At 38.3% G+C, this 72,089-nt stretch overlaps 1 protein-coding gene across 2 annotated transcripts; it reads left to right on the top strand.

Moving 5' to 3' along the window:
• Positions 1 to 35,475: 35,475 nt before the first annotated feature.
• LOC103266963 (cytochrome b-245 heavy chain) lies at positions 35,476 to 70,798 on the top strand. 2 transcript variants are annotated; one of them, XM_008064569.2, is made up of 13 exons: positions 35,476 to 35,600; positions 38,129 to 38,224; positions 39,807 to 39,917; positions 49,810 to 49,894; positions 51,556 to 51,701; positions 54,246 to 54,436; positions 57,856 to 57,985; positions 60,163 to 60,255; positions 63,503 to 63,756; positions 64,631 to 64,793; positions 65,927 to 66,073; positions 69,245 to 69,369; positions 70,628 to 70,798. In XM_008064569.2, exons 1-13 carry the CDS (start codon positions 35,556 to 35,558, stop codon positions 70,752 to 70,754), a joined length of 1,713 nt encoding a protein of 570 aa, XP_008062760.1. In that variant the 5' UTR covers positions 35,476 to 35,555; the 3' UTR covers positions 70,755 to 70,798. The 2 variants fall into 2 exon arrangements, with proteins under 2 accessions (XP_008062760.1, XP_008062766.1); XM_008064575.2 differs by lacking the exon at positions 38,129 to 38,224 and having other exon boundaries at positions 35,537 to 35,600.
• Positions 70,799 to 72,089: the final 1,291 nt, after the last annotated feature.

Here is a 72,089-nt window from a genome sequence, read left to right as displayed (position 1 = left end):
GGCAGACACTGAGAAAACTGACTTTGGAATGCAAACAACGAAGAGCCCTCCCAGAATGAATGGTATCAAAATACAACTCAAAATACAACCCTAGACATCAAGACATTAATGGAGAGATTAAAAAGAATTGAGGAGACTCAAGAAGAAACTAGAAAGGAGTTTATATCTGAGATAACAGCAATAAAGAATACTGTGAATGAAATAAACAATAAACTGATAAGCATGGAAAGCAGAATTACCCAAGCAGAAGAAAGAATCTCAGAGCTTGAGGACCAAAGTATAGAAATAACCCAAACTCTCAAAAACACAGAAAACAAGCTCAAAAAGACAGAAAAAAACCTTCAAGAGGTGAGTGATTACCTCAAGAGACCTAACCTAAGACTAATTGGTCTGCCTGAGGCAGAAAGAGAGACAGAGACCACATTGGAACAAATCTTCCATGAGATCATTCAAGAAAACTTCCCTTATCTAATCAATGATGCAAAAACTCAAACACAAGAGATCCAGAGAACCCTTGCAAGACAACAAATGAGAAAACCAACTCCTAGACACATAATAATTCGCCTAAACAAAGTAGGCATAAAAGAAAAAATCCTAAAGGCAGCAAGAGAAAAAGGTCAGATTACCTACCATGGAAAACCAATTAGAATAGCAGCAGATTTATCTACAGAAACCCTGCAGGCTAGGAGAGCTTGGAGCCCTATCTTCAAAGTCCTAAAAGATAAACAATTTCAACCAAGAATAACCTACCCTGCCAGATTAAGCTTCATCAGCAAGGGAGAATTAAAATCTTTCCCAGATATCCAATCCCTAAGAACTTACGCTGCCACCAAACCACCTCTACATGAAACACTTAAGAAAGTACTAAACACAGAAGAAAAGGGGAAAAAAAGAGCAACATTTTTCAAAAGAGTACAGGAAAGAGAATAAAATACATATGAACCAACCCCAAAAACAAAAGAAAGACAATAAATCAAGTGGAAGAACAACTCTAAAAGAACTGTATGTTAGGGATGAACTCTAACATTTCAATAATTAGCCTTAATGTGAATGGGCTAAATGCACCACTGAAAAGACTTAGAATGGCAAATTGGATAAAATATCACCAGGCAACAATATACTACCTTCAAGAGACCCATCTCACTAGAAAGGACATGCACAGACTCAAAGTAAGAGGATGGGATACAAATTTCCAGGCGAGTGGAACACAAAAGAAAGGAGGAATTGCGATCCTAATTTCAGACAAAATACCATTTAAGCTATCAAAAATTAAAAAAGATACAGAGGGCCACTACATAATGATAAAAGTTTCCGTCCATCAACAAGAAATATCTATCCTAAACATATATGCACCTAACATAGGTGCACCAACTTTTATAAAGCAACTCCTAGGAAAACTAAAGAAAGATATTGACTCTAACACCATCACAACTGGGGACTTTAATACCCCACTCACAACTCTCGACAGATCATTGGGACAAAAAATCAGCAACGAGATTCAGAACCTCAATGTGACTCTGGACCAAATGGACTTAATTGATACCTACAGAGCACTCCATCCAAAGACCAGAAAATACACATTCTACTCATCACCGCATGAGATGTATTCCAAGATCGACCACATTATCGGCCGTAAATCAAGCATAAGCAAATTTTAAAAGACCGAAATTCTACCATGCACCTTCTTGGACCACAGTGGAATAAAAATAAACATTGACACCAACAAGGTCCCCCTAAAACCCACAAAGACATGGACACTAAACAGCATGATGCTAAACAACTCCTGGATCAATGATGAAATCAAAATGAAGATCAAAAGATACCTGGAAACAAATGAAAATGAAGAAACATCTTACCAAAATCTCTGGGATGCCTTAAAAGCTGTAGTAAGAGGGGAATTTATATCCCTACAAACACACATGAAGAAAATGGAAGGATCACAAATTAATAGCCTAACAAGCCACCTAAGAAAGCTGGAAAAACAAGATCACAAAAACCCTAATTTCAGCAGAAGAATCCAGATCACCAAAATAAAAGCCCAAATCCAGGACATAGAAGACAAAAAGATAATACAAAAAAATTAATGAAACAAAAAGCTGGTTCTTCTAAAGGATTAACAAGATTGATGGTCCCCTAGCTAGACTGACCAAGAAAAAGAAGGAAAAAACCCAAATAAGCACAGTCAGAAACATAAAAGATGAAGTCACATCTGACCCTGAAGAAATACAAAAGATCATCAGAGACTACTATGTACACTTGTATGGAAACAAACTTGAAACTTCAAGGAAATGGAGGACTTTCTGTCATCACACAACCTGCCTAGGTTGAAACAAGAAGAAATTGAGACCCTAAATAGACCAATAACAATTAAGGAAATTGACTACGTAATAAGAAAACTACCTACAAAAAAAAGCCCTGGTCCAGATGGCTTTCCAGCAGAATTCTACAAGACATTTAAGGAGGAACTGATTCCAATCCTACTGAAGCTATTTCAGGCGATTGAGAAAGATGTAACCTTCCCCAAACCATTTTATGAAGCTAACATCACATTGATATCCAAGCCAGGTAAAGATCCAACAAAAAAAGAGAACTACAGGCCAATATCTTTGATGAACATAGATGCTAAAATTCTCAACAAGATCCTAGCAAACCGGATTCAACAACACATCTCAAAAATCATCCATTATTACCAAGTAGGATTCATCCCTGGGACGCAAGTCTGGTTTAACATTCATAAAACAATAAATGTAATTAAATACATCAACACATGTCGAAACAAAAACCACATGATTATATCATTAGATGCAGAAAAGCTTTTGATAAAATCCAGCACCCCTTCTTGATAAAAACCCTCGAACATCTAGGCATACAGGGAACATACCTCAAAGTAGTAAAAGCCATCTATGAGAAACCCACAGTCAGCATCCTCCTAAACGGACAAAAATTGGAACCATTTCCCCTGAAAACTGGAACAAGACAAGGATGTCCACTCTCACACTTCCTGTTCAATATAGTATTGGAAGTCCTGGCTAGAGCGATCAGAGAAGAGAAGGCAATCAGGGGTATCCAAATAGGAAAAGAGGAAGTCAAATTATCTCTCATTGCAGATGACATGATCGTATACCGTGAAAACCCAAGAGAATCTGTCAAAAACCTTCTTACACTGATAAAGGCCTTCAGCAAAGTCTCAGGACATAAAATAAATGTGCAAAAGACAATCACATTTCTTTACACCAATAATAAACAAACAGAAACCTAAATAAGAAGCACAATTCCATTCACAATAGCCACAAAATAAAGAAATACCTTGGCATCTTCCTAACCAGAGATGTGAAAGACCTTTACAATGAAAACTACAAAACTCTGCTCAAAGAAATCAAAGATGACACGAACAAGTGGAAAAATATCCCATGCTCATGGATTGGAAGAATCAACACTGTAAAGATGTCCATCTTACCTAAGGCAATCTACAGATTCAATGCAATACCTATCAAATTACCAGCAACATTCTTCTCAGACCTAGAAAAAACAACACAGGAATTCATATGGAAACACAAACGACCAAGAATAGCCAGAACAATCCTCAGCAAAAAAAACAAAGCAGGTGGTATCACATTACCAGACTTCAAACTTTACTATAAAGCTACAATCATCAAAACAGCTTGGTATTGGTATAGGAACAGGCATATAGATCAATGGAATAGAATTGAGATTCCAGAGGCAAGATCTCAATTTCTCAACCAACTCATCTTCAACAAAGCCTCCACCACCTACCACTGGGGAGAGGAGAACCTATTCACTAAATGGTGCTGGGAAAACTGGCTGACCACATGCAGAAGATTGAAACAGGACCCCTATCTATCCCCATACACAAAAATTAACTCCAAATGGATCAGGGACCTAAATATAAAACCTAAAACCATAAAACCTTAGAAAATGAAGGACATACCCTCATGGAAATTGGAACTGGCATCCATTTCCTGAACAAAACTCGAAACCCACAGGCCATAAGGGATAAGATAGACAAGTGGGACCTCATCAAACTGACAAGCTTCTGCAAAGCCAAAGAAACCATCAAGAGAGCAGGAAGACAGCCTACGGACTGGGAAAAAGTATTTGCCAACTCCAGGTCTGACAAAGGATTAACATCCTGGATCTACAAGGAACTCAAATGTGCTGAAAAGAAAAAAACAAACAACCCCATTATAAAGTGGGCAAAAGATATGAACAGACACTTCACAAAGGAAGACATCCGAGCAGCCAACACACACATGAAGAAATGCTCAACCTCATTAATCATCAGGGAGATGCAAATCAAAATCACACTGAGATATCACCTAACTCCAGTCAGAATGGCAATTATCAACAACTCAAAAAATAACAGCTGCTGGAGAGGGTGTGGCGAAAAGGGAACACTTCTACACTGTTGGTGGGAGTGTATACTAGTGCAACCTCTGTGGAAAGCAGTGTGACGATTCCTAAAAGCTCTAAACATCAACCTCCCATATGACCCTGCAATCCCCCTACTGGGAATATACCCTGGAGAACCCAAATCACTCTATAAAAAAGATACCTGCACGCGAATGTTTATTGCAGCATTGTTCACAATAGCAAGAACCTGGAACCAACCATGCTGTCCATCAAAAGAGGACTGGATTTAAAAAATGTGGTACATATACACGATGGAATACTATGTAGCCATAAAAAAGAACAAAATCATGAATTTTGCAGCAACCTGGATGTAGCTAGAGTCTATAATACTAAATGACTTCTCACAGAAACAAAGATCTGAGTACCACATATTCTCACTCATATAGTGGACCTTGATCATCCAATGCACTAGTATAAAAAAATGACTGATGGTGTTGGGAAACTATGGGGGGGTGGGACTAATGGTAGTAAACATCTTTCTGGAGATGGGGAGACACCAGTTATCAACAAGGGGGCCTGAATGAAGCATATTTGTATACCTAACCCTTAACTGTACCCCACAATATCAAAATAAAAAATATCGATTAAAAAAAAAAGTAAGTCAATGTGCAGGAGGACTATGTCGATTGCTAATTGTCCATCATGAAATCTTCCCCTACCACGGTCAGTGTGGAGTCCAAGTCCTTTACTATTGGAATTCCAGACACCTCCATTAATCTCGTGTTACGCATCTTAAAATGTTCCCATTCCCACTTATTACTGTCTCCTCATTTCTTGTTTGTCACCTGTTCTCAGCCCTGTACAATTCACAACACCTCTTTATGCAATTATATGTTGCCTTGTGATTGTTTCCTACATGTGTGTTTTATTTCCCTAACTTGACCATGACCTTGCAGGTGGGATCTTCACCCTATGCCAGATTCATAGACCTCACAGAGCCTAGTGCCAGCTTCTTGCTGAGTGACTTTGGGCTAGGTATATTCACCTCTCTGTGCCTATTTCCACAGTTGTAAAACAGGGACATAATTGTACTGTTTCATAAGGTTGATGTGAGGATTAAATGAGATATTTCGCATTCAACACTTAGACTTAGCCAGGCACACTATCGATATTCAATAAATGTCAGCTATAAATAAAAAATGTATGTTCTTCATTTACCCTATAATCTCACTTCTGCTGCTCTCTGTTTCTTGTACACCAAACATATTTATACTCACATTGTAAAACAGGGCATTTAAAATATTTTAAACTTTTTATCTGTTCACTCCTTTTTCATCACACTTTTCAAATATAGACATACCTTGGAAATATTGCCAGTTTGGTTCCAGACCACTGGAATACAGTGAATATTGCAATAAAGCAAGTCACATGAATATTTTGGTTTCCTAGGCATATACAAGTTTTGTTTACACTATACCGTAGCCTATTAAGTATGCAATAACATGATATCTAAAAAGCAATGTGCATACACCTTAATTAAAAATACTTTACTGTTAAAAAACGCTAGCAATCATCTGAGCCTTCAGCAAGTTCTAGTCTTTTTGCTGGTGGAAGGTTCTTGCTTTGATACTAATGGCTGCTGACATATCAGGGTAGTGTTTGCTGAAGGTTGGGGTGGCTGTGGCAACTAATTAAAATAAAACAGCAATAAAGGTTGCTGTATTGCTTGTCTCTTCTTTTCATGAAGGATTTCTCTGTAGCCTGTGATGCTGTTTGATAGCATTTTACCCACAGTAGAACTTCTTTCAAAATTGAAGTTGATCCTCTCAAATTCTGCCATGGATTTATCAACTAAATGTATGTAATATTCTAAATATTGTGTTATCATTTTAACAATGTTCACAGATTTTTAAACAGGTGTAAATTCCCCCTCAACAGACGACTTTCTTTGCTCATCCTTAAGAAGCAACTTCTCATCTCTTAGAATTTTATCGTGAGATTGTGGCAATTCAGTCACATCATCAGGCTCCACTTCTAATCCTAGTTCTCTTGCTATTTCTACCACATATGCTGCTACTTCCTTTCAAAATCATTCACGAGAGTTGGAATTAACTTTTTTCAAATGGCTGTTAATAATGATAATTTGATTTCCTCTTATGATTCACTAATGTTTTTAATGGCATCTAAAATGGTAAATCTTTTACAAAAGCATTTCAATTTCCTTTGCCCAGATCCATCAGCTATAGCCTTCCAAAATGTATTTCTTAAATGATAACACTTGAAAGTTGAAATTGCTCTTTGATTCATGAGCTGCAGAATGAATGTTGTGTTTAGCAGGCATGGAAACATTAATCTCTCTTACATCTCTATCAGAGTTCTTGGGTGACCAGGTACATTGTCAATAAGCAGAAATATTTTTAAAGGATTTTTTTTTCTGTGAAATAGATCTCAAAAGTGGGCTTAAAATATTCAGTTAAACCATGCTATAAACAGACGTGCTGTCATTCAGGCTTTGATGTTCCATTTGTAAAGCACTGGCAGAGTAGATTTAGCATAATTCCTAAAAGCCATAGAATTTTCAGAATGGTAATTGAGCTTTGGTTTCAATTAAAATCACCAGCTGCATTAGCCCCTAACAATAGAGTCAGCCTGTCCTTTGAAGCTTCAAAACCAGGTATTGACTTCTGCACTCTAGCTATGAAAGTCCTAGATGGCATCTTCTTTCAGTAGAAAGCTGTTTTATCTACACTGACAATCTGTTGTTCAGTGCAGCCATTTTCAACAATTATCTTAGCTACATCTTCTGGATGACTTGTTGCAGCTTCTCCATCAGCACTTGATGCTTGACCTTGTACTTTTATGTTATGGAGAAGGCATCTTTCCTTAAACCTCATGAACCAACCTCTGCAAGCTTCCAACTTTTATTCTATAGCTTTTTTCACCTCTCTCAGCCTTCGTAGAATTGAAGAAAGTTAGGACCCTGCTCTGGATTAGGCTTTGGTTTAAGGGCTCGTGGTGGCTGGTTTGATTTTCTATCCAGACTACTCAAACTTTCTCCATTTCAGTCATAAAACTGCTTCACTTTTTTTTTATCATTCACGTGTTCACTGGACTAGTACATTTGATTTACTTCGAGAATTTTTCCTTTGCATTCACAACTTGGCTGTTTGGCACAAGAGGCCTAGTTTTCAGCCTGTCTCAGTTTTCAACATGCCTTTCTAAATAAGCTTAATTTTTTTTAGCTTATTGTTTTAAAGTGAGAGACACAGGACTCTTCCTCTTATTTAACATTTAGAGACTATTGTAGAGTTATTAATTGGCCTAATTTCAGTAATGTTGTATCTCAGGAAATAGGGAGGCCTGAGGAGAGGGAGAAAGATGGGGAAACAGTTGGTGAAACAGTCAGAACACACACATTTTTTCCATTCAACTATGAGTTTGTTTTGTTCATCAAACATTCACTGTATGTCAGGCAATAAGAAGTAAGATGTAGTCTTGCCCTTATCAAGTTTATTTTTTAGTTGAGAAGATCTCAGACCAGTGCTATGATAGGGAAGAACCAATTTCTAATGAGAAGGATGAATCAGCATGATGTATTTAGAAAACCTAAGTTGCTCTGAGTATTCCTGCTTGATTCACTAATTACTAATTCCAATATGTTTTTTATTTCTTTATATTTATATTTTAAATTTTCTCCTGAAGTTCATTTATATTTTTGATTTTCTCCTAAAGTAAAATGATCAGATCTATAGTCAACCTTTTGAATTCTATGTCTGGAATTTCAAAAATTTCATTTTGGTTAGGGTTTGTTGCTGAAGAGTTGATGTGGTCTTTTGGGAGTGTTGTAGAACTCTGTTTTTTTCTATTGTCAAAATATTTTTCTGGTTTATTTTCATTTGGGTAGACTATTTCTTCTTATTTGAGGTAGACGGGGGCTGACATAGACACTGTAGGGTTTTCTTGGTCATATACAGCCTTGGTGTGGTGAGTTTTCTCAATTGCCAGCTGTGGTGATCCTGTGCTGGGTACCTGCACCGGTTCACAGCATCCGGAATGGCTGGAGTGACTTGGAAAGTGGTATTAGCTGGATTCTGGGAGCAGGATTTTCCCAGAACTGGGGTATTATATCCGATGTGGTGGGTTATGCTGTTGACCTCTGACCAGGCAGTAGCACTTGTGGGAGACAAGCAGCTGTGATGGTGGCTGTGCGCCTTCTCCTTGGCGTGTGTTGCTCCAAGGAAGTGTCCAGTCAACCTAGGCAGAGGGCAAGACTCTGGGGATTACACAAATTCTGTTTTGAGCCATCAAGAGCAATGGGGATGGGGTGGGGGGAGGTGCTCAGGCACCCCACAAGAGTGCATGCTTGGCTATTTCGGTGGGGATTGGGAGACAATTCCAGGCCACTAGGGCAAAGCTGCCATGCAGTGAGGACACAGAAGAATTTACTGGGGGAGTGAGAGGTTGCTATGGCAACGAGCCACACCTGGCTCCTGCCTTGGTCTCAGGCAATCTGTGATCTGAATGTCAAAGTGCAGTCAGCCCCAGAGCCTCGAGTGTTCTCATGATAACCTGCCCCAGTCAGGAACTGTTTGCAGTCTAGGAGTTTGCCCTTAGGGCCTGTCCATTTCCAGGACAGCTAGAAAGCAGCCATGCCTCCCACAAGGATTGAGTGCCTGGGAAATGGTGACTGGCACTGCTCAAGTCTTTCTTTTTCCCTTCACCACTCCTCATGGGCTTTGGCAGAGCACAGCTGTGAGTAAGGCAGTTTCTGTGAAGGGCTGAAGTGCCACAAGGCTCAGGGGGCCCTCCAAGTCCCTGACAGGAGCAAAGAACTCCTGAATTCCCCTCGCTCACCTTCCCCACTGCGTTCAGAGGCTGCTGGTGCACTCACACACAGCATTTAATTATTAAGTTCGTAGTCTTATGGTTTGTGGTGTCCCAAAACAATTACAATAGTAACAGCAAGGATCAGTGATCGCAGATCACCATAATAGATATATTAATAATTAAACAATTTAAAATATTGTGAGAAGGAGCATATGCTTTTGACCAAATGACGCCTAATGACTTGATTGATGCAGGATTGTCACAAATCTTTCATTTGCAAAAGACGTAGTATCTGGGAAGTGCTATGTATGAAAGGAGGTATGCCTGTATGTAATTTCCAAATGGATTCAGTGAACATCATGTTCTTCTTGACCAGCAGGTGGCAGTGTTTCCTCATCTAGGTAGAGAATATGTACCCTGCCTTAGAACTAGGGCCCAGCATGAGTTTTAGGTTGCTATTGTGGAAGTTACATGTGTTCTAATTTTCTCCCTTTTAACGTTACTATTCTGTGATTCATTGTTTCTTTCTCTCCACTTCTGTTCTCCTCTGCTGCTAGACCCATTTTTATTACGCACCTAATAACCACTTCAAATATGTGCCTTACAGAATGTGATCTTTCAGAAATTCAAGGGAGGTTTACATACTACCCATGGAAGTGCTGACCAGAAAATAATGCTTTAAAAAAGAACCACCTAGAAAAGTCTAAAAATTGAAGACAAAGTCATTAAGTCTTAAGGGGGATGGAAAGGCAAATGTTCAGCAGGCTCTCCACTCCAAATCCATGGCAGGCTGAGTTGATCAGTCGTGAGGCTCTGGTGCCACAGTGGAACTTGACTGTGGCTTCAGTCCTTCCCAGTATACCTACCCAAGAAGCTTCTGGTACTCACCAGGCTAGTGTGGTAAACTGGTATTTGCCCTTTCAGGTAGGGCAAGTTTCTGTGTTGAGATATACTGTGTGTACAGTTCTCAGGTATTATCTCCTTCATCTAGCTGCATTCCAGGCCCCACTGCCTAGATCTCTGCATGTTTTGTCCTTCTTGATGTTATAACAACAATGATGCATGAGTAATAGCAGCTACCATCAATGAGCCTGTGCTATATGCTAGGCATTTAGTGATTCACGTGCATTATCTCATTTAAAACAGGCTTAAAAGTAGAAATTATACAAGTGGAAACCACAGGTTAGGTTTAAAAATTGGTCAAAGTCAGAATAACACAGCCAGTAAGAAGGGTCAGGAATGAGCTCAGGCCATCTGACTTTCAAAACATTGTTCTTAACATCCCACTCCTTTGAGGTACTCCAAGTCATCACATGTTCTTGCTTCAGCAGCTAAAAGTGGAATGGGGCCATCACCCACATGCCCACCCACATCCATGAGTTCTCTTAGCCATTGCCAGCCCACATCTCTGTAGAGGGATCAGATTTGGTGACTTGACCTGCTGCTTTGGAAAGGCTGTGATTCTTTACTTTGGAGCTCCATCGTCAGCAGTATGGGAAAGAAGCCCAACAATACCCATATAGGCAAATCAGTCCAGTGGCAAAGGGTATTTGGGGGTATGGAGAGGGAGCTGACACCCCCTTCAGTACTGCAGGAACCTGGTGAACTTGGGACATGTGGGGAAACACAAAGGGAGACTTAAAGACAGTATGTTCTTTTATTCAGAGCTGGAGGTTGGCTTCTCTGAGTCATCAGTAATTCTCCACACCCTGGGGAAGGACCAACTCTTCAAAAGGCCCAGAAAGAAATAAACTTTTGTCTGAGTGACTATCGAGGTAAGGGAAGGGAGCAGCTCTTCTGCAGCCAGGATGGGGTATACGGACAGACCATTTCTTACAAAAACTGTCCTGGTTTCCCTGTGAGAATACTGTCGACACACATTACATTGCTGCTGCTTCAATTGTGTGCTGAATTCCCAGGTCTGATAAAGAAGAGAGAGGGGAGCACATTATCACGATAGTTTTGATTCACTTCATCTTTGATTTTATTGACCTGAAAAATGGGTAGTCATGGAAACTGTGGAAGGCTCATTCTGGAAAGGCCCTGCTAGCCTAGCATTGCCATATCTTTTGCAACTTATGTTCTAGAATTCTCCTCCTTGTGGGTTACAGGCCATTAATGGATCCCCATATTAATTTAGTGGGTCACAACCAGGATTTTTTAAAAAAGAAAAATACACTAGAATCGAATAGAAATGAAATAGAGAGCATTGCACATATTGAGTTGATTAATATTTGGGGGATTTTTGTTTCAGTTGTATGCAGTGAGTATATTGGGTGATACAGTTTGGATATTTGTCCCATGCAAATCTCATGTTGAAATTTGATTTCCAGTGTTGGAGGTGAAACCTGATGGGAGGTGTTTGGATTATGGGGGCAGATCCTCATGAATGGCTTGGTGCTATCCTCAGGGTAATGAGTGAGTTCTTGCTCTATAGTTCCTGCAATAACTGATTGTTCAAAAGAGCCTAGTAGCTCCCTCCTCTCTTTCTTCCTCTCTTGCCATGTGACGCCTGTTGCCCTTCAACTTACACCACGAGTGGAAGCTTCCTGAGGCCCTCACCAGAAGCAGATGCTAGCATCATGCTTCTTGTTCAGCCTGAAGAACCAGGGGCCAAATAAACCTCTTTTCTTAATAAATTACCCAGCCTGAGGTATTCCTTTATAATAACACAAACAGACGACAACACTGAGTCACAATATATAATGTATTCTAACTGTGACTGTGGTTAAAAAAAATGTTTGTAAAATGCCACTAATTCATGTCTCATCCGTGTCTCACCTTGACAGAAAGAAAAGGCCATTTTTTTTTTCCAGAAGAGAAAAACATTTCTGACAGTCAAAACCCAAACACAACACAAATGATCATCAACAGTTGAAGAGATAAATAAATATTGGCATATTTATATTATGGGACTATTATATATACAGCAAAGGAAATGAATGAACTATAGCTACATGTGACGACATGGATGAATTTTACTAACATTATTTTGAACATCAGAAGCAAGATAAAAAGAATATACTTTATGATTCAATTTATATAAATTTTTTAAAGGCAAAACTAAATTCCAAGGTTTAGAGATGCATCCATAGGTGGTAAAATTATGGGAAACGTTACATAAAGCCAGAAAAAATGGTTATTTCTAAAGGGAAGTGGGGATGGACTGTGATTGGGAAGGGCTATACCAAGTGGAAGATTCTAGAGGCTAGGCAATGATCTGTTTCTTCTGTGTCATGCTTACATGGATATTCACTTTTAAATGATTTGTTAAATTGTAAATATATGCTATATACACTCTAGTATGCATATTTCATAATAAAAAGGCTTCAAATAGCACACATTAAATAGCATACATGAATTTTAACTTTCAAACTACATGTTTTTAGTAGCTGCTACAAGACATCTTTCCAATGTGAGATCCACAGAGGTGATTATACAATTATAAAATTAAATTATATCAAGGTCTGTTAGTTCTAAACCAATACTGTCCACTAAAACTTTCACTAATAATGGAAATGTTCTGTATCTGTGCTGCTCAATGTAGTAGCCACTAGCCACATGCAACTATTGAGCACTTGAAATGTGCCCAGTGTAACTGAGATGAATTTTATATTTCATTTAATTTTAGTTAGTTTAAATTTAGAGAGTAATATGTGACTAGTGAATACCATATTGGACAACACAAGTCTTGACCCATTTGATAGGTATCATCAAAATAACATATGCTTAGCTGGGCTCGGTGGCTCAGCCTATAATCCCACGCCTTGGGAGGCTGAGGTGAGTGGATTGCCTGAGTCCGCGGGTTCAAGACCCGCCTGGGCAACTTGGTGAGAACTCATCTCTACAATAAATCAAAAAAAAAAAATTAGCCGGGCGTGGTAGCGCACGCCTGTAGTTCCAGCTACTTGGAAGGCTGAGGCAGAAGGATCACCGGAGCCCAGCAGGTCGAGGCTGCAGTGGCCGGGAGTGGCCACTGCACTCCAGTCTGGGCGACAGAGTAAGACTCCAACTCAAAAAAATTAAAAAATTTTTAAAAATAACATATGCTTTTTAAAAAAAAAAAAAAGAAATTTAAATTTGAATGCCATGCCACTACTGGCCACGAGACTCTAGGTGGGATACTTGGCTTCTCTGACACTCAATATCATCACCTATGAAATGGGGACGAGAAGAGATATCTTCATAATCTTTATATGAGAACTGTATTAAATTAGTTTATGCAAAGCATCTAACTCAGCACCTGCCAGTAGTTGATACTCAAGTGATATTTTCCCTCCCATACCGATTGGTCACTTTTATATTGTGTGACGGCCTTCAAATAAGAACTGGGCGAGATAATTCAGAAGATTTAGTGCAGTCTACTCAACATCTCTAACTGGAATTTCAAGCGCATATCTTCAGGGCAGCAGCAACATTACTGCAATTCTTCCTGGGGCTTCTTCCATTGCTGAAGCACCAAGAAACATTCAATGCCAAGGAGAAACACATGGCCAAACACCAGCCCAGGACATACAGAAAAATACCACCGTCCCATATGATTTTGTTTTGTTTTGCTTTTTTTAGACCCAACAGTTTGTATATTTTATCTCTAGTAAAGAAGATGCATTATATACTTCTTCACTCAGTGAATACTTCAGAGATTTCCCCCCTTTCCTATGAAGAGGTCCTATTGCTTATTATATGTTATTGAAACTTAATTTATATTCTCTATCAACTTTTAAACTTTTTATGCATTTCTGATATGTATTAAAACGTGACAAGAAGCCTTGACATATTTCTAGTGTTTGACTAATGAAATTGTCATTCATAATTCTTATGGGCTGAATTGTGTCCCACTGCCACAGTTCATATATTGAAGTCCTACCCCCATACCTCAGTATGTAGCTTTATTTGGTGTTAGGGTCTTTCAGGAGGCAACTAAGATAAAATGAGATCATGAAAATGGCTCTAAACTATTATGACTTGTGTTCTTGTAAGAAGAGGAGGTTAGAACACAGGCATGCACATACAGATGAAAGACCGTGAAGATAAAGGGAGAACGTGGCTATCTCCCAAGGCGAATGGCCTCAGAATGAACTCAAACCTGCTGAAACCTTCATTTTGTATTTGTAGCCCCCAAAAATGTGAGAAAATAAATTGATTTTATTCAAGACATCCAGACTGTGGTACTTCATTATGGCAGCCCTAGAAGACTAATACAACAACTCTTTCTTTTATAAGCTTTCTCAATTTACATTTAAAAAGTTCTGGTGGTTGTAGTTGATTGCATATTTCTATATGAGTCAATAATGTGAGGCAAGTCATTACAAGGGTAGCACAATCAGTCCGAGATTGCACCATAGATATGTGGTCTCCACAACAAAGGAAGTCAAGATCCCCCTTCACTCTTGACCAGTGAGACCATACCTTGAACATTTTTCTCAATTATGTGTACTATATTTGAAAAAGGAGTCACAACTGCATTGTTCAGTTACCATGTGTCAAGCTCTGTACTATGTGCATTATGTACACTTAGTCTTCCCACCAACCCAATGAAAATCGTATGATTACCCCTCTCCCATTCTTCAGATGAGGAGTCAAAGATTAAGAGATTATTAAAGACTTATTAGTAGAGGGGTCAGGATTAGAACAAATTTGATGTAACTTCATCATCAAACCACTTTTCAACTAAAGGACAGCAAACTGGATGGAGAGGGATTTGGTTATTGAGGCGTCTAGAAAGGTTGGAAAGGTTGAATGTATTTAATCTAAATAAAAGGAACCAAGACTCTGCTGAGATATATTTGGGGGGCTTTTGTGAGGAAGAGGGAAATTATTCCATCTCTTCTACAGTCTGCTAATTCGTCTGGACAACCACCCTTCCCCATGTTTTATACATCATTTCCACTGGACATCTACACTTCTTTTCCCATAGTTAACAGCCTCCCCTATACACTCATCCTCTCTGAACATCACCATTTTACGACCTTCTCTTCTCCCGAAGACCACATGGTTGGCAGACAGCTAAGCTACAGCAGCTGACTCTCCCGCATGCCACACTATGAGAGTGGATTGCAGTTGCCTTTGTTTTTGTTCTATATCAATATTCCTAGGCTTTCATTTCTGTCCTACATGAGATCCCTGTGCTCCTCTGAAATGTGGGCTACTCGGCAGTGCTTCCCTCTGTTCCTACCTTTGGAGGTCTTGCATTCACCTCCCAGTTGCTTTATTAAGAACTCAGGTACAGCTTGCCTCTCCACACTAACACTTGTCTTCTTTCTGGGTGACTTCAGTTGATACAATAACCTGCCTCACTCTTCCTTGGCCTCCTCATTCTGAGAGCTTCACCTGTCTCCTTCTACTTCACCCACTTCTCCACAGGCATACTCTGAACCTTGTCATCTCTCAGAAGTGCACCGCCTTTAAAATCTTCATCTCAGACCCCCACCCTGTCACCACCATCTTCTGCTCCTTGACTTCTTCATTTACTCACTACCAAAACTGCCCTTCAACCTCATCAAGACCGTTAGTTAGTTCATGATCCTCTGACCTTGCTCCCCATTTGTGTTCACTTGTTGGTGCTCTACCCATCTTAGACTCCCCCGTCCATCACTTCAGTCATTTTCTTGCATGTGTACTGAACTCCCTCAAGCAGTGTCCTTCTGTACCACTTGTCAGGCAAAACACAACCCTGATCAACTTTACTGTCCTCTATACTTGCACATGAGTGAGAAAGAAAAGCTACAAAAGTTGCCCACAGACTCATACCACTACTGATTTTTTTAATCTCTGGGCTCAACTGGGTCCTTAATTTGGCCTGGAAATTATTTTGTGTTTCTACAGTCAAGTATCCCCTTCCGAACATCACCTACAGTATTAAAAACTGTCTTCCCTTTCTTGAAATATTTACCGACCACTTCACTTTCAACAGATGACCTTGCCCTCTCTTTCACAAAGGAAATGGAAACCACAAAGAGGAAGTCCCTCACCCTCCTGCCACTAGTCTTACAAACACTGCTGCATCTGTATGCTCCTTCCCTCCTTTTATAGAGAAGAGACACATCCTCCTGTCTAAGTGAATTCTATTTCCTTCCTTCCATGTGCTCAGAAACTTCTCTATCCAAGATAATCCATCTTTAACCCCTCCCTTTGTCCCAGCTCCTTTTTTTGCAACATGTACAGGCTCCCATTACAAATAAGTAAAATGAGGCTGGGCGCGGTGGCTCAAGTCTGTAATCCCAGCACTTTGGGAGGCCGAGGAGAGAGGACTGCCTAAGCTCAGAGGTTCGAGACCAACTTGGGCAATTAGGTGAGACCTCGTCTCTACAATAAATCAAAAAAGTAGCCGGGCATGGTAGTGTGCACCTGTAGTTCTGGCTACTTGGAAGGCTGAGGCAGAAGGATCGCCTGAGGCCAGCAGGTCGAGGCTGCAGTAGCCATGAGCGTGCCACTGCACCCCAGCCTGGGTGACAGAGTGAGGCTCCAACTCTAAATAAATAAATAAATAAATAAGTAAAATGAAACCAGAGCCTGTTGGTGTCCACGTGTCTTCCTGATTTCAACCAAGCTCTCTCTTGCCTATCACAGCCTCTGCCGTTTTCAGGTAACCCACTCCCACCTCTCAACCCACGACATCTGGCTCCCCTAATTGCTCTCCAGTGAGACTCCTCACTGAGTCACTGTCAACTTCCTATTGCTAATCCAGGGGTCACTTATCACCTTGTTTTATACTTAAATTCTTGACAGCAAATGACTGGTACCTGAGACCCCAGTAGCTGCCAATCCCTATAGCTTCTGGTTTGCATTTTCTTCTCTGTCTGCCTTTCTTTTTCTCCATTTCAGCCTCCTCTTCTGCTGTCTTTCAAACCAAAGTCTCCAAGAAGTATTATCCCCTGGGCCCCCTCCTATTGTATTGTTACACCCTCCTGTGACTTTGTTTACCTTCTACTTACTGATGACACCCACACCTACGTCTCCAGGGAACATCTCATTATTGAGCTCCACACTTGTACATCCACCTAACCAGTCAACACATCTCCTTGGGGACTCTCCCTCTCCAACCCACCCAAATTTACTTCTGTAAGAAGCTGAATTCATTCTCTTTCTTCACATAATGGTTGTTCTTCTAGTGCCTTTTTCCCCTCCCAGGGTGTGGCATTACTGTTAACTCAGATGCCCGAGCAAGAAACACGAGGCCAGCCTCTGCCTTGTCCTGTTCCTCAGTCTCACTCTAACTTATTCCTCAGTCAACAATTGCTGGCAGTATTACTCTTCTGAGACCTTCCATTATTCTTCTATGTAACCTATCTTAGCCTATTTCACATCACTATCATCTCTCAAGGTGGTGGTATAATGTATATGTGCAGTATTGTTTGAGAATATTCAATTCTGCTGTGGAAAACAAGAACACAAGTGGGATGAGTGAAACTCATATGATGAGCTAGGTACAGATAAGTGAGGTGTCTTAGTCAAGTCAGGCTGCCATAACAAAATACCATAGACTAGATGGCTTAGACAACAGAAATGTATTTTTCACAGTTCTGGAGGTTTGATGCCCAAGATTAACATGCTAGGATGGTCAGGTTCTAGTGGGACCCCCTCTTCCTAACTTCTTGTTGGCCACCTTATTGCTGTGTCCTCACATGACCTTTTCTCAGTTTGTGTGTACTTAGAGAGGAGAGATTTCTCCGTCTTCCTTTTCTTATAAAGCCACCCACTCTATCAAATAAGGATCCAAGATTTATGACCTCATTTAACCTTAATTACTTCCTAAAAGCCCTATCTCTGAATACAGTCATATTAGAGGTTAAGGCTTCAACATAAGAATTTCAGAGGGACACAATTCAGTCCAGAACAATAAATAAGTTATTAGCCTTGGATAGATGTGAAATAAGTAGTGAGTAGAGCATATACATATTAACATAAAAAGAATAGAAGAACCAAGAAAACACAAATACTCATGATGCATATGGCAAATCATACATGTGGTACATGAGTCACACTATTTTTACTTTAAGAATGTGAAGAAATCTGTATAATGAAGTCTTCATTTGGTCACCGGTTGATGACACCCATCCTGGCCTCATGTGTCCTCTGCCTAAGAAATACAAATAAAACTATTAGTTGTTCAGCAGGCTTATTAGCAAGATACAGCAGTGACCAGGTATACTTACCTCAGCATTTCCCAGAAGAGAGTATGTGTCATTGGTTCCAAGCACCTTCCCTCCATGGATCCCCTACTCAAACTTCAACTTTGGTATTCATAACTGCACCATTATCAGGGAAGGCTGATGCAGCAAAGAGAAAGGATGAATGCCCATAGCATTACCTGGGATTCAGGTAGAGCAGTCTTTCTGCTTGTTTAGACATGTGCTAAGTGTATGAACCTATCTCATCTCTTTCTTTTTGATTCTTACTGTGTACATTGAACTTTGGTAAGTGCTGATCTTCGTGTTTTACTATGGTCTGTGAGTGTTTTCTGTGACTCCATGTCTATAATCAGTGTTTGACCCTTTCCTGTATGCACACCCTTTGCTGTATGACTTTACAATTTATTTAATCAAGGGATGAAATGTATTTCCCTGGCCTTTGAAGTTGAACTCAGTCATGTCGTATGCTCTTTGCCCAGTGGAATATTAGCAAACATGATGCTAGCAGAGACTTCACAGAGTGCTCATCTGTTTGGGCTTGCCCTCCTGAACTTCTTCCACATCTGTGAGAAGGTTGTGTTCAAGCTTGCCCACCATTTCCAAGAGGGAGATTAAAAAAATAAAAAACATGGAGTGTAAAGCCATTCCCAGCCAGATCCAGTCTAGATCAACTGACTCTCAGTTTACTGCAGATGCCCAGGCAAATCCAGCTTAGATTAGTCACCTATCAACTGATCCACATACTCATGATAAATAATAAGTCACTGAGTTTGAGATATTTTCTTATACATATATCATGAGAGTATGTCTGGGTTAGCTTGCTGGAAGGATAAGAGAAATTCATAAAGAAGAACTGAAACCATCCTAGACTAACAAAGATCCTGATGCCTTTCAAACATGTGAATGAGTTCAGCCAAGATCAACAGAGCCATTTGACTCAAAGATGACTACAAATATATGTGAGTCTGGTGATGACCAAGAGAACTACCCTGACAACCCATAGACTCAGGATCAATAATACACGATCAATATTTTAAGCCACCATGATCCAAAGTAGTTTTATGCAACATTTTTGTAGCAATAGATGATAAATATATTGAGTATCCAAGATTTATTCCTGTGTTCTTTTCTCTATTGCCTTTTTAAGTAAATTCTCTCAAACAAAATGGTAGATTACTTTATTTCCTTGTTTTCATGGAATTCTCTCACTTCCATTATTTTAGGCTACTTTTCTGTTGGTAATTTCCTAGAACTTAATTAGTTGATGGGCGTTGAAACTCTGACTCTCTAATTTTCTAGGTGTCTCTCTTTTCTCTTTTTCAAAGCAATAGGTATATATTAGAAACAAAGTCTTCTTTTTTTCCACAAATACCTTTTGGTAAGTTTATTTTTTCAAGTTAGCAATTTTGGGCCTTATCTTACTCTTATCCACTCAGTGTTGTGCCAAAGCCATCCATATACTGGCTTGTTAAAACTAGTTAAATTTTCAGAAATTTTGTGAACTGAAAATTAAACATAACCATCTTTGAAACAGGCCACTGTAGGAGTATTTACACCACAGAAATCAGCAAATGCTACAAATTATTGCTGCCTACCTAAATCCAGAGATCCAGACGTTAAACATTTACTAGTGCACCACTGTCTATACTCTTTATACGCTTACGAAAACACACCCACTCACCTTTCAATCTTTATCAGAGAGTCAGATATACTGACTGAGTGTCTGGAGTGCTGAAAGGAAGCAGATAAAGGTAATAGAATATCTCAACATAGGAAATAAGACATTTTATTTCCTATGCATTTGTGTTCCATGGATACAAAAGTCTGTGGACTGACTTAACTGGAAAAGGTGTGTGTGTGTGTGTGTGTGTGTGTGTGTGTGTGTGTGTGTGTGTGTGTGTGTTTCCAAAACTCTAGCAGTAGTCTTTCTTCAAAGGTGTTGTGATGGAGATTAGTCAATCCTTAGCTGTCCATCCTACAAAGCCCCTTTTTGTGCTTGAGAAATCCACCACTGTCTCAGAAGGTGAAAAGCTGATATATTTATTTTCTTTGATCCCTGGCAGCTGGACAAGAGCACAAACATAATGAGATGCTCCTGGAACTGCATATCTGGCAGTGGTTATGAGAAGTAGGAGAGTTTGGAACTAATCTTCCTGCCAGTACTGGTGGGAGAAGGCCCTAACCTTGATGTTTTCCCTTGGTATAAACTCGGCTTTCCTTTGTTCTTGCCTTGTTTCCACTCCTGCTTCTCCAACCTTCCTGTGAATTCTTCAAGGCCTTGTCTACCTTTTTAATAAGCTATGTTTGGATGGAGTTAATCAAAGTCAGCTTCTGTTGCTTGCAGCTAAGTGCCCTGCCTGAAATAGGGCATGTGCTGAGAAATCTATGAGGGTGCTACCAATAGATATGGGGTCATGATGTGGCTGTTCATGCCACCATCTGAATGTCATACTTGGTGTATGCAACCAGACTTTCACTGAAGGGATTAACTAAGTTGAAAGGAGTGTAGCCAACTTTCAAGTTCAGTTATGCTTTTTCTTTTTCATTTTTTAAAATCTCACACCACACTCTGTTTATTCAGTAAGTAAAACACTTTTACACACAAAGGAGGCTGCAAAGTTGCTATTGTAGAAAGCTGAGAAAAATGTTAGCTGTTCCCATTGATTTTTTTTTACTTAATTTTATTATAAAGGTGTGGAGTACAAGTCATAAAGAAGGAGAGTTATGCTTTTTCTATAACACTAAAGCTCTTCATTTCAGTCACTAAAACTGAAAGAAATTAGGTAGGTATTTTTCTCATTAACTTGTTAAGTATTCTCAGTCGGAATTTGACCTACTATTTCTCCCCACTCCCCTTACTTGAGTAGAGTGAAATTAACTCAGTGTTTCTTGGCTGTCCCTTTTCTAGGTGATTCTCTTTAGCTTCTAAACTTTTAAGCGACTTTATACCAAAAGCACTAGTACCATATATCCTTTGATCTTTTTTAAAGAGATAAATAATAATGACCATATTTTCTTATATCTACGCTAACAGAGGAATAGCCAGGCCTGGCTTCTTCATGATGTTTAGTAGACAGTAGAACTCCGAACATCACTCTTATTTTTGTCTTTTTCGTGACAAAACAAAAACAAAATAAAATGCACTTGGTGGCAAAGTCTTTATGAAAAGCTCACGAAGACCTTTCCTCTTCTAATCAAAAGAGCATTTTGGTTACATAGTTAGGTTCATTAATTTCACAATGATTTGTAAAGATCTATTTTAAAACATAAATTAGTTTTGTTTTACAATTATATAAAATATTTCATAGTTACCAAGTCAAATCTATAAAACAAGGCATAGTCAGAAAAATGAAAAATTGATTTCACTCCTTTTCTTAGATAAATGTTAACATATTACATATACATTTTTCTACCTACCCGTAACTTTCAAAGTAGTAACCTAAAATAAAATTTTTCACAAATGAAAAACATTTTTAAGCTGGAAAAAACCAGAAAAATATAGTAAAAGCAATGTATTAATACTGAATTTATATTTAGCTATGTAGTTATTTTGACTAGTGTTCTTTATTTATTCAAATTACTTCGAGTTATGTCTACTGTCCTTTCATTTTTGCCTGAAGGACTCCCTTTAGCATTTATTGTAGGGCAGGTCTAATAGTGACTAACTCTTTCAACTCTTCATTATCTGGTAATGTCTTTATTTCTCCATGATTAAATAATAGTTTTGTCAGCTATTAAATTCTTGATTGACACTTTTTGTTTGGGTTTTTGTTTTGTTTTGTTTTTCCTTCAGCACTTTAAATATGTCATTCCACCTGGGATTTTTTTAAGCTTCTTAGATGTGTAGATTCAGATCTTTTATTAAATGTAGAAAGTTTTTTGACCAGTATTTCTTCAAATATTCTTTCTCCTTTCTTTTCTTTTCTTTTCTTCTGGAATTTTATCATGTGTATATTATTATGCCTGATAGTGTCCTTTAGATCTCTTAAACATTTCATAATTTTCATAATTTTCTTCATTTTTTTCTGTTCCTCAGAATTAATTATTTCATTTGATCTATATTCATTTCCACTGATTATTTTTCTGCCCGCTCATATCTGCTGTTGAACCCCCCTAATAAATTTTTCATTTCAGTTATTGTAATTTTCAGATCCAAAATTTATATTTTGTTCCTTTTGCTAATATTTATCTTTGTATTGATAGTTTATATTTATCCAGAATTTATTTTCCTGGTTTTCTTTAGCTCTTTGTCCATGGCTTTCTCCAGCTCTATGAGAATGTTTTAAGACAGTTGATCTAAAGTTGTCATACAGCAAGTTTAATTTCTGTGCTTCCTCCTCAGGGGCACTTTATATTCTTTGAGAATAAACAATGCTTTTTTTTTCTTTGCATGCCTTATAACTTTATGTTGAAAACTGGACATTTTGAATATTATGATGGTAACTCATATTCTCTTCCTTCCAGGATTTGTGTTGCTTGCTGTTTGTTAAAAATGTTTAGTGACTTTTCTGAACTAATTTTGTAATTTTTGTATTTTTATTTTTTGCCATGAGTGGTATATAGGTACCTCTTCCTTTAGCTGAGTAGTCACCTAGTCATTGGACAGAGATTTCCTTGGACATGTGGATTCAAATTTTTTTAAAAGAAAAGAAGGAAACATACCTTCAGGTCCTTGAAGTTTGGTCCTATGTTGGAGCAATACTTCAACCCTTAGCCAGGCCGTTTACAACACTGCCTTATCTTTCACTTCCTGCTTCCTCTGAGTCTAGAAATTAACCAGAGCTGAATTGCTTTTTTTTCTTTTTTTTTTGCTTCAAGTGTCAGTGGCATGCTTCTTAATGTTTTTGAGGAAGGATCTTCACATGACTACTTCCCCACCCTGAGAAAGCTCCAAATTAAGTGAAATAAAGTCATCAGGGACAGATCAAAACAGACAAATATAATTTCTTGGGAATAATGTCTGCTTTACTCCCTTTCGAACTAGGTACCCACAATGATAATGCAGGCTGCTATCTTCAAGATCAGTGTGTCACTAGGTGTGTGTGTGGGGAGGGGGTGAATGGAACAAGCGTAAATTAAAATTACATAAAGCTCTCCTACTATGTTTTAGTGACCTTTTTTCCTGGTTAAGCATTCACCTGATTGCTAAAAGCCTTTTATTATCTTCCAAATTTCTGATAAGTTTTGTCCTGAGTATTTTCCCCAGAATTTTCAATGATTCTAGGCCTTCAGATTTTCTTATCCCACCTGTATTACTATTAGTAGGTTCAGGCTGCCAAACACAGTACCATAGACTGAGTGGCTTAAACAACAAAAAAAATATATTTTTTCATAGTTCTAGAGACTGGAATTCCAAGATCAAGATGGTGGCAGGGTTGGTTTCTGGTAAAGCCTTTCTTCCTGGCTTCCAGATGGCTACCTTCTCATGACTTTTTCTCTCTGCACGTGCAGAGAGAGAGATATCTCTAGTGTCTCATCTTCTTATAAGGACATCAGTCCTATTGAATTAGGGACCCACCTTTATAGGCTCATTTAACTTTACCTCCTTTTTTTTTTTTTTTTTTTTTGTGTTGGAGTCTCACTCCATTGCCCAGACTGGAGTGCAGTGGCCGCTCTCAGCCACCGCAGCCTCGACCTGCTGGGCTCTGGTGATCCTTTCGCTCAGCCTTCCAAGTAGCTGGAACTACAGGCGCACACTACCACGCCTGGCTAATTTTTTGATTTATTGTAGAGATGAGATCTTGCCAAGTTGCCCAGGCGGGTCTCGAACCCCGGGCTCAGGCAATCCACTCACCTCAGCCTCCCAAAGCATGGGATTACAGGCTGAGCCACCGAGCCCCGCTAACTTTACCTCCTTAAAGACCTTGTTTTCAAATTCAGTGACATTGGGGTTAGGTCTTCAATATATGAATTTGAGGGAAATACAGTTCAGTCTATTACACAATCTTTTTTGCTGAAATTATCCCTGACTTTATTATTATTATTTATTAATTAGATGCAAAGCTTCCCCGATAATGCTTTACCCTTCCTTGGAAGATTTTTTGTTAAGCTAGTTGCAAGGAAGTTTGGGAGAGCTATTATTTATTTCTTTCATCCTTTATATTGAGAGTCAGTAGAAGAGAGGGGAGATGAGAAAATGTTTGTGGTAGTCAGAACACAATGCCTGCTATACTCGTACTGAACAACCTAAACTATTCTAGGGAAATGTGAAGTAGAGACAGCCATATAGTACCTCATTTTGACTCTAGGTTTTCACTATTCATGGTGCCTCTTTTATTTTGCCTCTTTCATTGAAATTAGCAGTCTTGTACAGTCACCTGAGACCCAAACAGTGCTCATAATCAGGTCATATTGGTACATATTTTATGAAAGTTTGAAGATCTATAGTAGCATGTATACCATAATTTGATAAACTTTGCCATTTTAAATGTACACATTTCATTTTTAAGTCTAATCAGTACTTTTAGAACTGAACCACATTAACAGGGCTGATATTTATCCACTTATATGTGTATAGATATAAATATTTAAGTTTCAAAAGCAAAATAAGAAATTTTAAATGACTTTGTAATCATCAATTTTAAAAACGTGGTTTCATTTCCACAAAAATGTTTGCCTTTGTTCAAAATTGTTAATCCATTCAGCCCAGAGAAGTTTAGCAAGAAAGTGAGTGCAGTCATTTATCTACAAATCCAATTTGAGTTTGAATAGCTTCATTTCCTTGAACTGAGAGCAGAATTCAAACTTTACGCTTATAGTTTCAAGTTTAGTGTGTGCAGATGTCTTCTCACATCAGTGAGAAAGTAAAACCTTGTGATTTATTTTAAGTCTTGTTGACTATGTTTCTTATAATTCTTTAGTTTACTGAGATAGTCTCAGAAGGAAATTCTGTAAATCTCACAAATGACCACAAATTAATAAACTCATTGTATTAAAATAAAATAAATATTCATTATCTGCTTTTTTTTAATGCACAATACAAAACGGCCTGAAAAATTACCCCTGGGTTACAAATAGGAAGTTGACAGTGACCTTTTAGTGACGCGGCTCACTGGAGAGCAATGGTGGGAGCCAGATGTTGTGGGTTGAGGGGAGGGAGAGAGTCACCTAAAAATAGCTATGGCTGTTGATAGGGAAGAGAGAGCTTGGCTGGAATTGGGAAGACACACATGGATGCCAGAAGGATCTGGTTTCATTTAGTTTTTAAATAGGAACTTGTAAATGTTGTTAAGAAGAAGCTAGTGTACTTCATCCCATGGCCAGCTTCTGCTGTATCCTCCAAGATGATCATTAATTCAAGGTTGACGTTTTGTTGTGCTTGTTAACCAGATTTATTGAAGATAAACAAACAACACTAAAAGATTACAATACAGGAAAGGGAAAACCAGTAATTGTTATTGTGTACCACTGTTCTCTAAAATCATCACCATGGAAAGGAAAGCCCCTTATTAACCATATCCTCTCATGGGCCAGACATTCTGTCCTGTTCTAAGACAGTACATCATCTCTGTGAGAATGACTTCTGTTCACCATGACATTGTATTCCACAATCTCTAGTGCAATACTCAAATCTGGTAACACTGTAAGTTTCTCCACCTAAGAACATCACCATTTCATATTACTGTAGTTAGCACTTTAGCTCTTCTCTGACTCAATCTCTAACCTCTAGACCAGGCATTGTCTTTTAATTACCAAAAAGCCTTTCAAAGTTTCTGCTCTAACAAAAAAGCAGCCTCTTCTCAAAGCTAATTCTTACCCCAACTCCAGAGTCACATTCACACACTGAAGATAGTTTCTTACATATCAGATTTTTAAAATAATTTTATTGTAAAATAATTTCAAACACACAAAAGAGTTATACGGTTACTATAAAGAAATAATGTGTACTATTGACTCAGATTGATCAAGTATTAACATTTTGTCACATTTATATTACCATTCTTTCTCTCCATGTTTTTTCAGAACCATTTGAAAATAGATCACCTACATCTACCCATAAACACTTGAGTGTGTATTTTCTAAGAGAAAGGCAATAGCTAGTAATGTGACAAACCAACATCATATGACTTCTGATATGGTACACTAAGAATGACACATATCACTTCCATGATGTGCCAAAAATGCATAACTGAAATCTAGTCATGAACAAATATCAGACATACCTTAAATGAGGAACATGCTACAAAATAACCAGTCTGTATTCTTCAAATATGTCAATGTCATGAAAGAAAATTAAGTCTAAAGAACTGGTTCAGATTAAAGGAGACCAAAAATATATAACAACTGGATTTTGTGCATGATCTTAAGTTGGATCTTGGACTAGAACAAAAAAATCAAAATCACAAAAAACATTATTGAGATAATTGTCAAACTCTGAATATGAACTATAGATGAAATGATAATATTATATTCACGTTACATGTTTTTGTGACAGTTATACTGTGTTTATGTAAGTTAATAGATTTCTGCATGTGACTACACGTGTTTACATGAAATATCTTCAATTTCTCACTAGCAGGCAATCAGACCCTATTAGTTTGGTTAAGTCGAGCATTATGTGCTGATAGTATCAAAAGGGCCAGACTTCAGAGTCATTTGAAATCTATATGCATTTTCTCTGAGAGAAAATCCTTTTACAATACCAGTATTCCTAAGAAAGGTGACACTCGAAGCTGTCACTTGGCTAACACATGATTTACTGGTTAACACCTTCATAAAAATGAGCCTTTTCCAACTGCTCAGGGTGGGATTGTGGGAGTTCATATACATCCTGGGGCAAGAAAAGTTATATAGGAGACACAGAGAGAGACACCTTTTCTCCTTCATATCCAGCTAAAATATGCAGCTGGAACTTAACACTTGTTATTCAAGAAATTTCTTCATGCTTCTTGGACTGAGTAGATTCCACATGTGTGGTTATTGTAAGAACCTGTAAGCAACATCTAGGCAGTCAGAAAGAGACTGGAAACCAAGGGCTATTATGATCAATTCAATGGAGAAAAGATACATTACAAATTGCAAACTAAGAGCAGGATGACAGAGTTCAAGCTAGGGCCTTGGAATAGCAGTTGAGACATATGAAATAATTTTTTTTTGAGTTGGAGTCTCACTCTGTCACTCAGACTGGAGGGCAGTGGCCACTCCCGGCCACTGCAGCCTCGACCTGCTGGGCTCCAGCGAGCCTTCCACCTCAGCCTTCCAAGTAGCTGGAACTACAGGTGCACACTACCACGCCCGGTTAAGTTTTTGATTTATTGTAGAGATGAGGTCGCGCTAAGTTGCCCAGGGGGGTCTCGAACCTGCAGGCTCAGGCAATCCACTCACCTCAGCCTCCCAAAGTGCGGAATTACAGGCTGAGCCACCGAGGCCGGCTGAAATAACTTTGTTATTTATAATGAAGCCCCAACTTTATAGAATTGTTCTGGCGGCTCAGATAAGCAGTGATGCATTAAACTGCCCAGACTCAAATCTCAGTTCCAGCAATTGAGTATCTATGCAATCCTGGGCAAGTTACTTTATCTTTCTGAACTTGTGTCACTCATCTGTAAAATGGTGTATTAGTTTCCTACTGCCAGTGTAACAAATTACCACACACTTACCAGCTTAAAATAACACAAATTGGTTTTCTTACAGTTTGGAGGACAGAGGCCTGGGATCAGTTTCATTGGACTAAATCAAAGTGTCAGCAGATCTGCATTCCTTCTGGAGGATCTAGAGAACGATCTCTTTTCTTGCCTTTACAGATTCTAGAGCTGCATTCCTTATTTATGATTCCTTTCTCCAACATTAAAGTCAGCAACATAGCATCTTCTCTCCTCTTTTACTTCTGTTTCCTTTCTCAAATCCTCTTTCTCTAACCCTGAGCCTCTTGCCTCCCTCTAATAAAAAACTTTGTGATTATATTGGGCCTACCCAGATACTTCATGATAATATTCTCATCTCAATATCCTTAACTTAATCACATCTGCAAAGCCCCTTTGATCATGTAAGGTAACTTATTCACAGATTCTGGGGATTAGTATGTAGACATTCTTGTTGGGTGGGGGGAGGCAATAGTCATGCGACTTACTACAAGTGAATATGACAATCGTACATACTTCATAAGGTGGTTGTGAAAAATAAATGAGAAACAGCACATAAGGCATATGGCATGTGTAAAATTTTTTATAAATATTAGTTGTTATTAATAAGACTAACCTAAGTCTGCAAAAATAGATCTTTAAGAATATAGAAAATAAACCCCTAACATAGAAGGCATACTGAAAAGTTTTGAATTAAAATAAATGATTACAGAGATTTCTCATTTTTTCCTGATTCTGATGAATGAATCACATTTATCATAAATGTGTATACAAATCACATTTATCATAAAAAGTTAAAATGTAAATCTTCATCACTAGACACTTGCACTTTCTATTTAAGTGAAATGCCAGTCAAAACTATGTTCTTAATGCCTTAAGTTGCCTAGATCAGTAAAATACACCTTCCCCCTGAATGCTTCTTCTTTTGTTTTGTTAACTTCTCTCTCAAAGAAGAGACAGAACATTTGAATCTCATCCCAGCAGCCTTATTCAACTTTCATTAACTTTTGAGACTCAAGCTATCAAATAAAGGTGGATTTCATTATACCATGCTTAAGTAAGAACCCTTTTTATATAATCAGAAGATATAAACTCAAATTGCTTTCTCTTAACCAGGAGGTGATAATGGGAAATTATGTCTTCTGTAGCTGGCTGAAATACTATGGTCTATATGATGTGGCAACCAGGTCCACCTTCAACAATGAAGAACTTACTCCCCCACCATCAGCAGCTTCAGGGATTTCCCAGTAAAGAGAATCATTTTGCCCAAAGTCACTCAGGATCATTCCAACTTCAGCTCTCCTCAAAGGATTGTTGAGGCCTTCTTGTGACCACATGATAATTCAACTTCATCTTCTGCCCAATTCTGCTTTCTTATTTTTCCTTCTGTTCCACAGATATTTACCTCCAAGAATACTCCTTAATAAAATGTCTGCAAACTAATCTCCATTTCAGAGTTTGCTTCCCAGGAAATGCAATCTGCAAGAATAACTGAGATGTTTAAGTATCTCAGGCAGATCAGACTCAGTAAGTCAAACATTTTCATCATATCTGTCTCCAAACCTCCCTACACTTCTTGAGTTACAGATTCTGATTCAGTTTGTGGTAACATAATCTTTATGCAGATTTTTCATGCAAGGTCATAGAACTGGCCAATGGTAGCATAAGGCATATATCACTTGCAGTGAGAGAAAACTTGACCTTCTCTCTTCCAGAGTCCCTAACAACCCTTATCCTATGAGAAAAACTAGTTGATCTTATTTGGGTCAAGTGACCACCCTAGGACAATCAATTCCCAGGAGGATAAAGGCCTCTTATCATCCATTCTTAGGCAAAGAATATGGGAGCCACATAGCTCATAGATAAATGCAGAATTGGAGCATGACAGTTCTGGAAAGAACAGGATTCATGAAAGAGGTTTGAAAAAAATCTATTCCTCATCAGCACCAGGAACAAAACTCATTAAGAATCTTTGTATAGTAAACTAGACTGGATTTAAAAAATTGTTATATATGCATGATGAAATACTACACAGCCATAAAGAAGGAAAAAACTATGAATTTTTCAGCAACTCGGATGGATTTGCAGTCTGTCATACTCAGTGATCTATCATAGAAACAAAGAACTGAGTACCACATGTTCTCACTCATAAGTGAACCCTGAGCAATTATTATAATACTATAAGAAAGGGATTGGCAGTAGTGGGAAACTGCCAGGGGAGGGAGCAGGGAGACCCAAACTTCACTTGTACATAGACCACTTATGTACCTCATCCTGACTTGTACTCCACACCTTTAAAATAAAATTTTTAAAAAATTGCATCTGTGCTGAAAAAAGAAAAGAATCCGAGTACAGTAACACATCTCTCTTTCATCTGCAATTTCATACATGCTTGTTGGAAGAGTTAGGAACTTATTTATTTATTTGATTTTGTTAAAAAATATTTTTTATATGTGGGATACAATTCAGGGTTAGATATACAAATGCTCATTATGCAGGTACCATTGTTGATGTGATGTGTCCCCCCTCCCTTGGCAGTTTCCAACTACTGCCGATCCCCCCACCTCGGCCCTCTCCTGGCAGTTTCCCACTACTGCCAATCCCTTTCTTATAATATTAAGATAGTTGTTCAAGGTCTCCTTATGAATGAGGACATGTAATACTCAGTTCTTTGTTTCCATGACCGATCACTCGGTATTATAGCCTCTAAGTCCATCCAAGTCGCTGTGAAGTTCATAATTTTGTCCTTCTTGGTGGCTGCATAATATTCCATCGTGTATATGTACCACTTTTTTTATCCAGTCCTCTTTTGACAGGCAGCATGGTTGATTCCATGTTTTTGCTATTGTAAATAATGCTGCAATAAACATGCATGTGCAGGTATCTTTTTCATAGAGTGATTTGAGTTCCTCCAGGAATATTCACAGTAAGAGGATTGCGGGGTAGTATGGGATGTCTATTTTTAGCTCTTTCAGGAATCGCCACACTATTTTTCATAGAGGCTGCCACTAGTTTACACTCCAACCAACAGTGTAAACTGTTCCCTTTTCTCCACATCCACTCCAGCATCTGTTCTTTTTTGAGTTATTGATGATGGCCATCCTGACTGGAGTTAGGTGGTATTTCAGTATGGTTTTAATTTGCATTTCATTGATGACTAGTGAAGCTGAGCATTTTTTCATGTATCTGTTGGCAGCTTGTACATCTCCTTTTGAGAATTGTCTACTCACATCTTTTGCCCACTTTTGAATAGGGTTCTGTTTTTGTTTGTTTTGTTTTTTCCTTTTTGGCACGTTTGAGTTCCTTGTAGATCCTAGATGTGATACCTTTGTCAGATATACAGTTGGCAAATATTTTTTTCCCCGCTTGTGGGCTGTCTCCCCACTCTCTCAATGGTTTCTTTGGCTTTGCAGCAACTTGTCAGTTTAATGAAGTCCCACTTGTCTGTCTTATTATGGTATGGGCACTTAAAGTTTTGACCAGGAATTGTTTGCCAGTTCCAATTTCATAAGGGTGTCTCCTGCATTTTATAAGGTTCTGATAGTTTGAGGCTTTATGTTTAGGTCTTTGATCCATTTAGAATTGATGTTTGTGTTTGGTGATAGGTAGAGATCTTGTTTTAATCTTCTGCATGTGATCAGCCGGTTTTCCCAGCACCATTTACTGAATAGATTCTCCTCTCCCCGGTGGTTGATGGTGGAGGCTTTGTTGAAGATGAATTGGTTGAGAAATTGAGGTTTTGCTTCTAATTTTTAATTTGAGCTTTCAAGAAGGAATCCTACTCAGAATGAGAAGTGAGGGGATTTCCTAGAGGTGTGGGTCTGCTTTCTTCATCTCTCTTCCTCTCAAAGATGTACAGGATTTCAATCACAAACCTGAAGGTGTTGACCATTTCTGTCTACTGGGGGTAATGAGTACTTCCTATGTTCACCACAGTCTAGTTTGACACTAACAGCGTAAGAAACAATGAAATTCAACATGACATGGAGAAGATACACTGTTCGCTAATGCTTAAAGTTTCCAGTTTTTTAATTCTCCATGTCTAGTTAATGCTGGTCAATCAATACTGTTACTCCTTCATCAAATTCTGCCTGTCTTTCTAAGATTGTACTCTTCATTGCAACTGATCTCTCTTCCTCCAGCTAGGAAACTGACTGAGGTGCTTAAAGTTCTCAAGAAATTGCTACTCACAGCCATATGACTACATTTGTAAATGAAAAAAAAAAAAGAGGAAGAAATGCTTGATTTCTTGGAAAATATTCTTTCTTTTTTGAATTTTCTTCTCAAATTGTAGAGGGAGGGAAAGGGAGTGGAAGCATGTTCAAGAAATAAGTTTTTGTGAAACAGGGAACATTATTTCCTAGTATGTGCATATTCACGGTCCTCTTCTCATTGCCTCCCAGCAGAGCGTAGGCTTCAGGAGGTAGATGGAAAAATGTGGGAAAGACTCACATTTTAGATAGGACAAGGGAAAATGAATCATTAGGCAGGGAAGGAGAAAAGTGGGGAGAAGTGCAGAGGAGAAGCCTTTGATGAGTTTCAAAGAGCTTGATGGAAAAGCAGTCACCTGCTGGAGGAGTTTGAGAGTGGCAGATATGAGGAGAAAGAAAAAAAGTTAAGGTGTTTTATTTTTCTTTAGCTATATGTGCCTCACTTCTTTAGTTACATGATAGCATGAGTACAGATCTGAGTAACTTTTTGTATCAAAGTCTAGTCAGAACAACAGAAGCCACCATATTTCAATGAGGGAATTGCATACCAGGAAATTGTTACATGGATGATGGAAAATGAAGAATCTCAACAAGAAGTGCAGATGCAACATAACATAAAGATGAGCAACCACAGAGAGTGGTTACCACCCTCAGAGTTACAGGGAAATTTGAAAATGGTGTAACTCCAGCTCAGAAGTCAGGACCATCTGGCAGGATCTAGAACTACAGTGGTGATGGCCAGCAGGAACTCATGCCCCGAGAGAGGGGCTGACTACTGGGAGCTGGAGACTCAGTGCAGATGCAGCCCCTTCATGAATGCCAGTTGAAGCAGAAAGCTCAGGAAAAAAAAGCACTCTGGTTTCTCCCCTGCTCTGCGTCTTCCAATTTAACTAAATATGCTAGAAGTCATAGTGCCAATAAGCTTGACAAATACAATTCTCTCCAAAACACAGCAGAGCTAGGAAAGAGTGGGGAATAGATCTGAGATCAAAGAGGCAAATAGCTGGCACGTGTTTTGATTGTCTGTGTTTCTTTAAATTCATCTCTGTTTGGAATGGAACCACGGGGCCAACTTCTCTTTATATGGATCACACACGATCAAAGAGACATGAAGCTCAGAAGAGAACCTTTCCTTGAGTATTAAGAAGTGAAAGCTGTTTCCTCACTTAGCATTCAAGATATCATGTTTGCTTGGGAACACAATTATCACCTTAACATTTTGGTATATTTGTTATATTTTCATTTCTTGTAGTTTTATGTGGAGTGATTTAAAGTGGGGTTGGCATAATCAGGCTTTTAAAAGTATCTTGGTTAAAAGTAAAAACTTTAGAGCCAAATTGCTTGGGTTTCAAATCCCAGCTCTACTATTTTTTTTTTTTTTTTTTGAGTTGGAGTCTCACTCAGTCGCCCAGACTGGGGTGCAGTGGCCACTCCCGGCCACCGCAGCCTCGACCTGCTGGGCTCCAGCGATCCTTCTGCCTCAGCCTTCCAGTAGCTGGAACTACAGGCGCGCGCTACCACGCCCAGCTAATTTTTTGATTTATTGTAGAGATGAGGTCTCACCTGCCCAGGCGAGTCTTGAACCCACGGACTCAGGCAATCCACACCTCAGCCACCCAAAGCGCTGGGATTACAGGCTGAGCCACTGAGCCCGGCTTCAAATCCCAACTCTACTATTTTATACTTGTGTGACCTTGGATAAGCGGCTGAATGGCTCTGGAACTTGACATCTTTAGTGTAAATGCAATCATGAGAATAGAACCCTACTTTACAGGGGTTGAATTGTGAGAATCTAAATAAATGATATGTGTGTGTGTGTGCATGTGTGACTGTGTGTGTACACATGTACATACAGTCACGCATCACTTAACGATGGGAATATACTTTGAGAAATGTGTCCTTAGGAGGTTTTGTCATTGTGTGAACATCACAGATTTACTTACACAAAACTAGATGGTATACCTTCTACATACCTAGGCTACATAATATAGCCTATTGCTACTAGGATACAAACTTATACAGCTTGTTACTGTGTTGAGTAGTTTAGGAAACTGCAACACAATGGTATTTATGTATCTAAGCATAGCTAAACATAGAAAAGGTACAGTAAAATTATGGTATAAAAGATAAAAATAAATGGAGCTTTCAGGACTGGAAGTTGCTCTGGGTGAGTCAGTGAGTGGGTGGTGAGGGAATGTGAGAGCCTAGAATATAACAGCACACTACTGCAGACTTTATAAACACTGTACACTTAGGCTACACTAAATGTATAAAAAGGTCTTTCTTCAAAAATATATTAACCTTAGCTTACTGTAACTCTACTTTTTCTTTTTAAAAAACTTTTTAATTGTTCTGTAATAGCACTTAGCTCAAAACAGACATTTTCTATCTGTACAAAGATATTTTCTTTCTTTATATCCTTATTCTATTCGCTTTTTTCCTATTTTTAAAATGCCTATATTTTTTAAATTTTAAAACTTTTTGTTAAAAGTAGAAACACAAACACACATATCAGACTAGCCTCACACAGGGTTAGAATCATCAACATCACTGTCTTCCCCCTCCATATTTTATCCCACTGAAAGGTCTTCAGGGGCAATAACATGCATGGAGGTGTCATATCCTATGATAGCATTGCCTTCTTCTGGAATACCTCCTGAAGAGGTCACAGGCTGTTTTACAGTTAACTTATTTTCATAAATAGAAGGAGTACATTCTAAAATAACAATTAAAAATATAGTACAGTAAATACATAAACCAAAAGCATAGTCATTTATTATTATCAAGTATTATATACTGTACATAATTGCATGTGCTTTATTTTTATATAACTGGCAGCACAGTACGTTTGTTTATACCAGCATCACTACAAACATATGAGTAATGTGTTATGCTACAATATCACTAGGTAGTAGAAATTTTTTAGCTCCATTAGAATCTTATGGGATCACATCATATATGTGGTTTGTTATTGACCAAAATCTCATCATGCAATCCATGACTGTATTTATATATGTATGTTTGAAGTCATATATGGATATATCTATATATATATATACACACAAATATAGACATATCTAAGCATACATCTGTATCTCCTATTGCTAGGAGATAACTGGTTAGTCAAAAAGTTAGTTCACTGTGCAAAATAGATCCCACAAATTGCACTTTTATTTCTTAGTTGTAGAAATTGGTTTCATTTTCCACTATATTTAGCTGTGATTTGATGAAAATAGACCCTTTTTCTGTAGTTTTTAGGCTTAACGATTGAAGTTTGTTATGGATACAATCTTTTCAGTTGACCAATGATTAGCTAATTTATGATAATAGAAAAGGAAACAGATTGCCCCAAGTCTTCTGTTTTCATTTCCTCATTGGAAGAAGAAGCATAGTATAGAAGAAAGGCAGACACAACACATTGAACCTCAGCCACCATGGGGAACTGGGCTGTGAATGAGGGGCTCTCCATTTTTGTCATTGTAAGTACCAAAACTAGATAAATTATGAATTGTTTGACTTGTTTAGGTTCTTTTGGGAATGAAAATAGAGCAAAGCTTTATTGTTTGTTTGAGAAATTGTGTTTAACTGTTTACTGTGTGAACGCACATCTATCTGTAAGCAAACTAAATTTATTCTTCCAAATTCCTTTATGGAAAGAACATACAGTTCCATCACTTCTACTTTATTTCTGAGTTCCTAGGAGTACTGAATTAGCCAGCATTTCACAGCAGGAATCGAAGATATTTAATGTTAATAATCTCTGATTCTGAGTTTCTTATTGATGTTTATTCAGAGGCAAATGTCTCTACTTTTTATGTGTTTTTACTACTTAAAAATGACCAGTTGAAATTTTATACTACCTTATAAATAACACAATTGACTCATATATGAGAAATTGGCCTTTATTTCAATAGTTGCACTAAAACGAATCAAATTTTCCAAATTTATTTTTAAAAACAAATATTTTTTCCTTAGCAATGTATACTTGAGTTATTTATAAGGTTTTCAAAATTTCAGGCCGGGCTCGGTGGCTCAGTCTGTAATCCTAGCACTTTGGGAGGCTGAGGCGACTGGATTGCCTGAGCCCGTGGGTTCGAGACCAGCCCGGGCGACTTGGCAAGACCTTGTCTCTACAATAAATAAAAAATTAGCAGGGTGTGGTAGCGTAAGCCTGTAGTTCTGGTTACTTGGAGGGCTGAGGCGGAAGGATCACCTGAGCCCAGCAGGCCGAGGCTGTGGTGGCCATGTGTGTCACTGCACTCCAGCCTAGGTGACTGTGACTCAAAAAAAAAAAATTCAAAAGAAGGGAAATGAAATAAGTCATCTAGACTTATTATATGTGGTGTGTGTATGTGTGTGTGTGTGTGTGTGTGTGTGTGTGTGTGTGTGTGTGTGTGTGTAATATATAAATTGTATATACATATAAGTCTATGTAATCTATCATAAGAAACACTTTTGTGAGTAAAATTATGGCTCATTTTCAAATGGACATTTTGATTTCTTTACTTTTTTTTTTGAGTTGGAATCTCACTCTGTCGCCCAGACTGGGATGCAGTGGCCGCTCCCGGCCACCGCAGCCTTGACCTGCTGGGCTCCGGCGTTCCTTCCGCCTCAGCCTTCCGAGTAGCCGGAATGACAGGCATGCGCTACCATGCCCGGCTGATTTTTTGATTTATTGTAGAGATGAGGTCTCACTGCCCAGGCGGGTCTCGAACCCGCGGGCTCAGGCAATCCACTCACCTCAGCCTCCCAAAGGCGCGGGATTACAGGCTGAGCCACTGAGCTCAGCTCTTTACTTTTTAATATAAAGATCAACTATTCTCTCAAGATGGTGATCTCAGCAAAGCAATCATGGACAAATTGAGTAAATAGAAACATGGTTTCTAAATGGCCTTTCTAAATAGCCAATAGAAGTGTTATTGTTATTGTTATAGCCAATAGAATGCTTGTGAATGGAATTTTTGTAAGAATGAAAAATATTTTCTTTGAATTTTAAGTATAGAAAGAAATCATTGGCACAAATAAAATAAAAGCAATAAATATTTTGTAATAAAAGTATCTTATGGCAATCCAATATTCTAATGCAATATCGCATTCTTCTGAGAATTCAAACCTGTAAAATTGATTTCTTATCACCATTTAAAGTGTGGATTATATCTATAGAAAACAATTTCAAATTATATGACCTCTTTTAAAGTATATGCTCATATACTTGAAAGTGAAGACGCAGCTTGGAAAGCCAGAGTAAGAAAGAATGACAAGGCTAGGAAATAGAGAGGTTACTTTAGCACCTTCTTTGAAAAGAGATAATGTTCTCTAGCATCTATGGAAATTTAAAAGCCTCAAAACACAGTTAAGAAAAGATCCCTGTGGAACTGAAGGTAGAAGACTGGGCAATGTCACCACTCATATTAGTGCTTGAAATGAAATGACCTGTCACAGCTAGAAAACTCTTTTTGTAGTAAATCCTACGCCCCTCACTCATGCTCAATTTCCCCTCCTTCAAAATTAAGTAAAAATTACCAAGTAGAATGGAAGGCTTGGCATTTTCACTAATGAGGCTCTGTTAGCTGGGGTGTTGTATGGTGGAAGGAGGTGATTGGCACCTATGAGAGTGGAGCACAATGTCCTCCTGGTGAGGAGACAGCAGTAGTTAACATATTTCCTTCTCTTATCTTTTTAAGAAAAATCGCCTGCTATCATCTTACTTATCTAAAGAAAAAAAAGAGGAGAAAATAAAGAGAATATAGACAGATAATAATTGACATACTTGCTAAGTAGTAAAACAATCATGGGAAATGACACAGGATCAAAGGTTAATTACACATAAGTGTAGTGACATTGTTGTAGTAAAGAGCTGGCTCTAAGCTGGTTATATCCAGCAGTCACCACATTTGTTGAAAGTTGGACTTGGGGAAGTCCAGACTTTCATCTGACTCCAACCTTGCATGGAATCTACTACTGAAATGTGAAAACTTAATGCAACAATTATTTTTTTTTTATGCAGCTGGTATGGCTGGGGTTGAACGTCTTCCTCTTTGTCTGGTACTACCGGGTTTATGATCTTCCAGATAAGTTCTTTTACACTCGAAAACTTCTTGGGGTAAGTATAAGTTCCATCTCATGTAATATTGGCTGGCTCACATTTCTAATCAGACATTCTTGCTCATATTCCCCTTAACATGTTAAATAAATAATCTGACCAACCAAACAGCACCATCAGCCTCACTCCTTCCATTGCAAGGTCCTGGGCAAGAGTCTCTTAAGGCCTTCCAGTGTGGGTCAAACAAAAGTGTGGCAGAGCGTACCAGTGACACTCCTCCCCACCCAAGAAATGTGCCATTGTTTAGCTTAAAGGATAAATATAATACTGACTCTAGAATGGAAGACCAGGTTGGAGCAATCCATCCAGGGGTGACACATGTGGGACAAATGAGATTTTCTAAGTTTCCTATGTCACTTGATTCTTACTACTTTTGTGCGTGGAGGACCCTGCTCCTACTGACCTCTTATAAAATTATTTTCAGAAAATCAGCTTCACTCTACATATGGAGACTTTGAGGAACTTGCTCAAGGGTCATGTCTGCCAGCAGAATGAAGGCCCTTGAGTTTCCTTTGGTCATTTAGTATTCTCAGTTTCTCTGAACTGTTAGACCTCTTGTCCCCAGAGAACATTATTTGTTACATCATGCTGAAACTATGAATTAATTAGTTAATATTAATTATGATATGCATTTAAATCATATGTACAAATAATTATAGCATGTAATTATACTTTATTATTGTAATTATTGTTAACGCATTCATGTTGATGCTTTCCCTCCAAAATATGCATATTTTTTAGACATTACAAAGATAATTATAATGACAAAGCATTACATTAAACCAATTTAAGTTACTATTAAGGTTAGTCTAAGTGCTAAGAACACCTTTAAAATTTTATTTTTAAAAAAATCTAAGCCGGGCTCGGTGGCTCAGCCTGTAATCCCGCGCCTTTGAGAGACTGAGGTGAGTGGATTGCCTGAGCCCGCGGGTTCGAGACCCGCCTGGGTAGGCAAGACCTCATCTCTACAATAAATCAAAAAATTAGCCGGGTGTGGTAGCGCACGCCTGAGTTCTGGCTACAGAAGGCTGAGGCGGAAGGATCGCTGGAGCCCAGCAGGTCGAGGCTGTGGTGGCCGGGAGCGGCCACTGCACTCCAGTCTGGGTGACAGAGTGAGACTCCAACTCAAAAAAAAAAAAATCTAGTTTTGACACTGAAGTCTAATTAATGATATACACATTTAAATACTTAGGGGGAAGTAAACTGAAGTCTACATATCTATTTGAAAGACATCAAAAATAAAATGAGTTGATAGGTGGATAAGTAGATATGTAATAAAACAAGCATAAAAGGTGCAATCTGGGAGATGGATAAATACATATCCATTGTACATTTATTTCTATTTCTTTTTATATTTGAAATTTTCAATAATAAAATGTTGAACTGAGGTAACAGACCAGTTTCAGATAAAAATTAAGGGGTCTAACAGACCCTAAAAGAAAACCCTTGGCTCTGAAGGACCTTCCTGTCCAGTTCACAGAGTATCTTTGCTGTGTAACTTTATGCTGGGAATCCTGGGGAAGTAGGAATGGGGTGCATTCTGTGCTCAGAAATCACTCTACTCCTATCCTGCTTCTTCTAGTCAGCGCTGGCATTGGCCAGGGCCCCTGCAGCCTGCCTGAATTTCAACTGCATGCTGATCCTGCTGCCAGTCTGTCGAAATCTGCTGTCCTTCCTCAGGGGTTCCAGTGCGGTAAGAGCAAACATTTTATTGAGTTTCTTGAATTTTCAAAAGCCCTCAAGCAAAATGCCCTTTCTTAGGAAAAGCAAACCAATAATCTGTGAAGATTCCAGCTTGCATAAAAGATTCATAATCCAAGCCATTCTCTCATTTATTTCTATAATATTGTGGATGGAGCTCCCTGGGACACCTATTTAATGTGAAAAAATTTGTTTTCTTTCAAAGTCACTTCTCTCTACCTCAACAATACCAATAAAGTATGTAAATTTATATGTAGTGGCATTTGGGAATTAATCTTTCAGTATTATTTTTAAAAATTAACTCAGAGAGAATATCTTTTTGGATAACATTTCAAAGGGCAGAGTCACACTATAATGAATGTGACTAAGAAGAGTTGGCTTCATGGAATTGGGGAGTGTGGAGCTTTCTAAACGCCCAGGGCCCCTTTGATCCTTACTTCAACAATTTAGCAAGCCCCTAAATGTACTGTGTTAAATGAGGGGAAAATGATTAAGTAGGAAGAACTTTGTAGCCCATAAAATGGTATGCAAATTTCTTATTGTTATTATTATACAAAGATGAGGAACAAGGAACTTACAATCTATACATGCATTCAAATAAATATGATACAACGTGAACTATGATGAATCCCACCAAATGCTGAGCTATGGCGAATCAAAGGAGAGAAAAATTGTATCAGGTGGGGTAGGGAATGAAGAAAGGTTGCTTAGAGAAGGTAGCGTTCAAGATGGGCATATAAAGATAAATAAGCCTCTAAGAGGTATAGATGAGAGAGAAAGGCATTCTACGTGGAGAAAATGACATGGGCAAAACCACAGGAAATCATGAGGAAATTATATTCTTGAAAGCCAAAAATTGGCACAAATTTGGCTGCTTCTCTTTGGATTTTTTTCCTTTTTTTTTTTTTTTTGCCAACTTTACACTAAAGAGGAATTGATATCCTGGTGGGCTCCATTCCACTGGTCAGTTAATGACTAGTAGTTTCTGTCTATTTTTTAAATAAAATATATGTGTTTTATATTAAAATTTTTTTTAAAATTCTTACTAAATAGAGATCATTTATGGAGAAGATGAGCAAGCAAACTAGTTTTATGGGAATACCTGTATAGGGATTGTATAGGACAGGTGCCTGAGATAAGGATGGAGAGAAGAGGTAAATTTTTGTTGGTAAACTAGAAACTTAAAATTATAGCTGAGAAGGTAATAGTTAATTTGACAATCATAGAATTTTGAGGAGGAGGAAAGTGAACTAAGCTGTCAATAATAAGTAAACTTGCCTTGAACTCTGTCTCATTTTTTCTACTCATACTAAATTCACACTGATCCAAAAAAGACTTTTTTCCTTTAAGAACATACAATACTTGATTTACTAAGATAGTGTTAGCGACTACAATGAAGCCTTTATTTTATATTTCTTTACTTTTTACAAAATGCCATTTCATCTTAAATTGACTGCCAAAATTGGACACTCACAAGTCTAATTTTAAAGTTAAAGTTGGCAAAAGTAACTGCAACACCTTCACGTCATCAGAAAAATAAGAGAGTAAGAATATTGACAAACATTTTAAGATACTCCCGAAAAAGGCATGGCTTTTTCCTGTCATGGAAAAATACTGTTATGAAATTCCTTGCTTTAAACCATAAGCTCGATGTTGCACAATGTTGTTTCGCAAACTAATAGCTAAATAAAACCAAAAAAGTAGCAACAGCACTTGGCATTAGACATTAAATACAAAGATTTCCAAATAATAACCTCAATTTAAGAAACCACAGAGGTAAAATTCCCCTCAATTGAAAGTTTTATTGATGAGCCACTGACTCTAAAATATGATATTTGATATATTGTAGGTGCCCAATAAACATTTGCTAAATGAAGCCATGCACAATAGCTTCATTTCTACCCCCTTTCTTCACCCTACCCCCATTTGAATACTTTCTATTTAGAGGAAGTAACGTCTAAGAAACAGGCAATGTTCTCACCAGGATGACCATTAAGAAATTCTGGTTACCCCACAAGCCCAATTGCACAGACGTTGAGCTGCCATGTCTCATGAGCAACATGTGTGGTAATGGCTGCTTTAAGGCCTCCTGTGACCCAGGAGAGAAGATCCTTATGAGGGTCTCTAAATACAGGTACAAAATGAGACTGCTCTTCAAATTACAGAGAAGCTCAGCTCTACGACCAGATAGATATTTATGTAAACTAATATTTAAAAAAAAAAAACTAGCAGCAAGCAACATATTTTCAGACAGGGCATGTCTTTCCCTCTGAAATTCCCAACCTGATTTGTGAACTTTTCCAATGAAACTTCTTTTCTGGATTAAAACAAGTGAGTGTGCTGTGACTAACGTTAGAAATCATAATAAGTGCCAGTCATTGAAGCTTCATATAACCACCTCAGGAAATCTGTACATCAAGCTGTTGGGGAAGAGGGCAAAATTAAATAGGAGTGTTTGCATTCAAACCCGGGTCATCATGTCCATTCACTTTTCTTTGTGCTACCTAAACTTCTTAAAACTGTCCTGTTGTGGTATTATGGTGTTAGAAAGCCATCATATATACAAGTGTTTAAGCATGCCAAATAACCTAGACTAGACATGACAAGGATATTGAAAATTTAAAGGCTGATTAGCAGAGCACAATGCAAACTAAACAGTCATAACACTTCCATTCCATTTCTAGAGGTCTTAACCACTCAGACTGTGCTTGTAAACATTCTGCTTACCTGGAGAAAGAAAGTTCCCGGGGTTCCCTCCCCACTGCCTCAGGAATATTAGAAGTAAAGGCCCTTGGCCTGTTTTGCTGAGGGAGATGAAGAAAGGGTGGCGTTCAGCACATGGAAGTCACTGAGGAAGCCTTAACAACCCCAACCTGCTATGCAGACACTAATTTCTATCTGAATGGCAGTCCTAGTCTTAAGGTCAGAAAGTAACAAGAAGGTGAGAGAGTGAGGTCTTACCTGCTACCACACGTCTCTTGGGCTTTCTGTCTCATAGTTTTTTGTCTTGTTTTTTAGCTGAAAATCAGGTCAAATCCTGCAAATGTAAGAATGAATATTTGCAGGATTTGACCTGATTTTAGGATTTGCATTCAAAAGTCTATCAATTGCTTAAGTCTGTCAATTAGTGAGGTGTCAGTCAATAAATATTTATTGAGTGCCACTATGTGCTAAGTACCGGGGACACATGGTGAGTAAAGAGTAAGATACGGTTGGGTCACAAGCTTAAGGAGTTTAGCATCTTACAGAGGAGATAGAATATGAGCATGGAATTTCAAAATTATAAACAGTGCTGTGCAAATAAAGTGATGCTATTTATATGTATTGCATATTCTACTGCCACCAGGAGTGGACATTACTATCAACTTCTTTGCCTGCGTTCTGTAGATTCAAAGCTTGCTTTTGCAATTTCTCCCAAATTACATATAAATATCTAATCCAAATATATTAATGGCATATCTGGTGACATCAAGTGTACAAAAATAGAGCTTTTGAATTTCTGTAACATGAGGGTTAAACCCCATTAAATGTGTGCTTCTTCTTAGTTCCACTTCTCATTTTTAAAAATTTTTTTCTCACTCACAGTTTCAATAGAGCATAGAAATCTTCCGAGTTGACACAATAATTTCCCTTGCATTAGAATGATAGTTTATTGAAATTGGGCAAGGCTGTAGGTGGCAGTAACAGAAACTTCCCTTTAGAAGTAAATGGCAAGCTAGGCTCAGTGGCTCAGCCTGTAATCCCGCGCCTTGGGAGGCTGAGGTGAGTGAATTGCCTGAGCCCGTGGGTTCGAGACCCACCTGGGCAACTTGGTGAGCCCTCATCTCTACAATAAACCAAAAAACTAGCCGGGTGTGGTAGCGCGCACCTGTAGTTCCAGCTACTCGGAAGGCTAAGGCAGAAGGATCGCTGGAGCCCAGCAGGTCGAGGCTGCGGTGGCCGGGAGCGGCCACTGCACTCCAGTCTGGGCGACACAGTGAGACTCCAACTCAAAAAAAAAAAAAAAAAGAAGAAGAAGAAGTTAATGGCAGAATTGCCAGGTGCGATAGCTCAAGCCTGTAATCCCAGCACTTTGGGAGGCCGAGGTGAGAGGATTGCCTGAGCCCATGGGTTCAAGACCAGTCTGGGCAATGTGCGAGACCTCATCTCTACAATAAATCAAAATATCAGCCAGGCATGGTAGCGCGTCTCGTTACTTGGAAGGCTGAGGCAGAAGGATCGCCAGAGCCCAGTAGGTCGTCGCTGGGGTGGCCAATGAGCGTGCTACTGCACTCCAGTCTGGGCAACGGAGTGAGACTTCAACTCAAAAAAAAAGAAGAAGAAGTTAATGGCAGAAAGGAAAGAGGTAGTTTCATGAGGAAGCAATGGGGCGTAATGGTAGCTTGATAATTGGGCGGTGGCTGGCAATAATTAAGGAGTGACTCAAAGCGTATACATGGAATCTGCATGGTGAGGGGGAACAAAAAATTCTGGGCAGTCACAGGCAGTGAAGCCCTTCCTTGCTACCCTACCATCTGGTTGTCTTGCTCCCCTTTCAGAAAGTGGTAAGGAGATGGTATTCTTAAAAGCTCAGTATCAGCATGATTTGTGACTTTCCTTTGGATTGGTTTGCCATTCCTGAGCACAATAAAAATGGTTGGTGAGAAAATTTAGGCACAGTTGCCCTGGTGGGACACAACTCCTTGGTAGTGACTAACAGCCTCTCTTTTAATAAAATATGCATGTTTTATATTAACTAGCTTTTTAAAAATTATCTCCTTAAATAAAACAGATAAAACAGAGTATTACTGAATGGACATTGTATTTTCCAAGCACCTCTCTCCCTTGTTCTGGCATTCAGTTTATTCTTCTCTAGGGATCTCTGACTAAAGCTGTTAAGGGCCATTGACATCAATTGTTTCACATTTTTGATGACCCATGGTGATGGTGATGATAAAGATAGGACTATGGAGACAGCGTAGAGACCAAAATATGACCATATTCTTTTACTTCAAATTTATCCTGAAGGAGTCAGTGAATTTTCCCATCAAAATTTAAAAAGAATTTGTTGGGAAGTAGAAAACAGTGTGACAAGTAAAAATATCGGGATAAATACATTTCTTTCTTAGTTCTAGGGCAGGGAAAGTATAAATCATTTATTTGACCAAATAATGATTAAGATATTTTTAAGGTGCGTATTTCCCATGGTTTATTTGCATAATAAGGTGAAAGACTTTTTTCTTTTAAAAAATTTGAATAACTTTAGGGGGTTACAAATAGTTTTTGGTTACATTGTTGCATTATATAGTAGCGAAGTCTGGTCTTATCTGGGCTATAAAAAACCCACCACTCTCACCTGTGCACTTGTACCCAATAGGTGATTTTTCATCCCCTCCACTCACTTCTTAGTCGCCAGTATTCATTTTACTATTCTCTATGCCTTTGCAAACCTTAGTTTAGCTCCCACTTATATGTGAGAACATGCAGTGTTTGGTTTTCTGTTTCTGTGTTAGTTCACTTAGGGTGATGTTCTCCAATTCTATCCAAGTTGCTGCAAAATACAGTATTTCATTATTTTGTATGGCTAAATAGTATTATATATATATATATATCACATTTTCATTATCCGCTGATCAGTTGTTGGGCATTTAGGTTGATTTCACATGTTTGCATTTGTGAATTGTGCTGTGATGAACATTCGAGGGCAAGTGTCTTTTTTATTAACGACCTCTGTTACTTTGGATAGATTCTTAGTACTGGGATTACTAGATCAAATGGTAGATCTACTTTTAGTTCAATTAAAAGATTTTTAAAAGGACATAGCATACAGCTCTTCATACTTATTAGCTGAGGTGTCTAGCCTTATTAGCTGAAAAGTTAAATAATGACACAAAATAACATCAAATATTTATTAAGTACCTCTCAATGAATCTATGCAACAGGGATATGAGGGAAGAACTGTGATAATTATACAGGCGAGGAAACTGGAGAATGAATGCATTATTCAATGTCACACAGCTAGGAGAACTGGAATCTGACATAGGTATATCTGATGTCTGATGACAAAACTTGCTCTCAAATGTAATTCAGTACTGCTTTCCAACCCTGCTGATTCTCATTCTCTGATTCTTTGGACTCCAATCTAGTTTTACCACACCAGTAAGAACTATATTAGTTATCTGTTGCCATATAACAAATTGCCACAAACTCAATGGCTTAGAATAACCCCCTGTTTATTAGCTCAAAGTTGTGTAGGTCAGAAATTCAGCTCCTGTGGCTGGTTCTCTGCTCAGGATATCACTAGACGAAAATCAAAGTGTCTATTGGGTTGAGTTCTCATTTAGAAACTGGGTAGAAATCCTCTTCCAAGCTCACTCTCATTGGCGGAATTCAGTTCATTACAGTTGCAGGACTGAAGTCCCTGTTCCCTTGCTGACAGTCATTTGGGGGCCAGTCTCAGATCCTGAATGCCCCTACATCCCTTGCCACTGTCCCTCTCCATCTTCAAGCCAGCAGCAGGGCTTCAAATGTCAGACTTCCTCCATTTCTGACTTCTAGACCCATATTTAAAGAGCTCATGTCATTGGGTTAAGCCCACAAGACAATCTCCTTAAAGTCAACTTGAAACTCAGATTACCTCTGCAAAGTCTTTTTTGCCATATGATGTAACAAGATCACAGGAGTGATATAGGTTTCATCCAAACTCAATGGGAGGAGATTATATAAGGTCATTGGCAGTCATCCTAGAATTCTGCCTACCACAAGAACTCTTAGAACCCATAGAGAAACACGGCAATTGGGAAATGGGAAAAAGCTATTTCCTTAAAAGTGTAAAGAATACAAGGTAGAAAAACAACTTATAGCACTTGAAATAAATGCAAATGACAGCAAGGCTGTATAAGTAAACAAAGATGCTCAACTTTTCACTAACAAATGTAAAATAAATTATTTCAAACAGGAAACCCTTGTTTTGGGGGTGTGAGTTATACATCTCCACTGGTGGACATTTAGTTATAGCAGATGCTGTTGGTGCTTCACTGTATTCCCCAAACACTGCCAGTTCCAATGCATATGACAGCTGCCCTTCACAATGCACCAGTCATTATTTGCTTGGGATTTTCTTTTTTTTTTTTTTTTTTTTGAGTTGGCGTCTCACTCTGTCACCCAGACTGGAGTGCAGTGGCCGCTCCCGGCCACCGCAGCCTCGACCTGCTGGGATCCGGCGATCCTTCCGCCTCAGTCTTCCGAGCAGCCGGAATTACAGGCATGCGCTACCATGCCCGGCTGATTTTTTTTTAATTTATTGTAGAGATGAGGTCTCACTGCCCAGGCGGGTCTCGAACCCGTGGGCTCAGGCAATCCACTCACCTCAGCCTCCCAAAGGCGCGGGATTACAGGCTAAGCCACTGAGCCCGGCTTGCCTGGGATTTTCTTTCAGCCCTCTCCTGGGGCAAGCATGAAATCTCAGGGAGTTGATGTCGTGGCAGCAGGCCTCAGCCAATGATGGATAGGAGTTGGCCGTTAAACAACCAACTTCCTGAACTCCTAAGTAAAAAACAAAGCAAACAAAACCTCTGGAACAAGTTTTACACATTTTCACAGAATTACCTGGTGTGATTGAGTCTACAGATATGATATGATCCTGGTAGCTGATATGATATAATAAAAACTTTTTTTTTTTTGGTTTATTCTCTTCCTTGTCTCAGTTCTACCCTCATTTTCTGTGGGCACCTTCCAGATAGAGTACTTACACTTAAATTTTTGTCTCAGGTTTTTAGGCTCTTAGAATAATAGTGACTACATCCTTGCATTTGGTTTTGTAGAAAGGGCATGAACCTTTTATAGACAAACAGATCTGGGTCCCAGTCAATGTGCGATTGTAGTTTTAGTTTTCTTATCTGTAAAATGAGGACAATAAGAGTTATCTTGTTGCACTAAATTAGGTAATGATTATGAGTAATCAACCTGGCTCACAGAAGGCACTCAGTAAAGCCTAATTCTTTTTCTTTTTTTCCTGAAAATCCTCAGTGTCTTTCTTACTGGTGTATCTGCAATTCCAAGAGTCTGCTCTCATAGTACAAACAGCTTGGCCTTCCTAGGTATGGCTGAGACATAGTGGAGTAAGCACAACTTTCAATGCAATTATATTTTTCTATAAAATCAGAACATTTTATTAAAAATAAGCTAGCCAAATTTTAAACACCCTTATATTTAAATTGAATACAATATTTATAACCAGTTATTTTAAATACCTAGGTTTTTTGGTACTTCACTCTTCTTAAAGTTCTCTGAATCTTTGTGGCAGTTCATTTAGACTCGGAAACAAAGCAGCCACAACAAGCAATTGGCCAGTTTTCAGGAGGGCAAAGCTCCAATTCAACCACAGACAAGTCTTTTTCTTGCTTTGAGCATTGGCCTGAATAGAGATTCAAACCCATATCTTCTAACATATTCAGGTAGTACAGATACACTAAAATATAGACCAAAATTCTATTTTCTTTTTTTTTGAGCTGGAGTCTCACTGTCGCCCAGACTGGAGTGCAGTGGCCGCTCCGGCCACCGCAGACTCGACCTGCTGGGCTCCGGCGATCCTTCCGTCTCAGCCTTCCAAGTAGCCGGAATTACAGGCGCGCACTACCACATCCGGCTAATTTTTTGATTTATTGTAGAGATGAGGTCTCGCCTGCCCAGGCGGGTCTCAAACCCACGGGCTCAGGCAATCCACTCACCTCAGCCTCCCAAAGGCGTGGGATTACAGGCTGAGCCACTGAGCCCAGCTAAAATTCTATTTTTAATACCAAGGTAATCATGTAAGGTATGAAATATAAGAATATTGATATAAACTCTGGTATCAGATGATCTGGGTTTAAATCCCTGCTCTGCTACTTACCGGCTGTGTGACCTAAGGCAAGGTAACCTCCGTATGCCTTTGTTTCATCTGTTATGTAGCAACAATAATGGTACCTCCAACATAGGATTGATGTAGGAATTAAATGAAACCATGCATGTAAAACACTTAAAGTAGCTCCTTGCACAAGCTCTTGGTAAACGTTAGCTGTTGTTATTTTTGCTACTATTATTTGGTCAATGATCTCCCTTGTGATGTCTCTGCCCTATGTGGTGGGTGAAACCTTTCTCCTCTCATAGTATGTATGTCCTAGAACAGTGTTGTTTGAGAACTACTCACTTATTTTAGAACTGTTCGCTTGTCTGTGTCCCCACTAGACTATCAGGTATCTAAGGAAAGGCTTATCCTTTATTAATTTATATATCCTGTGATTATAGAATAAATTAATCATAACTAGAAACTACATGGCTAAATATATTTTCTGTCCAAATTCATATATATTTTTTAGTTTTTTTATTTTAAAGATGTGAGGTACAATTCAGGGTCAGGTATACAAATATTCATTATGCAGGTACCCTTGTTAATGAGATGTGCCCCCCGCTTCCCCAGGCAGATTTCCACTACTGCCAATCCCACTTCCTTGTTCCCCTCCCGGCAGTTTCCCACTACTGCCAATCCTTTTCTTATAGTATTATGATAATTGTTCAAGGTTCGCTTATAAGTGAGAACACGTGGTGCACAGTTCTTTGTTTCTGTGATAGATCACTCAGTATTATAGATTCTAAGTCCAGCAATGAATTCCAGAATAGACTTCTCTTGACTGTATGAGAACAAAAAACATACTAGCTAAGCAGGCTATGTCACTTACTGGCTTATTAACCTGGGGAAGATGTACATCTCTTTGAGCTTCAGTTTCCTCATCTATTAAATGGGTAGAATAATATAGTTCAGAAGGTGGACATGAGAATTAAGTGAGATAATATGTATCAAATGTCTGGCACATAGGAAGCCTTCTTGTTAATAATGACTACTCCAATCTTTCCTCCCTAATCTAAAGTGCTGTTCAACAAGAATTCGAAGACAACTGGATAGGAACCTCACCTTTCATAAAATGGTGGCATGGATGATTGCACTTCACACTGGTAAGTGCGATTAAGACATTTGAGATTGCAAAGAAAACTTGGAACCGGAGAGTTCCCTCTATTCATAGATACATTTTTATAAGAAATAAATCAGCCTTCATAGATAAACTAGGTGGTGACTGGATATGTTGTATTTTCTTGAATGAGTTGTTTCAAAAGTATTTACCACACTTTCTGTCATTTACAAATTAGAATTTTTTTCCTTTAGGTGTGTGAAAATGTTTCTATCTTAGGATCTTCCTATAAAAATGAAAATACGCCGTCAGAAAAGTTAATTCTAGTGTCCTCATCCTTTTCCCTTTTCTCTAGTATCAAAAATGTTTGTTAGTCCACATGTCAGAGCTTTTATTTATTTTACAAAAGTGCTTGGTTGCACATTTGAATTCATGTATATTTTGCAGCAAACCTACAAAAGGCACAGACCATAAATCAAGAATCCCTTAAGACAGTCATTATTAGCAAAACTATTATTTTTATTATTAATATTGCTATTGTTATTTGTATACAAATAATAGATAAACATATGTGTGTATATATTCTGTTATTATTATAAGTATTAGGGTGATGGCATCAGTGCAGAAGGAATGTAGCTGGGACCCTTATCCAGTCTTCACTAATTCACTTAATAAATAATGTATTGCCAGACAATAGACACGCACAGTGATGAATAAAACAGACATTTCTTCTGCCCTTAAGGAGTTTTTCCCTAGTCTGAGTGAAATAGGCTTAGCTTACAGGTATTTAACTACATTTCTCTTCTACTAGTAGACCAGGCAGGCTTTTTCAGCAGTGGCAAACAAAATAGTGCAAAAGAAATGTATGATAAAATCTTGTTAGATAGTAGCATAGTGTCCTAGTTAAGACCAAAGATTTGGGTGCCAAACTGCCGGAATTTAATTCCTAACTCAACTGCTTCCTAGTTTGGTGAACTTGGGCAAGATTTTGCAGCAATCTTTGCTCCAGTTTCCTCATCTGTAAGATGAGCTGAGCTGATATTAATAGTACATACATTACTGGGTCAACGTACGGATTAAGTACTTGTAAAGCATATATAACAGTGCTTGGCATCTAATATGCCCTATGTAAATGTGAAATAAAGAATGCTTTTTTTGAGAGAGAGAGAGAGAGAGAGAGAGAGAGAGAAAGAAAGAGAGAGAGATTCATACTTATGGTCATATGTTTGTATTAATTCAATCCAGTTTGTCATCTCTCTGGTGGTAATTTCAGAGTGAGGCAAATGGGCCAGCTAGTAAACATTCATTACAGGAGACTTTTCTTGTTTGAGCAAAAATATGTTTGAGGGAGAGAGATGATGAGAGCACATGTAAACACATTCAGAAACTAAGGCTATTTTGTAGGCTCTTAAAACTTGGTTGAGTCTTTAGGAGAATGTAGCTTAACACCTTTATCTTACAGGTGAGGAAACCATGACCAGAGAGGTTAAGTCATTTTTCCACAGTCACACAACTAGAGAGGAGCTTGCCCACTAGAATTGCCTTGCCTCTCTGGTTCTTGAGATTCAGTTCTTGTTTTTAAGTGTCCTGGGCCATTCTTTTTTCTCCCTGTGGCTTATTTTAGAGTCAGAGGCTGTGGCCAGAAACCCAGGTTATAATAAATTTGTGCATACCCTTCACTCTGTTTCTCTTCTCTACCCTCTTTAGCGATTCACACCATTGCACATCTGTTTAATGTGGAGTGGTGTGTGAATGCCCGAGTCAACAATTCTGATCCTTATTCAATAGCACTGTCTGAACTTGGAGACAGGAAGAATGAAAGCTATCTCAATTTTGTTAGAGAGAGAATCAAGGTAAGCCTCTCATTTTCTGATTCCGATATTCTCTAGGCCATTACAATTGAGAACAAGATTTCAGTAAGTAAAGAACTCTACTATAAGCACGCATGTGCAGGTGTCTTTTTTGTAGAACAATTTATGTTCCTCTGGGTGTATACCCAGGAAAGGTATTGCTGGATAGTATGGAAGGTAAATTTTAAGTTCTTTTGGGAATTGCCACACTGCTTTCCATAGAGGTTGAACTAGCCTGCACTATTCACAATAGCAAAAACATGGAATCAACCTCACTGCCCATCAAAAGTGAACTGGATAAAGAAAATGTGGTATATATATACAATGGCATATTATGCAGCCATAAAGAAGAACAAAATCATGAAATTCACAGCAAATTAGATGGAGTTGAAGACCATCATATTTAGTGATCTTTCACAGAAACAAAGAACTGAATACTGAATGTTCTCACTCAAAAGTGAAACCTGAACATTAATCAAAATAGCACAAGGGAGGGATTGGTAGTCAATGAGCACTGCCAATGGAAGCAGGGAGGGAGGGTACACATAACATCCCAAAGGGTACCTGATCTGAAACCAGGGAAAGTAAGGGCCAGTTGGAGGTCCAAAGTTCACCTGCACAAAACCTACTTGTGAAACTAATCCTGACTTTTACCTCACATATCTATAATAAAAAATAAAATAATATAAAAAGAACCCTACTTGGCCAGAACAACAATAAAAGCTGGCTAACCATCAAAGGGATAAGTCTACAGGCTATACAAATGTGGGTGCAGAGGAAATGTCACTCAAACTCCTGACTCCATGCGTGGAGAATCTCTAGATGTTTTCCACATCTTTATGCTTACCTGTTTTAATGTTTATGCATAGGGCCTGGAGTAACTCGGGTTCACCTGCGCCTATGTCCACCAGTCAAAGAAAGCCAGAAACACATGTCTAGTCAAACAAAGTTGGGTTTATTACTCATTATAGCCAAAAACACCTCACACCTTGAGGAAGTATGGCATACCTCAAGGGGTTATTAAGATGAACTTGTTATAGGATTGAGGCTTGTGTTAGATGGTTTTGCAGAGGTTAAAAAAACAAGGATTTGCTCTGGTTTGGTTATAGTCAGGAATTGGTGGTAGTTCTCAGATTAGGTATTTTCATAACTTGTCCTAGGAGACTGACAACAGAATAGGGCTAAATGTATAATAGACAAAAAGGCAGTAGTCATCTATGTGCCTGTCTGGTCTCAGATATAATTTCAGAGTGATCTTCTTTTTATCTCACTTCATTACAGTCAGAGTGACCTCATCTGATGTTGGTGTTGTATGACATTATTTGTGTGAAATAGAGAAGCCTCTGGCCTAGATGCTAGTGTCAGGGCAGCTGACAGCTTTCAGAAATGCTTTTGTCCTTTCTTACCTATTTGAGGGAAGGCCTATGTCTGCTAATTGTCATTTTTTGAAAAGCATTGTGCACTGGGAGTAATTCAGCAGTTTTCTAGAGGCAGCCAGGAGGGTATCCAGAGGCAAGAACTTTTTCCCTCCCAGCAGTTGTTGAAGCTTCCTACACTCAGAGAGGAAAGCTCCATGCACCTGATGGCTTCAGAAGCTGGCTAAATCACATTACTATAAGTTGAATTCCAAACATGGCTTATTGTGTTTCAAGAAGACCTGTAATTTTGCAAAAATTAATATCCTCAGATGGACATGAGAAAAACTTGCCTAATCTACTTAGAGACAAAACTAAATAGAATCCAACAAAACAGAATTTTTTTACAGTATCTTGGATAATTTTTCTTGTGCATTGTTCATTGTTTGCTAAATGATATATGAGGGTGGCAAAGAAAATTAGATAAGCTGATAGCTGACACTGTCATGCTCTACCCAGATTTTCTTGGATCACTTTTACTGTATCTGTGCTCCCCCACCCTGCAGAGTGCTTTCATTTTCAATGATCTTTTCCGGAGTTTCCTTTTCAGAGGACTACCTGGGGGCAACTAGAGTCCCTTTGCCCACAGGCTCAGACATCTGCGAGGGTCTAGATGGTTACCTCTTCCTGGGCAGCCCTTAGCCAATGACTGATGGACACAGGCCATGAAAGCCCAGCTTCCTTGCCTTGAGTTAGCATAAACTCAGGTGTAATTTATTCTCCAGAGTTTTCCTGCAGCATCAGGCTGAAGCTATTCTCTGCGAGACTCTGCCTGAGATTACTCCCTTGCTTGACTGGTTCCTCTTTCCTGTCCTATTTTCCAGTCCCTTACCAGTTTCTCTTAGGGGTGTATCTTTTCAAAGCTACATACTCATGAATCCTTATCTCAGGATCTGCTTCTGGGGAACCCGCTGAAGATGTTTGACCTTCCCAAAATATGTTTGCAGATTAAGCATTGTGGCTTTTTCTTTTGAAATCAAAAGATCTTCAGAGAAAGAACTTCAGACACTTTTAGGACATTCTTATTTATTGTATTTGATATTCTATACCTTGGCAACTTTTAAAGTAGGTAGTCCTACATTTGAGAACCTATACCAATGTGTGTCTGTGTATGTGTGTTTATATTTTTCAGAACCCTGAAGGTGGCCTGTATGTGGCTGTGACTCGGTTGGCAGGCATCACGGGAGTTGTTATCACACTGTGCCTCATATTAATTATCACTTCCTCCACCAAAACAATTCGGAGGTCTTACTTTGAAGTGTTTTGGTACACACACCATCTCTTTGTGATCTTCTTCATTGGTCTTGCCATCCATGGAGCTGAGTGAGTGTTTAAACTATGAAGCCAAAGACTTTATATCCCTCAATTTCTAGATGTGATGCTTTGTTTGAGGCACAGTGACCTCCTTGCCTGTGTGTGGTCACCCTGTCTGCTAAGGAAATGTGGGAGGACAGCAGAATCAGTTTGATAGAAACCACTCAGCCACACTTGAGTTTCCCACCCATCTAATTGCTGTTTATAGAATAGTTACTTGTAACAAGTTTGAAAAATACATCAAGGTCTGAGTGTCTTTGCAAATGTATAAAACGTGTTAAGAGCACTGGTAGGGCCCTGGTTACCTGCAATGATATCTACTGTGACTAAATCACTAGTAAATTAAGCAAATCCCCAAGCTGGAGGGGTTAATGATTGATCATTTAAAGAGGTTTGCTATAGTTCAATAATTTTTTTATTTAATCCCCTTACTGGTTGCCTACCGTGTATGAAGACCTATCCCAGACATTGTGGGGAATATTAGCAGAAAAAAAAATACATGAGAATTGTTTTCAAACCATCTAATATATGAAGGTAACAGATAACTTTTACTAAGAATTTGTGCTAAGGATTTGATGTGAAATGTTTCTTTTAATCCCCTAAATGTATAGATTCTCTACATTTTAGACAAGGAAGCTGAAGCTTAATTTTAATCTCTAATTTTAGACAAGGAACCTGAAGCTTAAAAATGTGAAAATATGTAGCCGAAGCCATCTGGCTTGTAAATGTCCTAGCTTGGATTAGAGCACAGGTAGCCTGAAGCAGGATGTGATAAATGCTCATTTAGAGACACACAGTGACTGATTGTGTGGTTGGGCAAGTTTGCCTTATTGGAAATCCTGTTTAATACTAAATTTCAGCCGGGCTCGGTGGCTCAGCCTGTAATCCTGCGCTTTGGGAGACTGAGGTGAGTGGATTACCTGAGCCACGGGTTCAAGACCCGCCTGGTCAACTTGGCGAGACCGCATCTCTACAATAAATCAAAAACTAGCTGGGCGTGATAGCACACACCTGTAGTTCCAGCTACTTGGAAGGCTGAGGTGGAAGGATCGCCGGATCCCAGCGGGTCGAGGCTGCAGTCACCGGGAGCAGTCACTGCACTTCAGTCTGGGTGACACAGTGAGACTCCAACTCAAAAAAAAAAAAAAATACTGTTTCCTTTTACTATTGTTATATACCACCTGCACGCAAAGGCAGGCCTGGGGAAGTTCCCTGGTGGGTACAGGGCCCCAGGAAACTAGCGGTGGAGGAAATAGACACTCAAGGTTCAAATACTCTGCTCAGAGCTCAGATGGTGGCATAGATGTGAATGTGAAAAGAGGAAGGACTGAGAGAAGCAGCAGGGAACTTACTGTGTGCATTCTTAATATACTTGCTGACTCTGACCCCAATAAACTCGTCTGATGCACTGAGAAATCTGTGTAGACCAAAACTTGACTCTCCTAAAGCAATTGAGTATTTTAAAATGAGATTTAGGGCCAGGCACTGTGACTTACACCTATAATCCCAGCACTTAGGGAGGCCGAGGTGAGAGGATTGCCTGAGTCCAGGGGTTCGAGACCAGCCTGGGTAGCTTGGTGAGACACTGTCTTTACAATAAATCACAAAAAACTAGCCGGGTATGGTGCCATGCGTCTGTAGTTCTAGCTACTTGGAAGGCTGAGGGGAAGGATCGCCTGAGCCCAGCAGGTGGAGACTGCGGTGGCCATGAGGGTGCCATTGCACTCTAGCCTGGGCGACAGAGTGAAACTCCAACTCAAAAAAAAAAAAAAAAAATGAGACTTAGTCATAATCTAGCTGTTTCAGGAATTTCCCCTTTCTAGTTTAGAAACCCTACCACTTTATGTTTGCATAGTTTCATAGGTAGTTTCAGTTTCATCTTCCTTAGGAGCAGACAAAGGAGATACATTTACCCCGTTCTCCATTTGAGGAGAATCCCATGCTTACTAGTTAGGCGATTGCTCTCTGTCTCGTGACTACATAGCAGCTACACCAGGATTAAAACTCAGTCTTCTAGACTCTTGGTCCTAGCATTGAGGAGAGAAAGATAAAATCAGATTATTTTTCTATCATTTACTTCCCATGGGAACATGGGCATTAAGAAATGTAATAGTTATTTTTTGGACCCTTACTGTGTATCATACATCATACCAACTGATTATTAAAATGAGCCATTAATAGGGGACTATTGCACATATTTTACAGCTGAAAAAACTGAGGCTCAAAAGAAGTTAAATAATTTGCCCGAGGTCACCAAACTAGCAAAGGGTAGAACTGAGATTTGAACCCAAGTCTTTCTGGTTCAAAACAGAATTGTTTTTACCAAATCATTCTGTTTTGAGTTGCTATATAACTCTGCTTTAAGTAATTACCCTCATGTAAAATGGGGTAATCATACTTGCTTCTCAAGCTTGCTGTGAAGATTAACTGAGTTAATTTGTGTATAATGCCTTTCCCCAAGCCTGGCACATAATATGTGTTCAATACATGGTACTTCTGTCTCCCAAGACCTAGGATTAGAAAGCGGTGGTTAATGATCTTGAATTAAAACATTCTTAGAATACATCAAATGGCACAATAAATTTTAAATCTCTAAAATAAACTTTTGCAAAAACCTTGTGTCTCTTCTTTTTATACATTCCGAAGACCCTGTCATTTATGTTCCTTGAAAGCAGGGACATGACTTAATGTTGCATGTTCCTACTTCCATCACAAACAAGCCCAACGTTGTTTTATGTTTTGGTAGTTGTTTAATTAATATTTATTGAATTGAAGTACATGGGCTCTGAGCAGTGCTAACATCTGTGAAAATGTCATGATCCGCATAGAATTGTCTTCTCAAACTGATTTCAACCTTTTGGCTTAATTTAGACAATTTTTGAACTCACAAGTAAAATACTTCTGGCAAGTCTCAAGGCTACTGTTCATGACTGTCTGCGTTGTCCACCACACAAGGGTGCCAAAGGGAGTAAAGTTAGCCCACACTCTGCTTGCCAAGCCTTTTGCTTGTAAGACTCCTCACAGAGGTGGGGCGCCATTTTCTGATTTACACAAAGGCACTGTATGGGTTAGCAGTCACTCTGTTCGATTTGCAGTTTTTTTTTGTTTTTGTTTGCTTGTGAGTGAAAATGATATACAAGACAGAAGCACGAATTCTCCTTAAGAGAACATCAATTGATGACCCAAGACTTGCCCTCTATAATGTTACATGTAAATATTCTTTACCCCATTATGTATATTTTTTTCTATTGCTGAGTATCACACATTTTATTTCCCTTCTTTAATCTATTCAGAGGGGGCAATATGACATTATTCTTAAGTGAAATGTACAGGACCTATGTTCGAGTACTTAAAATATGCCCAGAATCTTAAAAACAACTGCTTAATTTCTTATAACTAAATAATCTGGACTTACATTTTTCTCCCAGACGAATTGTACGTGGGCAAACCGCAAAGAGTTTGGAAGAACATAATCCAAATCAATGTGAAGGAGAAATCGCAAAATGGGGAAAAATAAAAGAATGCCCAATCCCACAGTTTTCGGGAAACCCTCCTATGGTATGTATAATTCAAGTTACAATTACAATTTCTTTACTGACAATCTCCAAACTTTGTCTAAGAAACATGTATAGATGTCATAGTGCTGTCCATTACAAATGTCATAGAACAGCTAAGATGTTGTATCTATTTTTCTCTGCTAAACTTATTGGCTAGAATTTTTTCTTAAAAAATAAGCTTTTCATTGTTTTGTTATCAACATTCTGGTATAAAACTTGGAAAAGTGGTGTTTTTAAAAGTGCTGTTTGACTTCAAGTGGTTACATCTCTTTTCTTCTGGATGTGATGGCCACAATAACACCAGTTAGTTATTTTTAGAGGGAAACTTGGGATTCTATCTTGAGCTAAGTTGGATAGGTCAAATAAATCACTTGTAAGGAGCTAGGGGCCTCTTCAGATAACGGGAGGTAAGACATTCTATATGGCTTTCAGAACTGAAAAGAAAATGGCTGAGGTGGCACATAAGGTTGTCTTTAGGGATCAGGAGGTTCTGTCTATGAGGCATAAAGAAGATTTGACAATCAGGTTCATACCAGCACCCAATGGCACTATGTAGTGGTGGACAGGAACATGGTAAGGGTAACTAAGGGAAAACATGGTGAAATATTTTCCTTCTTCTATAGGGAGCTCTAAAGAGCTTCATTTTGTGTATTCTTAGTATCACTGTGAGAAGAGAACCCTGTAATCTTCATATTCCTCCCATTGGCAGACAGTATACTTTATCGGCTATTATGCTAGCCATGGTATGAAACTAGGAAAAAAATCATCATTTGTGCAGGGTTTCTGGAAAGGATTATTATTTAGTCCTTAGACATAGTATAACATAAAGGCACATTTTCCATTTTGTTTTGTCCTTTTTTTTTCGCACTCTCTTGCCATGGGGGTACTCTTCCTTTAGACAGAGCATGTTATATGAAGACTTAACATCTTTAAACATCCTTGCTCATTAATGAAAATAAACAGACATAATAAATAAAATAAACATCAGTGAACTGCTCCCAATACATACAGATAACAGTAGAAAGAATAAAAGGGGAACTGTATTGCCAGTACTCTTGTGGGCTGGGGAAGGCTCATTTCCTCGATGACAACTGGAATCAGAATACTATTACATTAGTAGACATCTACCTCAAAGGGTATTTGGGGAAATTAGAGGGGATATCCAAATCTGACTCCCTTCAACGGAACCCCATAATGGCATCCAGGAAACAGGTGGATGATGTAAGTCTGTTTTAAATACCTGTCCCATGAAAAATGAAAGCCAACAGCAGAACATTCCTGATCTGTGAGACAAATATTCTTCAACTTTTACAGGAGATGGGGACATTCAGGTGCTCTCAACTTCCAACAATAAGTTTCCTGAAAATTTTTTTAAAGAAATTTTTAAAAATTAACACAAAGATCATATGTGAGACTACAGGAAACGCTCCCTTACTTTTCTCCCTTGGAATCCATTCTGGAAATCTTTTAGACAATATTGCCTTCTAAAATTCTTTGCTGTTTTAGGTATTAAACTGGGAACCCAAGTAGCTAAGTCCCAGGATGGATCAGTTTGGCTCCAATTTTTTTTATATAGCCAACAATATTACAGAGTAATTCCAATTTTCTGAAGCACTGCATATTCTGACCAGAGGAGTAGTTAGAGAAATCTGAAATTCTCTGGGTTTGTCCCCACTCAGCAAGTGCATTGCATAGCTCCCAGAATTGACCAGAATATTGGAAAAACAGCCAAACTCTTGCACAAAATCTGTCATCTTGCAAAAGAGTAAACTCTGACTACATGGCTAAGAAAAAGACATTGCAATGTTTCATTAAAATATAGTGTTGCTAAAATGTTACCCTTTAGAGAAATGTTAATTCCGAAACCAGCCTTGCTTTGCTGTAGGGTTATTGCAACTACAGTTGCGACACCCAGAGGAAATTCCTTTCTTGTGGGCAGTTCCTCTTGGGAAAGTTTTATACTGTAGATACAGTTCCCCAATATGACTTAGGAGAATGTTATTTTTACTGATTCAAAATTTATCTTAACTTCATGCATTTTGTTGTAGAAGAAATATATTTGTCCATTTAAATCGGCCTACAAAATTTAACTTGCCTTCTAAAATGTTTTCTCCCTCTGAATCTTTTATTAGTTACCACCTCCTAACATATCTCATTTTCATTTTGCTTTGATTACAGACTTGGAAATGGATTGTAGGTCCCATGTTCCTGTATCTCTGTGAGAGGCTAGTCCGGTTTTGGCGATCTCAACAGAAGGTGGTAATCACCAAGGTATTGGTCAATTTAGGAATTATTAGTAGTCAATGTCTAACTATGTCATGGACAAGCCTACCAAAGTTTTCTCCAGCATTGGTCTGAGCAGTCTTTTGCCTGATTTTTAAATTAAATTTAGGGCAGAGAGAAGATCTACAGTTTATTTAAATGTACTTAGCTCGATAATCAAATGATTGGGCCTTTGAGGAAACTAGAAGTTACCATTTTTTGTGTTAAAATGAAGTCAAGTGTTTTGTGGGCATAAACACACCTCTCTCTCTCTCTTTCTGTCTGTCTGTCTGTCTCTCTCTCTCTCTCTCTCTCTCTCTCTCTCTCTGTGTGTGTGTGTACACGTGTAGAGGGAAAAAGTATAGAGACATTATGAGGTTAGTTAAGAGTGGGGAAGAAAAGGAAGCAAGTTTAAAAGGGCATAAATCAGCATTAAAATATCCAGATGCTAAAAGTAAAGGAAATGAAACATGGGTCTGATTGTAGTTGAGATAATTTTCTAGTTCGCCTTTACCTCCTTTACGGTGCTATATATGTAATTGTAGAAGATCAAAGTTGAAGTTAATCACTAAGTTGCTTCTCAAATTTGGTTTCCTAACTCCAAGTCTCGAGTGGCTTTTCCCCAACTCTTCTCTAAACTATAGCTCACTACAAAATAAAATAAATAAATATCTAACTAAATAAATATAAATGGAAACTTCTTGTTATAATTTCAGGAAACACCAGGTAAAACTATTTTTATCAAATAAAATCTAATTCAATTCAACCCAGTTTGAAAAGTATTTACCAAAACCCTATTATTTTTATAGCTATTTTTGTAAAACACACAAAGTCTTCTTATCCTTCATTCTAGCTTTTCTCATTTCATATCTATGGCAGGTCATAGTAAAGTTAGTCCAGCTGGCATTGGAAGTCTTGAAATACAGGAAGCCACAATAGTTCTTCTTTTGTGATATTTATATTGTATAAGAAAAATCCCATAGATCAGCAAAACAAGCTGCCACAAAACTTCCCTTACTAAACTAGAGATGACTGAACCAGACAAGTATTTTCCTTAAATATATTTCTAGGAAAAACTTGTTTTCCTGGGAAGAAAATAGGTATTCATTTTCTTTTCACATAAACAAATATAAGAAACAAGATGTTATCCAAAAGTATTCCAGTGAGAATGCTGTCCACTAGTACTCCTTTTTTTTTTTTGAGTTGGAGTCTCACTCTGTCACCCAGACTGGAGTGCAGTGGCCGCTCCCGGCCACCGCAGCCTCCACCTGCTGGGCTCCGGCGATCCTTCCGCCTCAGCCTTCCAAGTAGCCGGAATGACAGGCATGCGCTACCACGCCCGGCTGATTTTTTGATTTATTGTAGAGATGAGGTCTCGCTGCCCAGGCGGGTCTCGAACCCGCAGGCTCAGGCAATCCACTCACCTCAGCCTCCCAAAGGTGCGGGATTACTGGCTGAACCACGGAGCCCGGCTCACTAGTACTTCTTATTTAGCTAAATCTCATTTGTGATGTGGTAACAAAATTGCAGTCTGGTAAAAATTGTCTCACCACATAAAATTGCAACATGGTAAACAATTTTCAACATGATTTTCATTTTCTGTTTTCAAAATGAAACTTTACAACTCCTTATTTCAGAACAAAGGAGAAGTTGGCTATAGCTTTATCGTGAAAGATACATTTTTTAAAAAATTTTTTATTTTAAGTATGTGGGGTACAATTCAGGGTTAGGTATACAAATGTTCATTATGCAGGTACCTTTGTTGATGAGTTGTGGCCCACCCTCCCCTGGCAGTTTCCCACTATTGCCAATCCCACCCCCACCCTCTCCTGGCAGTTTCCCACTACTGCCAATCCCTTTCTTATAGTATTATAATAGTTGTTCAAGGTTTGCTTATGAGTGAGAACATGTCATACTCAGTTCTTTGTTTTTGTGATAGATCACGCAGTACTATAGCCTCTAAGTCCATCTGATTTGCTGCAAAGTTCATAATTTTGTCCTTCTTTATGGCTGCATAATATTCCATCATGTATATGTACCACTTTTTTTTTTATCCTATCCTCTTTCTATGGGCAGCATGGTTGGTTCCATGTTTTTGCTATTATGAATAATATTGCAATAAACATGCATGTGCAGGTAGGTATCTTTTTATCATGAAAGACATATTTAAATCACAAATTTCGGAAATGTTTGACAATTCTTATTAAAATAATTTGCCACTCTTTCTCAACTCTCTACTCATGAAAAGAAAAGCCCAGCATTATCAGTTAATGTTAGGAAGATGCTGTTTTGTTTCTATTCATTTTTCTTTCTCTTGACATCCCTCATTTGTCTTCAGTTATACCTATAAAGTTCTTCTAGACATCTTAGAAATCACCAAATAAATAGTGTATTACTTTCTGTATTATACTTTATTGTGTGTTCTATTTTTAAAATATATATATCTACTCATTAGTTGATGGACATTTGGATTGTTTTCCTTTTTTCTGCTATGAATAAACATTTGTGTACATAGACAATGAGGACGGCAATGGGTGGGTAGGACCTGGCTTGGGGAGACATATGGAGACAACATAGGGAATCAGGCAGGTTGGAGGTATCATTCAGGACAAAGACCATCTTAGTTAGGCTTGGTTAGAGGGATATTGCTACTTAACTAGCCAGTGGGATCTTCTTCCTCTTCTCTCCAGCTGCTAAGACCCTCTCTCACTCCCTGAGGAAACAGGAAGGTTGAGCAGGAAACCATCACTTTTTTCCCTACTTTTAGCACCTTTCTTGACTTCTGAGAGAAAAAAAAATATCACAATGGGCTGAAATCTTAGGGTTTATTTCCTAACAAAGATTCTGAGACAGAACCACATGTAGAAGGTTTCTAGGAGTCTGTTATCAAAAGATAAACCTGTAAAGGAAGTAAGAACAGTGGACTCTGGGAGAGGGAAAAACTGACCCACCATGTAGTTGCAGTTGTGGCCTCAGCTGATCCTATAGAGAGTGCTGGAGTTGCGACCGCCCCTTAGAATCATCCCAAATTAAGGAGAAGGTACTGGGCCTTTGTATCCCTTTACTAATCCATCATTGGTCATGGGCTACAGCCAAGGATAATTTTGTGACAGACACATCTGCTGGTGGAACTGTTGCGTTGGTCATGACATAGAGATGTGGGTGAGACATCTTAACTCAGCATTTTATCTATATGGACACTGAAAAGGCAAGTATTTAGGAAAATTGTCATTTCCAGACATGTTTTATTCCCTAGGTGGTCACTCATCCTTTTAAAACCATCGAACTACAGATGAAGAAGAAAGGATTCAAAATGGAGGTGGGACAATATATTTTTGTCAAGTGTCCCATGGTGTCCAAACTGGAGTGGCACCCTTTCACACTGACCTCCGCCCCTGAGGAAGACTTCTTTAGCATTCATATTCGCATCGTTGGGGACTGGACAGAGGGGTTATTCAATGCTTGTGGTTGTGATAAGAAGGAGTTTCAAGATGCCTGGAAACTACCTAAGTGAGTACAAAATGCATATTAACAAGGTCTATGAGTTCAGGAAAAATGGCAACAAATTGCTCCTCTTCCCCTGAGTTTAACTAAGTCTCTGATAAAACACACAGATCCTAAGAATATATAGGTAACTATTTTTGTGGTCTCTTTTTCACATGTGTAGTGTGTTAATGCATATTTTTATAACTCTTATGTGAAATATAAAACATTTGAATTAAATGTGAGTAATAAATGCTCCCAAATTATTTTTAATGTGTAAGGGTCAAGGTCAAGTTATATTAACTGTTCTACTAAGCAAAATTGTAGATCAAATATATTCTTAAATTTTAATTGGCATTATTTATTTGGGGAGAAATGCCATATATTATCCCTTTGCCTCCTCCCCACATGCCTAACATGGTATCAAGCACTCAGTACATTCTGAAGAAAAGTTTGAAAGTTTGTTGAAAAACTCCAATGAACAGACACATGAAAAATAGGGATATTAAATCCACAGGATATTATGATGTGAAAAATTCTCACTTTGACGTGCAATTTGAGTAGGAATTTCAAGTGTGGGATGTTCTGGCAAGAAATACAGATGTATGTGTGAGGAGAGGGATGAGTGTGGATATTGTGTGTAAAGGGGAGTGGGGAGATGAGAAAATTCCTGTGCTGAGTGACCAGATGTTTTCAGTTAGTCAATAACTTATTTTCTAATTTCCAACCTCAATATTAGTACCAAGCATGGTTACTTGAAAGCTATTTTATAGAAGAAAGCTTAGATATATTGCTCCAGTGTTGAACTGACATATTGCACATCCACAATAATAATGGGTGTCTCAACTTACCCCGAAGAACAAGACATCTCTGTAACTATCTCCTCTCTATTTCCCTTCAGGATAGCGGTTGATGGGCCCTTTGGCACAGCCAGTGAAGATGTGTTCAGCTATGAGGTGGTGATGTTGGTGGGAGCAGGGATTGGGGTCACACCCTTTGCTTCCATTCTCAAGTCAGTCTGGTACAAATATTGCAATAATGCCACCAATCTGAGGCTCAAAAAGGTAAGTCCCTTCCTATTTTGGAGGACTTAGAGCAGTCACCACACTCTATCTACCAAGTGAGACCTGAGAGCGCTTCTAGGGCAGAGGCACAGAGACTATGGGAAGCGAGGAGAAGCAGGTGGTTCCAGAGAAGCCGGCTTTTCTTTAAACAGCTATTTGATAAGAAGGCATCCTACTGAAAGGAATATACTGTTTTTGTAACTGAAAATTCAGAAGAAAATTGAGGAAGTATTCACAGCCCCAACCTAATAGCTATCTTTTTTGAATTTTCACTTTTAATATTTTCTCACATTTACATATTTTTAGAAAGTTGTAAATATCAGTGTGTATAATTTCATGTCCTGCCTTTACAAATTTTTCAGTGTCTTCACAGACTTCATAATTTTGATTGTTAGTGATTCCTTCATGCTCCATTGAGAAGATGTGGAAAATTTTTTCTCTCATCCCATGCTTGATATTGAGATTGTTTCAATTTCCAGCCCTCAATACTTTTTTTATTCAGGAAGAGGGCAAGATACATGAAAATTTTACTTTCTTGTGGATATCACTCAGGATCAATTCCCAGGGGAATTTTTGTTGCATGTAAATTTTATTTTATTGCCTCCTGAAGAACATCTTAAAGAAACCTTGAGTCATTCTCATAACTGTAAAGCTAACTTCTAATAGGAACATTACGCCTACCTTGACTTTTCATACTCCTTTTGTCTCTTTTCTAAGTGGAAGAGGTGGGGGTCAGCTCTTTTTTTCCCCTAGAAACTCATGAATGTCTGGTAACAAAAGGCAAAAAAAAAAGACTGGTGGCAGTTCCTGCTAGTCTAGACCCCATTGGCTTTTCTGAGAGGAGGTTCAAAGGAAGCCAGGGATTCTGGGAGAGGAAGAGCAGACCCAGAGGGAAAGTTGGTGGGCCAATAGTTTTTTTCTTAAGCTACGTATTTCTGATGCCAAGCTGTTTATTTACTGCTTGAAAAGGTTCATGTGAACTAACCTTTAAAATATTCAGAGCTTTCTGAAAAACTTATGTTTCTAAGGCATTCTGAGCATCAGGAAAAAGTTAGGGGGTAACGGAAATCCTTATGTTTATGCTGATAAGTCCTATAAAATATAATCTGTGTCATAATCTGTTCCATTTTCAGATTTACTTCTACTGGCTGTGCCGGGACACACATGCCTTTGAGTGGTTTGCAGACCTGCTGCAGCTCCTGGAGACCCAGATACAGGAGCGAAACAATGCAGACTTTCTCAGCTATAACATCTACCTCACTGGCTGGGATGAGACTCAGGTGAGTGCAAGATTCCTAGTCTCAGGTCCTTCCCATACTGTCCAGAGCTTATCAACTTCCCCTTCGTCACTGGTATGTCTTTTGTACTGTTTTTGCTGAAGATGGTTAATGAGTTCATGGAATCAGGTGATCCAGCCCATTCACTCTCACTCAGTATCCACATATGATGTTTAGACTGTTGAGACTAAATTCAAAGCTGAGGATCTTATGAGGGAATAAAAGTCATAGCTTTGACATTAGTAGAGCAATGCTTCCAGTAGGACATTTAAAACCAGGTGGGCAAGATAATTCACTGGGTTATGAAGAGAAAATCAGCTCACTCGCTCTCTTTCCCTTTCTTGCTCTCTTTCCAATGCTTTGATTTTATGATGGTGAAAAGTGATATGTATTCAGTAGAAACTATACTTCAGCATAGTACTCAATAAATTAATGAGATATTCAACTCTTTATTATAAAAATGCTTCATGTTGGAAAATTTTGCCCAACCGTAGGCTAATGTAAGTGTTCTGGGCACATTTAAGGTAAGCTAGGCTAAGGTGTGTTTGGCAGGTTAGATGCATTAAATGCATTTTCAATTTACGATATTTTCAACTTAATGATGGGTTTATCAAAATGTAACCCCATTGTAAGTTGATGAGCATCTGTATACTGGGGGTACCAAAAGATGTATACACATTTTAAGAGATGTTTTCTATATGTAACTTTTTGAAGTTGAATTGAATTATAGTAGCAATATGTAGTATAATGTTTGCTCAAATGCTAGCTTCACTATGTGACAAGCATGTATATATGGAGTATTATAATTTTAAAACAGTTTTTTCCTTTCTTAAAATGTGTATACATTTTTGGCACCCTCTGTATATAACAGGTATAAGAATATGAAGGATTTTGTATATACATATATTTTAATATGTACTTATATATATATTATATATAATATAAGTATTTATTAAATCCTTTAATTTACATGCTTATGCATGTTTCATAATATAATCAATATATTTATACTTATTAAGCATATAGCATGTACCAGATATTGTTCTTAATGTTTTCCTAGATTGTCTAATTTTATCTTTTCAACAACCTTATGCAGTAGCTACTGTTATTATCTTTATTATATAGATTTAAAAAACCTAGGACCAGAACAGGTTAGGACATCTGCCTAAGGGCACCCAACAAGTAAGTGGCAGAAGCAGAATGCACTCTTAGCAACTCCCAACAGTTCATAATTATAATTTGTAAACAAATTAATATATAGCTAATGAAGTTGACATACATGCATATATATAATGAGATAGTGCTTCCAAAGTTTAGAAATTATAAAAATAATAAAATAAGCCAGTGGTTCTCAAGTGGGGGCAATTTTGCCCCTTCTCCACACCAAGGACATTTGGCAATCTAAACACCCTACTATTAATAAGACAACCCCTCCAACAGACTTATCCAGCTCCAAATAGCAAAAGTACTAATATAGAAAAATCATGAAACAAGTTAATTATTCTTAGAGGGGTAACATCCTTGTAAATAAGCAAACATTCATGACTTGACCTAGAAGCAGCATAAGCTGTGAGGTGCTAAGCCAAGAGTCTGCCTGTTTTTGTCCAGTGTCAGCTGGTCCATTTGTGCTGCTATAAAATAATACCTGAGACTAAGTAATTTATAAAGAACAGAAATTTATTTTCTCACAGTTCCGGAGGCTGAGAAGTTGGTTTGTTTTTCTGATGCAGCCTCTGAAAGAGAGGAACACTATGTTTTTACATGGTGGAAGGCAGAAGGGCAAGCTCTCTGAATGTTATGTGAAGTCTCTTTTATAAAGCCCTTAATTCCATTCATGAAGGAGGAGTCTTCACGTCCTAATCACCCTTTAAAGGCTCGGTCTCTTAATACTGCCACATTAGCAGCATCTACATTTTGGAGGGACACATTCAAACCCTAGCAGCTAGCTATACATAGACGTTGTCTCCTCAATTCTGAGCATCTTTCATATGCAGCCTGACGCTGTGAAGAATGAGTTTTCATTTGGAATTTGGCATATTGTTTATCACAGAATCTCTATGTCTCAGAGAAGTCTTGTAGCAAATGTAGATTCAGGGACACATGACCACAAGAATTGCTGCTCTAGAAAAAGTGGTTTCAAGATTCCACTTCTGCAAATTTAAAAACAAAACAAAACAAAACAAAAACCCTTTGATGAAAATGAAACCAAGGAAAACATCTATAATATATAAATTGCTTTTAAGTTTTATTTTTAAAAGCCAGGCACAGATTTTTAAATGAATAATTTACTTTCCTTGAAAAAGTAATTATTTTACATTGCAAAATTGTCTCTACAGGAATAGTAAACCAGAGTGATCACCTTTTTTAACCTTGTCTGTCTCCATCCAATGAATTTAAAATCTGATTATTTTAAAAATAAATTTAATTAACCACTTTAATGAAAAAAATACCTGGTCTTTAAACTGAAACCCCCTAGAATAGTAGCAGAAAAACAACACGTGACTTTGTATACATACACACCCACACGCACACACACAGACTAGCTTTGGGATTGATTTGATGTCTCGTTAAGTTATCAAATATCACTCCATTTTAGTCCATAATTGTTTCACTTCTTAGTGATTCTCCCAAAGGAGTGTAAGTATGTTAGGGTGATGAGAGAAAGTCAAATATAGAGCAGAGAGAAAAACCAGTAAGACACTGCCCACCCTTCAATGCCTGACTCAAATGCTGCAGCCCTAAACCTTCCTCTATCCTTCCACTCTTTGTTTTCATTAGGATGCTTATGCCTTTTCCATGGCACCTATCACACCTTGATCTATATATAGAATTATTGATATTTAAACTTTAAGTTCTCCCCTCCTAGACTGTAAATTGCTTGAAGGAGTCCCTGTTTGTTCATCTTTGTTTACCTTTTATCCTCCAGCAGATTACCTAAGAGCTTGGTTTGTAAATTATGTAAATATATAGGTAGTGCTTCTTTTTTAATTTTAAAGATGTGGAGTACAATTCAGGATTAGTTATACAACTGGTTATCATACAGTTACAGTGTGGGCCTCCCTTTGGTCCCCACTTCGCCTGATTTGAAATCAGGTACTCTTATTGATGCGATGTGCATCTGTAGTGTTTCTTATAGCATATCTCTTTTTGCTGAATTTATGTTCTTTTCTGTAGGCCAGTCACTTTGCTGTGCACCATGATGAGGAGAAAGATGTGATCACAGGCCTGAAACAAAAGACTTTGTATGGACGGCCCAACTGGGATAATGAGTTCAAGACAATTGCAAGTCAACACCCTAAGTAAGGAGTTCACACCCCCACCCCTCCCTCTGGAGTGTTATTGAGGCTTGTGGTCTACCTAAAGCAGCAGTTCCCAAGCATGGCTAGGCTTGTATATTCTAGAAACTCAAATATTCATATTGCTATATAAAGGTTAAATTCATGTCCATGAATCTCTGACTTTAAGAAGAAATTTTTAAATTATACCAAAATTACCTGGACGATTATTTTTTTCTCTTTTTTATTTTAAATATGTGGAGTACAATTCAGGATTAGGTATACAAATGTGCAGGTACCCTTGTGAATGAGGTTGCCCCCCTCCCCTGGCAGTTTCCCACTACTGCCAATCCCTTTCTTATAGCATTATGATAGTTGTTCAAGGTCCAACTTATGAGTGAGAACATTGACAATTATTAAAAACAAAGATTCCCAGGTCCCTAAGACTTTCTCAACCTGCTCATCCCACGTAGGGCCATGGCTTGGTTCTTTTCTTTAGTCTTCTAAATTTCACTAAATTATATCTTTTAAAGATGTAATATGATTTATATTTATTAAGGAGACATTGTTCCCTTAATAGCTTAATAAAGCTTGTTATAGCTTCTGGGTTTAAAATCATAAGTTGACAGATATCCCAATGCCCTTTCTGCTCTCACTAAAAGATTAGTCATCATAAGACCTTGAGTGGGAAATCCCTTGTCTTGCTAGAACATATGAGAAACTCAAGAAAGCATCATAAATATACCCTTTAGACTATGAGCATATACATCACATGGGGAGCTTTTTAAAATGCAGATACTGACTTAATAAGTTTGGGGTGGGACCAGGGAATCTGCATTCTTAAAAAGCTGATGCTGAGGTTACTGATCTGAAATCACACCTTGAACAACAAAGCTTTAGACTCTAAAATTTAGAGAGATGGAGTCTTATCAAGTAGTTGGCAGAGCCTTCAACATACTGGAGAGGGTTTGGGGGCACAGAGCCCTGAAGGGAAGTACCCTGCGCATTCATGAATTCTCTGTAGTAGAAGTTTCCAAAAACTCTGCTTGGATTTTATTACTCAAGGAAAGTCAACTACCTTTTGAATTATCCAATTGCCCCTACAAACAGGACTAAACCACACTCCTGCTGAGTTATCTGAACTCTGACATTGGTGGAAAAGAAGAAGGAGCAGAGGGCACTCTTCCCTGGGGTCTCAATTTAATAGGAAATCCCCCTATCAGCTTCGTTGTCTATCTTACCTCAAAGCCTGAAATTGTCTTTTCTTTTTCTTTCTCAAAAGTACCAGAATAGGAGTTTTTCTCTGTGGACCTGAAGCCTTGGCTGAAACCCTCAGTAAGCAGAGCATATCCAACTCTGACTCTGGCCCTCGGGGAGTGCATTTCATTTTCAACAAAGAAAACTTCTAATTTGTCTCTACCATGAGGAAATAAATGTGGGTTGTGCTGCCAAATGCCAAAATAATGCTGGTTGATAATATAAGCCCACTCCCACCTCCCTGTCCACAAAAAAGAGGGAGAAAAAGAAACTATTATGCAATGGTTTTCCCTGAAAGAAATGTAAAAGATCGTTTCATGGTAATAAGTTACATTTGTACAGGGCTCTATGGTTTTCAGAGCACTTTTACAAACATTATTTCACTTTTTCCTCTCAGTAATTCCAGAGGAAGATAGGGCAAAGATTACTGCACTCATTTTTAGGATAAAAAAGGGGACCTCAAAAAATTTTAGTAACTTCTCTAAGATTATGAAACTGAGATCCAATCTAGGTCATCTGACTCTAGGTTTGTCAGTCTTCCCACAATACCAGGCTGCCTTGCAATCAGTTTACACATATCCCCAAAGAGGAAGCAAACCAAGGAGTAGCAATACATTTTCTACTTTGTATCATTTGTGTTATCATTATTAAAATATGGAAGGACATTTTCCATATAGTTAGAAGATAATATATTTTAAGAGTGATTCAACACTTAGTAGTGACAGTATTGACATCTGAGCATACTCCAGTTTACCAATACAACAGCCTAACTAGATCAGATATTTTTCCTACAAAAGAATAATAGACTGATTGGAATTCATGTAATACTCAGAATTTACCATGGTGCTTGGCAAGAGAAAGTACTCAAGGAAAATTTGTTGAATGAATAAATAAATGATAAAAAGACATTTATAACTATACAATGCTGTGGAATAATGAATTTAAAGCCTTAAACAGAATTATTTAAGGAAACAACTTCTGTTACTCTTATAGACCAAAGGAATTTGATTATCCCCAGAGTTGAGAACAGGCTAAGGATACTAATCAAAGAGATGGCCTGGAGGGTTCCTCACATTCTTATTTGAAGTGGGAAGAAAAGAGGAATGGAGGAAGAGCATTGACTATGTGCCTTGACTCTGACTAACTCCTCTAATCCTCCCTGCTTCCTATGCCATGAATTTCTACCTGAAAAGGTCTTCTCCAGCCAGCTCTTTTGGATTTTCAACTTAATTGTGACAAATATGTATCTGATATGCTTATTTGCTTTAAATAGTGTCGACCCTTTATTTTACTTAAACACACACAAAACGAATCTTATGTGTTTGATTAATAGTTTATTTTTTATGATATCATCATCAATATCCTGAAATTAACATCTTAGACACTAAAATATTTGGTTTACTGAGTAGTGATTGAATTCATACACAATAAAATGTTCTGAATATCTATGAGTTCAAAAGAGAGTTTCTAAATCACTATTAGTGTAG

This window comes from Carlito syrichta, unplaced genomic scaffold (genome assembly GCF_000164805.1).
Source record: "Carlito syrichta isolate Samal-C Ts95f unplaced genomic scaffold, Tarsius_syrichta-2.0.1 Scaffold101913, whole genome shotgun sequence".
Lineage (NCBI taxonomy): Eukaryota > Metazoa > Chordata > Mammalia > Primates > Tarsiidae > Carlito > Carlito syrichta.
Note: the sequence above shows the minus strand (reverse complement) of the source record. Positions and strands in the feature narration are given on the sequence as shown.

What these genes read in the sequence shown, in the direction of transcription:
- LOC103266963 (XM_008064569.2), top strand. Translation starts at nt 35,556, where the DNA reads ATGGGGAACTGGGCTGTGAATGAGGGGCTCTCCATTTTTGTCATT. An exon ending in GGCTCTCCATTTTTGTCATT is followed by an intron (nt 35,601 to 38,128) that starts GTAAGTACCAAA and finishes TTTTTTATGCAG; the next exon opens with CTGGTATGGCTGGGGTTGAA. An exon ending in TCCTCAGGGGTTCCAGTGCG is followed by an intron (nt 39,918 to 49,809) that starts GTAAGAGCAAAC and finishes CCTAATCTAAAG; the next exon opens with TGCTGTTCAACAAGAATTCG.